General features: G+C 38.1%; 4 protein-coding genes and 1 pseudogene across 8 annotated transcripts; 1 reads left to right on the top strand and 4 right to left on the bottom strand.

Moving 5' to 3' along the window:
• Positions 1-30430: 30430 nt before the first annotated feature.
• On the bottom strand, positions 30431-35243 carry LOC113297216. Of its 2 annotated transcripts, XM_026545639.1 has the most exons (13): positions 35073-35243; positions 34524-34866; positions 34000-34043; positions 33459-33539; positions 33134-33241; positions 32869-32960; positions 32696-32770; positions 32175-32244; positions 31930-32031; positions 31770-31802; positions 31296-31404; positions 30892-30954; positions 30431-30696 (listed from the first exon to the last, which is right to left on the bottom strand). In XM_026545639.1, the coding sequence occupies exons 2-13, from the start codon at positions 34735-34737 to the stop codon at positions 30596-30598; spliced, it is 1092 nt and encodes a 363-aa protein (XP_026401424.1). In that variant the 5' UTR covers positions 34738-34866; positions 35073-35243; the 3' UTR covers positions 30431-30595. The 2 variants fall into 2 exon arrangements, with proteins under 2 accessions (XP_026401424.1, XP_026401426.1); XM_026545641.1 differs by lacking the exon at positions 31770-31802 and having other exon boundaries at positions 35073-35239.
• A 206-nt stretch (positions 35244-35449) lies between these two features.
• On the bottom strand, positions 35450-40041 carry LOC113297217. 2 transcript variants are annotated; one of them, XM_026545642.1, is made up of 11 exons: positions 39925-40041; positions 38500-38544; positions 38000-38080; positions 37686-37793; positions 37458-37549; positions 37269-37343; positions 37056-37125; positions 36786-36887; positions 36514-36622; positions 36107-36169; positions 35450-35745 (listed from the first exon to the last, which is right to left on the bottom strand). In XM_026545642.1, the coding sequence occupies exons 2-11, from the start codon at positions 38506-38508 to the stop codon at positions 35645-35647; spliced, it is 810 nt and encodes a 269-aa protein (XP_026401427.1). In that variant the 5' UTR covers positions 38509-38544; positions 39925-40041; the 3' UTR covers positions 35450-35644. The 2 variants fall into 2 exon arrangements, with proteins under 2 accessions (XP_026401427.1, XP_026401428.1); XM_026545643.1 differs by having other exon boundaries at positions 35627-35745; positions 36018-36169.
• LOC113297218 lies at positions 39730-41122 on the top strand (annotated as a pseudogene).
• Positions 41123-41249: 127 nt separating this feature from the next.
• Positions 41250-47544, bottom strand: LOC113297215 (autophagy-related protein 9-like). Of its 2 annotated transcripts, none has more exons than XM_026545638.1 (11): positions 47166-47544; positions 46842-46955; positions 45304-45978; positions 44823-45152; positions 44473-44695; positions 44058-44237; positions 43741-43947; positions 43229-43306; positions 43062-43132; positions 42788-42898; positions 41250-42378 (listed from the first exon to the last, which is right to left on the bottom strand). In XM_026545638.1, the coding sequence occupies exons 3-11, from the start codon at positions 45885-45887 to the stop codon at positions 41559-41561; spliced, it is 2604 nt and encodes an 867-aa protein (XP_026401423.1). In that variant the 5' UTR covers positions 45888-45978; positions 46842-46955; positions 47166-47544; the 3' UTR covers positions 41250-41558. The 2 variants fall into 2 exon arrangements, with proteins under 2 accessions (XP_026401423.1, XP_026401422.1); XM_026545637.1 differs by having other exon boundaries at positions 45304-45963.
• A 596-nt stretch (positions 47545-48140) lies between these two features.
• Positions 48141-52484, bottom strand: LOC113297214. Of its 2 annotated transcripts, XM_026545636.1 has the most exons (3): positions 52405-52484; positions 49965-52090; positions 48141-49255 (listed from the first exon to the last, which is right to left on the bottom strand). In XM_026545636.1, exons 2-3 carry the CDS (start codon positions 50800-50802, stop codon positions 48378-48380), a joined length of 1716 nt encoding a protein of 571 aa, XP_026401421.1. In that variant the 5' UTR covers positions 50803-52090; positions 52405-52484; the 3' UTR covers positions 48141-48377. The 2 variants fall into 2 exon arrangements, with proteins under 2 accessions (XP_026401421.1, XP_026401420.1); XM_026545635.1 differs by having other exon boundaries at positions 49965-52475.
• Positions 52485-72089: the final 19605 nt, after the last annotated feature.

The raw sequence follows: 72089 nt of genomic DNA, 5'->3' as shown, positions 1-72089 counted from the left end.
TAAACATTGTGTAGTAACACATATGTGTATAAGTCCTTATTCCTTGAACCAAAGTATGCGTACTTTGCTGCTCAGAAAAACCAGAACTAAAGTCCGCGTACCAGTACGCGCACCATCGGAAGTTCACATCCCGTGAAAATCCGCTGGAGTTTGTGAACTGAAAACAAACTCATTCCGGGTACTTAAGTCCGCGTACCAGTCCGCGTACTTAGGTTGGTTATTTTCTAAAAACGATTATTCGTGAACTTAAACTTATATAAACTAAGGAATGCATAATTGCAAACCGTGGCTATAAATTTCATGAATTGATTCGAGTGAATCAAATCGTTTTTGCTTCGATTGTGTCTTTTATACTTCTATAAGATCTAAGCAATTGAACAACTCTCTAACTAGTTCATTTGAGTCATTTGAACTAGTTGTGATAAAGAAGAATATGGTTGATATGGAAGTACTCATATGGCTAACCATTTAGTTAAATACTGTTGAACCAACTAAGTGTACATGTTTGGGTACAGTTATACAAACCTAAATAAACGTGCATTTCATTTGTGTGTAACAAGTTAAGTTCGATCTAACGGTTGAAAGATATTAGCTTGAATCTAATCAGGTTTTCATCTAACGGTGAATATTGAATGCTTTGTTGCCAAGGTAACTTAGATTGCAAACCTTGATTTGAAAGTCTATATAAAGGAGAACTCTAGCAACTGGGAAACCTAATCCCCACACCTTCTGTGTGATACTAGTTGTATTAGCTAGAGTCTTTTCTCCTTTAACCTTAGGTTTCTTCTCGAGACCCTGTAAGTTAACGACTTGAAGACTTCATTGGGATTGTGAATCCAGATCCAACTATTTTCTCTGTAGTTGCATGATCTGATCTTGCTGTTTCTATCGTATTTTAGTATAATCGTAAGATCTGCTTGAGATTGATTTCTCCGATAGGAAAGATAAAAGAAGTCACAAACACCTTCGTCTCATCGTTTTTGATTCCACATTATCTTCTTTCGCTAGTCGATTAAGATTATTGTGAGGTGATTGATAATACTAGGCTGTTCTTCGGGAATATAAGTTCGGGTTATCAATTGGTTCCTATTCACCTTGATTTATCAAAAGACGGAACAAAAACTCGTAGGTATTTCTGTGGGAGACAGATTTATCTATTACTGTAGACTTTTCTGTGTGATACAGATTTGTTTATTAAAGTCTTCGACTTTGGGTCATAACAACTCTTAGTTGTGGGTGAGATCAGCTAAGGGAATCAAGTGCGTAGTATCCTACTGGGATCAGAGACATAAGGAGCGCAACTGTACCTTGGATCAGTGTGAGATTGATTGGGGTTCAACTACAGTCCATACCGAAGTTAGTTTGTAGTAGGCTAGTGTTTGTAACGGCTTAATACAGTGTGCGTTCAATCTGGACTAAGTCCCGGGGTTTTTCTGCATTTACGGTTTCCTCGTTAACAAAACTTCTGGTGTCTGTGTTATTTCTTTTCCGCATTATATTGTGTTATATAATTGAAATATCACAGGTTGTGCGTTGAATCGATCAATTGGGAAATCCAACCTTTGGTTGTTGATTGAAATTGGTTGATCCTTGAACATTGGTCTTTGGCACCGTTCAAATAGTTTCTCTTGTATTAAATTAGACTCACAGATTTCTATTTGCTTGAGTAAGTATTGAATCGAAAAAGTGAGATATAACTCTTTGATATACTTTTATTAAGATTGAGTCTGACTGTCTAGTTGATTCTCTTAAAAGTATATTGGAGTTTGTCCATACAGATTGCTAAGCGAAATATTGTGTGTGGTTATTAGACCCCCGCTTTTTCATAAACGAGGAGGTAGAACATCAGAAGAGAAATCCTACAAATGCACAAAAAAAAATTTGGGACAACATATGCCCAGCCTTCCTTAATGGCATCTTCTTAGATGATAGAAATGGAACCAAGTTCTCAAGAACTATCAACATTGTAACTCAACTTTAATCTAATCTATTTTTCTACCTTTATAAAAAATGCAGGACACTTTCACATAATACCGGGGTGTCTATAATTGGAATTTTTCTTTTGCTCGCACCTCTCGAGCATATGTTATTTTAGCGGTATCACAACCAACCACTGAAATTAAACTACTGAACGACATATCAATCTGGTAAATTTGGATAAATTTTTAATTAAACAAATTGTTTGGAAGTATTATCACAACATTTTTTTTTCTGTTGTGTGTTTAAAATGTTTGAGAGCAGCGTGATAACAAAAAAATTGTCTACAAATCCAAAGTTACATATATGAAACTCTAGTATTAGAGACTTAATCAAAGTTTTAAGGGAGAATATATATTGAATTACGAAGTATAACGCTTATCTTTTGAATTTCGTAATCTCGACATCGACATTATCTTTTTAACTTGTTACTAGATTGTGTAATGAGCTTAGGGTTGATTCCATACCTAGAAAACTATGACGAATTACATGAGTTTAAGGAAGTACTTGCTAAACTTGTTTCGTAGTTGAAAGGAATCAATAGGATTGGTGGTCCGGTTCCTATTGGGGATCTACAGTAGGATCAATACCTATTGGGGATGTCTAGGAGGACCGATCCCCATAGAAAAACCATATTTTCAGTTTCACGTATTCTCTATAGTTTGTGTGATTTTATGAATGTGGGTTTGCTAATTAGGAAACTTCAAGATGTCGACATAGTGACAAATTGTAGTGTGCTAGTAAAATTCAGGGAGAATTTGATCGAACTTAGATATAATTCAAGAACCTCTACCGTAGCAGCCACTAAAACTTCATTAAACTCATCTTATCCCTAAAATGGGTTGTTCTTACTACTTAAATGCAACAAGAAAGAAAGAGAAACCCTAACTAGTAATAAATACGGACCAGACATCTGTCCCACTTAGATTAGGCCAATATTAGCCAATGATCGACCGCAAGAGATATTTATTTAGGCAGACAAACCTATAATTAAGGCACCCCAATACAAACACTCTAAGGCAGCCATACTGCTAAAGGCACATGACACAAATTTGAACACGTATAAAATCTTACTCTTTTATTGTTCAATGATATTCCTTGATACTCAAGGTGAGATCCCTAACCGAAATGTTTGAGAATCTTTTTGAGATTTTCGAATTTATATATTTTTATTTTTCAACAAGTAAATCATATATCTGAAAGATATATTAATATAGTATATAACTAGTATTTAGTTGTAATCCATGAGAGATTTCGATATAACAGTTGGACATTGGTGTTTATTGCATGTCTTGAGAATATTTTCGGTTATTGAATTTCCTTGGTGTCCAAACTACCTTGGTCTATAAATAGTGAAGTTTGTTCTTCTTACAAACTTATCCAGAGGCAGGTACTTCATTTTGTAGTTACTGCTGTAGCCGACTAATAGTATTACTTGTAATATTATTCTAGAGAAGAGAGCAACCTAACTGGGCGAAATCTCTTACGTAAGCTAGTTTAACAACTACTTTGGGATCAAGAAGCGTCTAGATAGTACCATTGGTGGGAAACTAGAATTTCTCTTATTTTATTGTTCGATTATTGAATTGATTGACTAACGGTTGTTCACTTTGATTGCACCTAGTTTGATCATCCTTGAGAGCATTCTCTTCTGACATAAGGTCACTCAAACTAGATCAAATGATTAACGATAGTTCAGATCTGTCTATAGCTCTAATGATAGACTTGCGATCATCCATTGTTAACAGACTCTGGTTTGTGTGTGATCGATCATAAGTGGAATCAAGTTTACTTATGCAGGTACATTGAAGACATCAAAGATTTGAAGACAAGAAGATTAATTTCTTATTGGTTTCCTATCTGAAAAAGCGGGGGGTCTAACAACCACATTCGATAGTTCGTTTAGGTAGTCTGTATGGGCAGGCATATATGAAGGCATCCCGTATCCATTTTTTCATTCTCTCTCATCTTTACTCCATCTCTTGTCTTCTTTTATTCCAAACTCTGCATGTATCAGTATAATCCAAAATAAAAATACGCTTAAGTCTTACTCAATAAATCCATTAACTATTTAACTGGTACCTTTTAGTCTTCACTGAATATCTCCACTAACTATTTAATTGGTACCTTAGTAGCTCTTGAAATAAACCTTTAACCGTTGCCTGAGTGTCAAAACCCTACTGTTTATATGGTTACTTTCAGTATTCCAACCTCTTCTCCTTTACTTTGTCCTTTCTTTTGCTTCACCCATTTTTTCGTCCAGATCTCTTTCTTCACTGAATTCCTATTCAATTACTACTTCTCAACTAATTTCTTTTCAGATACTTTAGCTTCCATAAAATAAAGGTGGTGGCTTCTTGTACTTCTTTGTACGAGTTAATTGCTAGTTTCACAGCAAAATCGAGAGACGCTTTATATCACAAGCGATATCATCTTATGACGCAAGAATTGAATCAAACTCTCAAACGCTCTCTAGAGAAGCAACATAAAGGTTAAGAAGAAATGACGAGCACTTGGAAATATCTCACAAGGAAGAAATGGAGGTGAACTTGGATGACCAAGAGTTGGACTGAGCATACCACCATCATCGCATCGATAATGTCTCAAGTGGAGAGGAAGAATAAAAGATTTGTCACCTTGGGTGATCTAATGGAAGCTCATCAAATCCAACAAAAGATCTTGTCGCCCCAAAGGTTCCAAAAGGTTTAGGTATGAAAATAACTAATTGCATTTTGGAGGAGCGTGACCGTACTGCGTAGTTGCAAAATCTTTCTTTGCATATAAATTCATTTACAAAGAGAAGATGGTTCGAAGTAACGAAGGGGCACCTAACAAGATTCAAAGAATATATGTGGCCCTAGTGGATAGTCCAAATACTTCATCTAGGTTTATTCATGGACCTGCAACAACCATTTTCGAAACTAGGACTAATTCTCTAACAACATCGACAAGGGGAGAATGAGAAGTGGGCACCTCTTACGGTGTTAAATTGAGGCCACCTCTCTTGAAATTATCTTCTGCAAAGGGAAATATGGGAACCTCCTCTTCGGCTTCCCACACTACACATCCGTTAAAGGAGGTAACAGATGAGATTCATGAGAATAAAGACTTAACAAGAAAAGGAAAACGCATATTGATAAGTGAAGAGGAACAAATTGAAAAGAAATTAAAGAGGGGTCGAAGAGAAATTTGGATTACATGAAAAATTGGTAATAGGGAACAACCAAAAACTTCCAAGATTAGTAGAAAATGAGTATAAAAAGGTTGATCTATTGAAGGACTTGTGGAGAAAAGAAAACAACATAAATCACATCTGAGATTCATTTCAATATTTTATTCCAGTTGTAGATGGTGGATTTTCGACAAAGGCTAAAATCATAAAATCATAATTGTACATACTCCTGATCCAACAATCAGATGAGTATTGAGGCTCATGTCTCTCGTTGAAGCATGAAAGTTCATGCCGCAAGAACCTCTGACTGAGAATACTGTCTCTCAGAGCATATACAGATGTGCAGTCTCTCAACTGAGACAACGGCATATCTCATGAATACTGAGCAATTTCAGTAATCACTTTTATATAGAATCGAACTGTTGGACGGCTCCTAGACAGCTTGCCTGCTAGTATAGAGCGAATGTCTTCAGGATGTAACAATGTTTTCCCTGACTATATAAAAGACATGTGTATAAAATCATTATGATTGGACGGCTCCTAGACAACTTGCATGCTAGTATAGAGCGATAATGTCTTCAGGATGCAACAATGTGTTTTCCCTGACTATACTATACATAATAAATATTACGCTTCAACAAGCTCATATCACTCAATTCATAATTAATGCTCCTACATGATCGTACTAGTATAAAGCCATCAATTAATTATCCCTAAATCATTAGATTCATTAACTGAATCCCTGGAAAATATTCTACGTTTTTCATAATATTTCGTTACTTGAATTCATGGTTTTTCCCAGCAGAATTCCATGAGTTAGTAATAAATATTCAATGTACGGGCATCTGAGCCACTATCGAGTAAGCCCCGACCAAAATGATGTAAGTGTACTCAGCAATAATGCACTAACGAGCATCTGAATGCACGAACGAGCATTCCAAAATACGAAGGAACGATGAACCTATGCAAAATAGGAAGAAAATAATAAATAATAAAATATTAATCAAGACGCTGGGGGACTGGGCCCACCAGCCGGCTGGTCGTGTCGTGGCCAGTCCCACGCCCGGTTTTATATTTTATCATATTTTTATTATTTTCCTTGATCTCATGAAAATTCCCTCATTTGAACAAAATTCCTTCATTTCAAGGAAACTCCTCAGTTTTATGGTGTTTCCTTCACATCAAGGAAATAATAAATAATTAGGAAAAGTGTGCGGGACCAAGCCTACTAGCCGGCAGGTCAATCCCTAGTTGTGGCCGGTCCCCACCTTGCATTCCCTATTATTTTATTATTATTTCCTTCATCCCATGAAATTCCTTGATTTCATGATGTTTTCTTCAAATCATGGAACTAATACATAAAATTACATAAAATTAGGGAAAACTCACGGGACCGAGCCCTAGCCGGCCATGTCCTAGTCGGACGGTCCCACACGCCCTTATTTTAATATTATTATTTTTATTTGTTTCCCTCATCTCATGGAAACTCCTTCATTTTAAGGAAAACTCCTTTATTTCAACAAACTCCTTGATTTCATGGTATTTCCCTAAAATCATGAAAATAATATAAAATTAGGAAAAATGTCATGGGACCGGGCTCTTTGGTCGGCCGGCCATGCCTGGGCCATAGCCGGTCCCACACTTCATGATTCCTTAATTTATTATTATTATTTCCTTCATCTTATGAAGTTTCCTCAGTTTCAGCAAAATCCTTGATTTCTTCATAGTTTCTCAAAATGTTGCTCAAACGCACATCAGAAAATATCAAAATTCCCAAGACTGAGACACAAATACTTTGACGATGCGAGCATATTACCTTGACCGACCAAGGTTGGCTCTTTGGCTTGCAAGAGGCCGGTCCCACATACTTTCATCATTTGACCTAATTTATTCACATTAGGTTCAAATGCTTCCAAACAATTTTGGAATTTCATAAAACGATCATCAGTCGATCCCGTGATCAACCAGAGCCGGTTTTCATGACCCTTTGGTCGGTCCTTCATCTCTTCATAATTTATTAGGTTTTATCACCTAAGGTTCAAACAAACATTGTTTGAATAAATGATTAAACCAGCATTTAATTATCTTTTCACCAACTGGTCTTAAGATACTTTGGTATTTTGTTCACTCGAGAATCTGGGCGCTACATGGTCGATCCATCATCCCATGTAGCCGGTCCCTCCTTCACTCCATGGTTGATTTTCAATAAATCATCAATTGATCAAAATTAGGGTTTCGAATCCAAAGCTCTGCAAAAACATAATTCTGAGCAGATTCAAACACTAATAATTTTACGATGATCCCATGATCAACATTTTATTAATTATACTCGGTTCAGTTGCCAGTATCTTAAAATAATATTTTATTTGGTCATGCTACCAATAATTCATCAAACGAGCAACACTTGCTCAAATGAGCAATATTTGCTCAGACTAAGGAATATTGGTTCAACTATCAATATTCAACGATCCATGAGCAATATTTGCTCACCTTAACTATCAACATTTGTTCGACAATTATACTTATGTCTCAACAGACACGTTCAATTCATGAGTCCCAGAACATTTGTTCGACTCAGCAATACAAGGACTCATCGTCCCATGAAGTCAGCAACTGACTAACTAAAAACACGTCTGCCTTGTAGACTCCACAATCACGAGACATCAATCGTGTTAATGGGGGGATATTAACTAGGGTTTTGGTCTGGCGGTCTACGGCACGTGTGTTCATACACACGATGAGAATGTGAGCAAGTCGTGCAATCAGTTGAAGGAGTTAACAAAGTAGTGGGTAGAAAATCAACCAAGTCTCTGCACGATGAGCAACTGGTTTTAACACGATTTCCACTTCCCCACTCTTTGACTCCAGAAACTGTCACACTTCATGGGATCAAGGTGTTTACAATTATAACAACATAAATAAGTCTATGGATCATGATTGAAGACAAGACAATCTTTCGTCAAACATACAACAAGAGATTAACATCTCAACGTCTGAGCAATTACTCTCAACAGAGCAAATTCAATCAATCAGGACTTATCTTATTTCTTCACGCAGAATACACGACACACCTACAATCTTCGATCACCATTGATCTCACACATTTCTCAGATTCCCTCCTACAGATCGACCCATCCTCTCTTGTGACTGAATTGACTCTGGAACGACCATTGTCTTGGTTAAGGCCGGAGTCCTACAGATTGATCTCTCGAACTTAAAGCACTCCCTTATTGCAGTGCATCTGTGTGAGGTTAATCATTTCGCTCGGTTCAAGGAGTCTCCTTCGTATGGTCGTCTCCTCAATTCCGTAAAAACCAGTAAATCGTTTTTCCCCATCTACACCAGTAAATGTAATCTCTGAGATAGGATTGATGGCTACAAACAAAAGACCGCGAGGAGAAGAGAAAATAGCGAATAAAGGTCAGAAAGCACAGATGCAACATCAAGATATCAAAAGTGAAAATAAACAAGATGAATTTTTTTTAACTCACTTGGAAAAAGAAGAAACAATTGAAGGAAAAGTTAATTGAAGCGGTTGATGAAAAACAAAATGGTCTTGCACAGCCCAATATTCTGGTTGCATCTACTAATAAAGGAAAAGGTAAAGCAGTGATATCAACAAATAATCAGTCGCATCATTGGCCAGTGGGCTCGGGTTCCTCATCTAATGGAGGGGAACGAACGGCTAATATCTTTGTCCCACCAAATAACATCTCACAGCCTTTCAATATTACCCCATGGGCATAATGGAAGTGTAAGCACGGTGTGACTCTTTATCTAGTTAAGTTAGAGAACACATGTTTGTTAGTGTTGCAATTGTTTGTTAGAGGCTTCAAAATTCAAAAAAAAAAACAAAAAAAAACTTGTCAGTTAGAATACATTGCCTAGTCGTTAGTTTCTGTTATTCTCATTACACGAGTTTATAATGTAGTGGTCCAGGTGTGTTTAGTTGTCGCCGAATGGCCTTTTACAATAGAAGATATTTTCTGCCAGTCACTATTTGTAAGGAGTTTGTTTCTGTTTTTTTACTAACCCCGGGCCCCGGCTAAACCTTTCATCCTAGTTCCGAGGGTACACACTTATTTCTTTGTAACAATAATTTACAAAAGACTTCAACTTAGTTAAATGCTTTGAAAAGACTGCAATTAGAAAATACAAGAAAACAAAGTTTGTGAATAAATGAAATAGAATAACATATTAAAATAAATAATTGAAAAAATAATGAAAAATTAAATTTTAAAAGAGAAAAATAATAATAAAAAGAAAAAGAGCGTTTCTTTAAATAATAATAAAAATGAAAAGTATAAACAAAAATATAATAAAATAATATTAATTAATAAATTTAAAAAGATGATAATAAAGGATATGTAATTTGCCCAGTTTGTAGAATAATCATATAAAATATCTTTTGTTTGAACCGTTGGTTTGCTATAAATTTTGGATATATTATAAGTACATGTGTCAAGAATGTTCATCTAGAATTTGAAGACAACATGATCAAGTTATAATTATAAAACCATTCTTATTAGCGTTCTCATGCGTGTTGAATGATTGAATTGATAAGTAGTTACGTGAACGAATGTAATTTTTTGTTATAACTTCGTTGTCAGAAAATTCAGAAATATTACACTTACCAAAAACGCTATAAAATCCCCGTATGGCATTTGTTTTTGATGATCTACCCCTGGCTTTTTGATGGCCAAAAGATTTCCCATATGAATTTAAGAAGCTTTTTGAGTTTTGAGCTCGTTCAGGGTCCCAAATTGACGGTAAAATTTCAGGAAGATTTCAGGAATTTTTCAGATGTCATGTGGTCCAACGTTTTGCACACATCTTTTAGCCCGTTCATCCATCTGATTTGAAATTTTGATATGTTGTGGAGGACATCCATACGAAGGTTTTGATATACAACTCAACATTTGTTTCTTCACCCATTACTGTTAGTTCGTGATCTTGTATAGGGCAGTGCAAAATTAGCTCGTAAGAGATATGATATATTTACCGGTAGGAAAGAATTCAACATTGAAAGTGATGCCAACATGGTATCATACAAGGATACCTAAAGAGATCAGATGATAAGACAAAGATACCAGAAGAGATCAGATAGTGATAAATGCATAGCGCCCAACTGGATTTGTTTCTGTTTTTCACATTTATATAGGATTTGGTTTTAAATTTACTGTTTGGATGAGAAAAGTTTTGTTTCGGCTAATTTCAAGAATTACACTTGATTACTGTTCCCTATTTGTGTAACTGATTAAAGTTTTTGGAACAATGGTCATATTGTTTATATGTTTGAGCCGCAAGAACTTGCATCACTTTACAAATTTAACTTGAATATTATGATCTAGACTCCATAATAAAGAGGCTTGAGGGGAAAAAATAAATTCAACCGCCAATTTTAGGATTCATGTTTGATTTTATTATTAAAGCAATCACCAGTTCAACCGCCACCTTGATCCTTTTTCTTTTTATCTTCTGCGACACTACTCTTCTTTCCGCGGGAGGTTTATCTTGTCCTCTCATGATACGTTTCATAAAATAGCATATGAAAAGCAGACAATCAGACCTCTTTTGTTGAGAACAAACAGGTTCAGTAAAAGGTGTGTCCACAATTTCGTCGATCATTGACGAGATGCTTGCTCGATGATTCATATTTCTTTCCGTAATTGGAAAATTACAAGCATCCATCATCAGCAACGCAAAATTCTTTCATGCATTTCTGGTGTTATCATTTGAAAAGGAGTTGTAGTGCTTCCACCGGTGATCAAAGAAGTTGAAGTGGAGAAGCATCCAGTGCGAGATTGATCTTGTATATATTGGGATGAACAACTCTGTCACATCATATGGGATACGTAGGATGAACTCACGTATATACTTAACAATACCATCTTCATCACTTGATTGCAGTAGTACCTGTTATAATAATGAAAAAGTATTATTACTGACATAAGAAAAGACTTGTATTAAACGATTTACACGAGAATCCTATTACTACAGAAGGGATCAAACATATTCGAGGGGGAATTATAATTGTTGATATTAGCGCATGTCAATAGAACGCCCATAATTTCAGGTTCATCTTTAAAAAAAATTGTAATCATTGCAAAACACCTTCATATTCAGTATTCATTCATCTCAACAAATAATTAGAATTACTTACAAGTGCTACTGGATGCATGAAAGCAGACTAATTTGAATATTTTTCTGGTTCTTGGCTATCCTGGATTTGAGATTCTGCTTCTTTTTGATTGAAATCAAGCCTGTACATGTAGTAATTTAGTAATTAGCCGACTAGATAGCAATTATCAACAAGATCTTAAACATGCATTCCCAATACGGATAAGTACATCTATCACAATTCCCTGACACGATGATGAAAACTATGACATTCTTACTACATTAAAAAACATAAATTATTACCGCCAAATGAATTCCTTGACACGAAAATGACAACTATCACATTCTAGCTACATTAAAAACATCAATTATCACCACCAAATGAATTCCATGGGATGATAATGACAACTATCCCATTTTTACTACATCAAAAACATCAATTATCACCACCGAATCAATTCCACGGGATGATAATGACAATTATCACATTTTTATAGAATCAAAAACATCAATTATCACCACCGAATCAATTCCATGTGATGATAATGACAACTATCACATTCTAACTACATTATAAACATCAATTATCACCTCCAAATGAATTCCATGGGACAATAATGACAACTATCACAACCTAAGTACATCAAAAAACATCAATTATCACCACCAAATTCAGAGGTTTGTGAGTTTATCACAATTATCTGTTAATCGAAGATTATCAACCTAAATATAAAATCACAATTCGCATAAAAAAGTCTTATATTTACCTGATTTAGTGTCCTTACTTGGGACTCCTTTAGCACCATCTTTACTTGAGTCTTCTGTTATCTTTTTCCTCTTCGGATTCACGAAATCATCAGCTGCAATGGATTCGTTATAACCAACATCTTTATTACGATGTTTCCTCATCTCTAACTTAATCCTTTCAAAGAGAATAACCCATTAGACATCATTTAAGGAACTGAATGTGAACAGAAAGAAAAAGAAACCCAATTAGTTTGATTGTCACAGACTAATTAAAGCAGAAAAAAGAAAAAACCAAGTTTTGAATGCAAATCAAAAAACTATAAAATCAAAAAATTTCACACATTCAAAACATGCATGGGTTAATTAGCAATCATAATGGTGATAAATTTCACTTTCAAGTTCACGGAAGAGATCATACCATGATAGTTAAGATAGTTCAAGTTGACACACGAGTTACCGTGAAAACCAACAGCTCTGGTTTTTTTCGTTTAGCTTGAAGAAAGAAGAAAGAAGGAACAAACATCCTGATTCATAAACATACAACTGATACTGATGGCTTAACAAAAGTCAAGGATCTGATTATTTCAAACAACACCTGGGACTTAGAGAAACTTGCAAAATGTTTCGATAACCAGACAGTTGAATCAGTTAAGAAAATAAATATACCTTCTGATAATATGAAGGACATACCTCATTGGAGGCTAAATGAAAAAGGGATATTCTCAGTAAAATCTCTTTATAATCACATAAACTCTTGTGGGGATATAAATCAAAACTGGATGAAAATATGGAACTTGAACACCTCTCCTTCTGTTAAACACTTTATATGGAAGGAAGCTCATGCCATCCTACCAAATAGCATGTGTATGGCAGCAATTCTGCCTGACACTGATACGACTTGTAAGCTTTGTGGGGAGGGTCAAGAATCCCCAACTCACATGTTCATGAAATGTAACTATACCATACAGGTTTGGTAACATTTAAATTTCGACATGAACTTCATTATAAATGGTACAACTGACTTTCATGAATGGCTGAATGATTACTTGGGAACTAACAATAGAGATGGTTATGTTGTAGAATGAAATGTTCTATGTAGTGTTACCATATGCCATATTTGGAAGGTACGATGCGGTGTAGTCTTTAAAAATAAAAGTAAATACAGTACAACCACAGCTGATGAGATAATGAAATTCATAAACAACTATAAAATTGCAACAATACTTGGTTACAATGTGCTACAATACCTGTACTACAACTCAACAATCGATGAAAATCTTACACTGACAAACATGGAATCTGCTGACTATTCAGATATGGAAAGGATGACAGGCTACATAAATATAAGATTAAACATAGCACCGACAATGATGAATGCTGGATCAAATGCTGCCATTGCTTTAACTTTATCTGATTATTCAGGTGACATTAGAGAAGCTCGAGGCATCAACACTGATTGCACTACCACAAAACAATTAGAGCTTCAAGGAGCAGAAACGGCTTTTCGATGGGCAACAGATTGGAGTGGACACACAATTACTTTCCGAAGCGATTCTCGCCAGACTCTCGTGCTGTTGATAGGAATGTACGCCAAATCCAGGGAGACAAGATACAAAATTATCAACGATTTTGGAAATACCACTAAGTTTGATATAAACTTTAGAGTGAATGCCTTTGTTTTGGTAAAGAGAATAGACATAATATGGGCAGCTAAATTAGTAGTCTATTGTAATAAGTATGATATAAAAAATACTTGGAATGGAAATGACTTATGGGAAATCCTAACCTATCTAAATATCCAATCATGGAACTATGATGTAATGATTCACAAGAACTCCCGTTACGGAGCAACCAGAAACTTAATGTTCAATGAACGAGGGCTCCTCTTTTTGCAGAAAAAAATAAAAAAAAATGACGCGGGTCTGGAGACTATGGCGGGACGATAAAAACTAGATGAGCTTGATTTTTGGAATTTTCCTAAATTCTTGGTTTTTGAATTTTTTTCACCATACACCAAATTTTGATAATTATTACTCCAAAAATTTGGTTTTTGATTTTCCTATAATTTGAGGTAATATAAAAATAAGATAATTACTATAGTAAAAGGTTAGTATGGTAAAACTAGTAGTTCGAAAACTAATTTGGGGTTTCTAATATAGGATATCTTAATTGTGGGTTCTTAATATAAAAAGTTTTAAAATTGGGTTAGAGATATTTTTCCCCATTATTTATTATTCCCTATTTTTAATTTTATTAATTGAATATTTTTATTGCTTATTTTTTTTTTGTTTCATGCTTTAAATTTTGAATCTCTAAAATTTCACTAGCACCAAAACATATTTTCATCTACAAACGTGCAAAACCTAGTTTCTAGAAAATAGATATCACTTTTTCATTATAAATAAACCGAGGGAATAATGATTTTTCAAGAACTCAGCCTCCTTCACAGCATGATAGTTTCATGTACACTGTTGTGCCAAGCTATTCAACACATCAACACATCACAAAAGAGTTTGTTGAAGTACGCTTTTTTTGCTCTCTCTCCTCTCCGAAATTTTGGGAGCTCTCTCTACAATGGCGATTCTCTCCAAGAACTCAGCCTCCTTCACGTTTCAATCCTCTGTGATTGATTTAGTGTAGGAGTGTGCTATTATGAACTTATCCGCTGTCCAAGGATGGATCTGTGATCCTTCCCCTTGTGGCCGAGATTTATTGGGTAGTAGAGTTCTTCGTCGTCTTTATTTTTCAAAAGTATGAAAGTAACGCAATTAGCTCCTATAGTTTTACTATCTAAATCTTTTTTTTTCTTGGATCTTTTCTGGTCTAAAATGCATTGAAAGATTCAAAAACAATTCTACGAATATTGTTTTACCGAGACTAGCTATTCCATGGCTTTCATCGGTGTTAATGATGGCTTATGAAGGTGATTTTGTAGTAGGTAAAATATGGTCAAAGAGATTTAATAATGTGGTGATCCAGATTCAATGGTTAAACAATACTTCAGGTGATTTTCTTAGAGTGGATGAGTTTTCATCATCTTCTTTTTCAGGGAGTTTTATATGCATACCTAATAGAGCAAATGGAGATATCTGGAGAAAGTTCTGGGAGTCTTTAAACCCTAATATTATTGTTTCAAAGGATTCTCTGCACATTCAAGACACACAGTCTCTGAAGATCAATCAGGAAGCTGCTTGTTTAGATGTTGACACAGTTTTTATAATCGAGCTCTAGCAGTGATGGTTCACAATGCTCACTCAGGATGGAGTAAAATTGAGCATTTGTTGAAAACAAAATTTAATTGGAAGGAGAAGCTGGACTTACGTAGCTGTTGATGGTGGTTTTTAGCTTAGGATTAAAATCGTAAAACCGCACATCTGACATGACGTCACTACGACCACTAGCGCATTTATTGGACCCTTTAATATGTCTGCGAGAAAATTACCAGGGTACCTCTTTTTAATTCTAATTAGGGTTTCGATAGGCCAAAACCCTAGTTCTCACAACACCGTGCCAATAGCAAACCATGCCAGCCACGTCTCCGCGCCAAGGCATGCCAACCATGCCAGCCGCACCACATGTGCCAATGACATAATGCCGTGCCAGCCACATCTCCGCGCCAAGCCATGCCAACCATGCCAGCCGCACCACATGTGCCAATGGCATGCCGTGCCAACCACATCTCCGCGCCAAGGCATGCCAACCATATCAGCCGCACCACCGTGCCAATGACAAACCATGCCAGCCACGTCTCCGCGCCAAGGCATGCCAACCATGCCAGCCGCACCACATGTGCCAATGACATGCCGTTCCAGCCACATCTCCGCGCCAAGGCATGCCAACCATGCCAGCCGCACCACATGTGCCAATGGCATGCCGTGCCAGCCACATCTTCGCGCCAAGGCATGCCAACCATGCCATCCGTACCACATGTGCCAATGGCATACCGTGCCAGCCACATCTCCGCGCCAAGGCATGCCAACCATGCCAGCCGCACCACCGTGCCAATGGCAAACAACGCCAGCCACGTCTCCGCGTCAAAGCATGCCAACCATGCCAACCGTGCCACATGTGCCAATGGCATGCCGTTCCAGCCGCGTCACCGCGCCGAGGCATGCCGACCATGCCAGCCGCCCCAACATGCCAAAGTCGTGCACGACACTGGCTGCCAAAACGAAGGGTTGCAATAATCAACGGCTGCCCTTCCTTCTGAGATGCAGATCTCGACCGTCCAAGTTCGCCACCTAACGCATGGAAACTTGCGGCCCAAAGCCAAACATTACGGTTTATGCAAACCCTAATTTCGACCGCGCCTAACACATGCCAAAGCCATGCACGACGCTGGCTTCCAAAACGAAGGGTTGCGACAATCAACGGCTACCCTTCCATCTGAGATGCAGATCTCGGTCGTCCAAGTTTGCCACCAAGCGCGTGGCAACTTCTGGCCCATTTCCAAACTACACGGTTTGTACCAAACCCTAATTTTTGGCCGCGCCTAAAGTGTGCACGAGCATGCCACCATGCCGCTGGATACCAACATCCCTCTTGAATTCTTCTTGAGTTTTACTTTCGGGCTGTTTTCACCTCCCGAACGAGCTCAAAACCTAAATATTCCCGCGTTAGGAGATATGAAATTCTTTTCCGTACAGAATGGAGGGGCAGAGCATCAAAATCCGAGTCCGTACGAGAATTTTACAACGATTCTAGTAAAGGGCGCTAATTAGGGTTGCTGCATACCAAACCCTAATTTAGACCAAGCCGCAAGCGCTTCCCGTTTCCCTTCCAAGCCAAACGAATGGTTGCATCAATCGACGACTATCATTCATTCTGAGATGCAAATATCAGCCGTACAAGTTCGCCACCAAACGCGTGGCAACTTCTAGCCCAACGCCAAAATTACACGATTTTTACCAAACCCTAATTTTTGGCCACGCCTAAAACATGCACGAGCATGCCAACCATACCACCATGTTTCTGGTCTCCAAACAAAAGGTAGCCACGATCAACGACTATCCTTTCTCCTGAGATGCAAGATCTCAGCCGTGCAAGTTCGCCACCAAAATTGTGACAACTTTTGGTCACGACACCAACTTGGCTACGATGCCCATTCTTTGGTCACGACACCAAACCCCAATTTTGGACGCGCTTAAGACATGCCAAAGCCATGCACGGTGCTGGCTGCCGAAAAGAAGGGTTGCAATAATCAACGACTTCCCTTCCATCTAAGATGCAGATCTTAGCCATCCAATGTCACCAGCTAACGCGTGGCAACTTTTGGCCGCGCCCAAACTGTGCCAAAACCCTAGTTCTCGGCCGCGCCTAAACTATGCCAAAATCTTAGCTTAGCCACGCCTAACCAAGTCAAAGCCATGCCGGCCATGCTTTCATGCCGCTGGCTACCAAACGAAGGGTTGCAACAATCAATGACTACCCTTCCTCTCAAGATGCAAAATCTCGACCGTCGAGGGTCACTACCGAGCCGACAAGTCTCCCAAGCTCAACTTGCCAAACAACCGCAACATGCTACACGTTTTCCACGAAAACACTCGAGACATCAACACATGTCACAAACTGGGGGATGCTCATTAGGATTTTGGTTTGGCGGTTTACAGCGTGCGGCGTACACTACGCCCGTTACAAGAAAGTGTCATAAGAATGAGTCGGTTAGTAAATACAAGGAGTAATGGGGAAACGTTTCTTTCATTATGGAACATCAATTCCAGGCGTTACCCGTTACCACCTCCTTCCACTTTACTCAGCCGTTTCCATTTCTTACGAGACCAGAGTACGTTTTGTTACGACTTGTATAAATAGGTCTTACCTAATTTCCACCAAAGAACAAGTTTTGGTCAGGAGTATACAACACTCAGAAATCACCTGTTGGCTCTCCCATATGTTAGATTTCACTCTCTGATACAAGTTAAACAACTAATCTTCCAGAAACAACTATTCTGGTCTCAACACTCTCTTCGCTTCCCTCCCCAAAACCAACCCTTCTCCTTCACTTTGTGACCGAAGCAAGTCTGGAACGACCATTTCTTGGTTTAGGACGGATTTGTACAGATTGATATCTTGAATCTAAAGTACTCCCTTGCAGTACATTTTTTAGGGTTTAGACTCGTTTCTCACCCACTCACGCGAAATTACCGAAATCAGCAGAAATCGTTTTCACCCTCAAACAATTGGCGACCACAGTGGGAGATTGGTCTTTCGGTTACAATGTCAATTTTCAATCCTCGATCTCATACTTCGACCCAGACGTCAGGACGGTAGAGGCAAACAATCCGCTCAGGGATCGACGACTCAGCTACCAGATGGCCCGATACGATCCGCTCAGGGATCGACGACTCAGTTAACAGACGACCCGATTACCAGTCATGACACGACAAGGGGCGAATGCAACTTCCCGGAGGTTAAAAGCAAACGATCCTCCCAGGGATTGACGACTCGATTATCAAGTGACTCAGGGACGACTGAGGACTTTCCACAATCGCGGTGCTTCTCACAAAACTCGGTCTTGCACCTGACCCATTTTTTGTTAGCAGATCCAAAAAACCGAGTAAGTCTTGCCTAGACAAAATACATGGTTTACTATTTCAAGTTTTCACGGGAATGATAAAACCGATAGCCATGTTATGTTTCATTCCATGTCATCTACCGACACGCTACGTTCACGGTTCCATATCTTCCCTGATATGTTTGTGTCACTTACAATCATAACCAAAAACGACATCATCCTAAAACAGTTCATCCCGAATAGTAATCCAAAACCCTCATAGGTAACACTTGTCTTTCAACCCAAAAATCCAGAAAATCAAAACCATAAGCCAGGTGTTTCATTTGCCTTTCATAAAAAAAAAAAAAAAAACGAAACAGAAGAATTTCAGAAGACAGAAGTGCATTCAAAGGAAGCCATTCACCAGTGTTTTGCTCTTCTCGAAGAAGGCGTCCTTCGTCATTTGGAGGACCGCCTGTTTCAGCTCCAACTCTTTGGACAGTCTTTCGACCTCCGCTTCTTGTTGTTTGACCACGTCCGCAGAAGGACCTTCGGTCACCTTGGCCTGTAACTTTTGGATCTCAGAGAAGCCCTAACGCCCAGTTCTTCATGGAATCAGTCACCTACCCTTACGTACCTACTTTGCATAATAACAATTACCAGTCACTATTCATGAGGTAGCCGACGCTACTACGGTGATATTCGAAGAGAAGAACAATATTTCTACAGATTTATGGAAGGCATACCTATGGATAGGGTTTGCACCAACACAAGAAAAACAAGAAAACAAATTGAAAGAGAAACGCTGGAGTACATACCTGGAATATGCTTGCCCACCTTATTGCTACCGCGCCATGCCAAAACGACGCCGTGCCAAGCCAGCGCCCACGCCAGGCCAGCATCCACGCCAAACCAGCGTCGTGCCAAGCCAGCGTCCACGCCAATCCAGCGCCCATTCCGAGCCAATCCAGCGCTAACAGCTTGCATCTTTCCAGCGCCAGCAACTTGCATTCCTTCCAGCGCTAACAACTTGCATCTTCCCAGCACCAACAGCTTGCATCCTTCCAGCGTTACTCTTGAACGCTCAGTGGAAGGGAACCAGCAATCCAATCTCATCACACGTAGAGATCAAGAACGACTTCTTCAAAATCGAGGCAAGGAAAATCAACAACCCCCCCTGAGTTCACAAAGACTCTCTTCCTGTTAGGAGATGCATGATTTCTGGGGACTTCGCCCACAAAATCGTGCAATCTATGATGAAACATTTATGTGAGATTCTATATTTTCCCAAGGCGCAACGTCAAGACATATTTGCATCCCTCAACCGAGCTGCGTCAGGAAAGCAGCTGTTTACATCCAAGAAGTCGTTCCCAAACCCCCTACCTCTCTTGGAAAGCACGATAAATGGAACTGGGGACTCCTAACCACTGTTAGCTTGAAGGGTGTACAGTTTGACGGCACACTGATTGACGCAGCCTCTACGCTTCAACGTCCTCCAGCAGTAGCTCCGCTTCAGCAGCCGCCCCGCTTCAGCGTTATCTCCATAAGCTGCCCCAGGATCCGAAGCAGCGTTTGGCTTCTTAAGTTTCAACATCCTCTCCAAGAGTCGAAGCCGCTTCAACGCCGCTTCCTCCTGCCAAGGATCGTACCATGGCCGCCACTCCTTCCTGCAAAGGGTCGTACCACCACGCTCCCCATGTCAAGGATCATGACCGCAGCCAGCCAATCTTCGTAGTCATGGCCGCCTTTTTATCCATCCTACCAAAACTCATGATCATGGACAGTTTTCTCGCTTACGCATCCAGCCAATCCTTTTATTTCCATGAATGCCGATACAATTCCATCCAACCTACTTTGTTACCACGACAATGTAGACTCTTCTGATTACATCTGCTACCAAGAACTGTTGCCACTCATTTGTTGATACCAGCCAGAGCTTCACCACCGCAGCAATCGCTACAAAGATGAAAACATGTAAACCATACTTGGGGACTGAGGATATACACGGAATCCCTTCACCGTCAAATCTCAGAAGACACAGTTAACAAAAAGGCCATAGCCACAACAAGGTCATCTACTCTTCAAGGGTGTAGCGCAAGATTATTATCACCTCTCTGTCTAGAAGACGCCTTCAACATTAGAATCCCAAGCCTGCCCAGAAGAAAACAACTTCAAAAACTAAAGAAAAATGCGACTGGGGACTGCTCATCGCAGTCCATCCCGAAGACAATCAAAGACTCATGAGATAACTCCAGAGACGCGGTTGAAACATTTTCTTGAAGAAACATAGGGAGCCACGATAAACAACATAACTCTGTCATTCCTACTTCCATGCTATCCAGAATATTTCGTCCATGTGTATCCCAACGTCACATCCAGAAGAGTAAAATAAGCTTGTATCAAATCCCGTGGACATGGATTCAAGGCGATGCAATGAAAGTAGGCTACAAATAGGGACTTCCATCATGGGACGCCTTCACTCCCCTCAACCTGGTTATTTCTGATTTCAACATCGTCACTGCCGAAGTTTTACGAGCCGCATGAATTTCTCAACATGAAGCCGTACATGTGCATCGAAGACTCCAAAAGCACGCCACAAATATATATTCACATATTCGGCCGTGCCATCGGATCTAACAGAAATATAACTGGGGACTGCTCACCGCGTCCCATTCCATACGATAGTCCAAGATTCATAAGATGGTTCGAAGGATATCTTTTGGAACAAAGTCCTTGAAGACTTGATAGCAGCACGTCGGTAACAAAACGTCTCCCAACTCATCTATTTCATCCAGTGGCTCCAGAAGTTTTCGACCATGCAAGCATTCACAACACATCATTATCACAATCAGAAGGTCCAGGCACTGAACAATCTAAAGTCGAGGATGGACCGACAACGCAACCACAATCTCCAAGATTATCCCTGACATAATCGTTTCCGAGCATACATTTCGTCCATCCGTCCCAAGAAAGCGATGTAGTTCGGAAAATTTTGGAATCCACTGGAGAGACACTGCAGACGAAAACACGGATCCGGACGAGCAACAGAAAAACAGAAGAGGGTCAATACCTCTTTTCATACGGACGGAGTTTCTAGAGTTTGCACAGAATAAAGTTTCCTTCTTGCTCCATGAACGGGAATAGAGGACTCGGCGCGACTATGCTACCCCGGGCCCGCAACATCCCTCCTGAATTCTTCCTGAGTTTCACTGTCGGCCCGTTTTTACCTCCTAAATGAGGTCAAAACCTAAATATTCCCGCATAGTGAGATAGGAAATTCTTTTCCGGTTAGATGGAGGGGCGGACCGTCAAAATCCGAGTTCGTACAAGAATTCTACAAAGATTTTAGTAAGGGGTGCTAATTAGGGTTTCGGCATGCCAAACCCTAATTTAGACAAAGTTGCCAGGCGCCATCACTACCATTTGATAATCGAAGTTCCAGCGTCATCACCATCGTTTGGTAGCCGAAGTTCCGAAACTAGTTTACACCATTCTGCGGACTGAAGACAGTTTCTCCCATTCCAAGCCGACCAACGCCTGCGGCTCCCATTCCAAGCCGACCAACGCATGCGGCTCCCATTCCAAGCCGACCAACGACGACGGCTCCCATTCCAAGCCAAGCCGACAATCTACATCTCACCACTTCACGGTCTAGCCAGCAACAACACAAGCAGAATTTATGCAAGGCCGCCAACACGAGAATCACGAACTCTCCTTACCTCTCGAAAAAGGTTAGCCAGGTCTTCTTAACCATCTTTTCACGACTTTTCATTTCGATTTTATCCTCGCCTGTCACCATCTTATGCTTATCTCGCAACAATGCTCCTGTTCCGAGCTAAGCAGGTGACTTAATATTGATGGTGGTTTTTAGCTTAGGGTTAAAATCATAAAACCGCACATCTGACATGACGTCACTACGACCACTAGCACATTTATTGGACCCTTTAATATATCTGCGAGAAAATTACCAGGGTACCTTTTTTTAATGCTAATTAGGGTTTCGATAGGCCAAAACCCTATTTCTCACACCACCGTGCCAATGGAAAACCATGCCAGCCACGTCTCCGCGCCAAGGCATGCCAGCCGCACCACATGTGACAATGGCATGTCGTGCCAGCCACATATCCGCGCCAAGGCATGCCAACCATGCCAACCGCACCACATGTGCCAATGGCATGTCGTGCCAGCCACATCTCCGCGCTAAGGCACGCCAACCATGCCAGCCACACCACCGTGCCAATGGTAAACCATGCCAGCCACGTCTCCGCACCAAGGCATGCCAACCATGCCAGCCGCACCACATGTGCCAATGACATGCCGTGCCAGCCACATCTCCGCGCCAAGGCATGCCAACCATGCCAGCCGCACCACATGTGCCAATGGCATGCCATGTCAGCCATATCTTCGCTCCAAGGCATGCCAACCACGCCAGCCGCACCACATGTGCCAATGGCATACCGTGCTAGCCACATCTCCGCGCCAAGGCATGCCAACCATGCCAGCCGCACCACCGTGCCAATGGAAAACCACGCCAGCCACGTATCCGCGGCAAGGCATGCCAACCGTGCCACATGTGCCAATGGCATGCCGTGCCAGTCGCGTCTCTGCGCCGAGGCATACCGACCATGCCAGCTGTCCCAATATGCCAAAGTCGTGCACGACACTGGCTTCCAAAACGAAGGGTTACAATTATCAACGGCTGCCCTTCCTTCTGAGATGCAGATCTCGACCGTCCAAGTTCGCCACCTAACGCATGGCAACTTGCGGCCCAAAGCCAAACATTACGGTTTATGCAAACCCTAATTTCGGCCGCGCCTAACACATGCCAAAGCCATGCACGACGTTGGCTGCCAAAACGAAGGGTTGCGACAATCGACGGTTACCCTTCCATCTGAGATGCAGATCTCGGCCGTCCAAGTTTTCCACCAAGCGCGTGGCAACTTCTGGCCCAATGCCAAAACTACACAGTTTGTACCAAACCCTAATTTTTGGTCGCGCCTAAAGCGTGCACGACCATGCCGACCATGCTGTTGGCTACCAACATCCCTCCTGAATTCTTCCTGAGTTTTACTTTCGGGCTGTTTTCACCTCCCGAACGAGCTAAAAACCTAAATATTCCTGCGTAGGATGATAGGAAATTCTTTTCCGTACAGAATGGAGGAGCGGACCATCGAGAATTCTACATCGATTCTAGTAAAGGGCGCTAATTAGGGTTGCAGCATACCAAACCTTAATTTAGACCAAGCCGCAAGCGCTTCCCTTCCAAGCCGCAAGCGCTTCCCGTTTCCTTCCAAGACAAACGAAGGGGTTGCATCAATCGACGGGTACCCTTCATTCTGATATGCAGATATCAGCCGTACAAGTTCGCCACCAAACGCGTGGCAACTTCTAGCCCAACGCCAAAATTACACGGTTTGTACCAAACCCTGATTTTTGGCCGTGCCTAAAACATGCACGAGCATGCAAACCATACCACCATGTTGCTGGTCTCCAAACGAAAGGTAGCCACGATCAACGGCTATCCTTCCTCCTGGGATGCAAGATCTCAGCCGTGCAAGTTCGCCACCAAACTTGTGGCAACTTTTGGTCACGACACCAACTTGGCTACGATGCCCACTCTTTGGTCACGACACCAAACCCCAATTTTGGCCGTGCTTAACACATGCCAAAGCCATGCACGACGCTGGCTGCCAAAACGAAGGGTTGCAATAATCAACGACTTCCCTTCCATCTAAGATGCAGATCTTAACCGTCCAATGTCACCAGCTAACGCGTGGCAACCTTTGGCCGCGCCCAAACTATGCCAAAACCCTAGTTCTTGGCCGCGCCTAAACTATGCCAAAATCTTAGCTTGGCCACTCCTAACCATGTCAAAGACATGCCGGCCATGCTTTCATGCCGCTGGCTATCAAACGAAGGGTTGCAACAATCAACGACTACCCTTCCTCTCAAGATGCAAAATCTCGACCGTCGAGGGTCACCACCGAGCTGGCAAGTCTCCCAAGCTCAACTTTCCAAACAACCGCAACATGCTACACGTTTTCCACGAAAACACTCGAGACATCAACACATGTCACAAACTGGGGGATGCTCATTAGGGTTTTGGTTTGGCGGTTTACAGCACGCGGCGTACACTACCCCCGCTACAAGAAAGTGTCATAAGAATGAGTCGGTTAGTAAATACAAAGAGTAATGGGGAAACGTTTCTTTCATTATGGAACATCAATTTCAGGCGTTACCCGTTACCACCTTCTTCCACTTTACTCAGCCGTTTCCATTTCTTACAAGACCAGAGTACGTTTTGTTACGACTTGTATAAATAGGTCTTACCTATTTCCACCAAAGAACAAGTTTTGGTCAGGAGCATACAACACTCAGAAATCACCTGTTAGCTTTCCCATCTGTTAGCTTTCACTTTCTGATACAAGTCAAACAACTACTCTTCCAGAATCAACTATTCTGGTCTCAACACTCTCTTCGCTTCCCTCCCAAAAACCAACCCTTCTCCTTCACTTTCTGAACCGAAGCAAGTCTGGAACGGCCATTTCTTGGTTTATGCCGGATTTGTACAGATTGATCTCTCGAATCTAAAGTACTCCCTTGCAGTACATTGTTTAGGGTTTAGACTCGTTTCTCACCCACTCAAGCGAAATTACCGAAATCAGCAGAAACCGTTTTCACCCTCAAACAGTAGCGTGCATAAAAAATTGGGGTTTTATTTATGCAAGTAATGAGATTGATTATGACTGCTTCAAGGAAGAGAAAATTTTCATGCTAGGAAAGGTCAAAGTCTCGATTAGTCATTGGAGTCCTGAAGATGTTTATATTAGTTCTAATCAAGTTCAGCAAAATATGATTTGGCTAGGAATCAGAGGTCTTCCATTTCACTTATGGAACTCACAATATTTCAAGTCAATTTGTCATCCATGGGGTAAATTTCTGGAGCTACATAATACATCTGACAAGTTTTTAAAACTAAACAGATGTATGATCAAGGTGCATGCTTATTTGTCAGATATTCCAGCAGTAGTTTGTTTCCAAGGCATATGGTTGACTGTGGAATGGATTCATGATCAGCAGGATGTTAATCAAGAACTCATTCACAAACCAAAATTAAAATCTGTGATAGTTCAAGACTCTGAAGATCTTTTTCCACCGATAGAGCAGCAGAATAAGTCTATTCTTTCCTATTATGATGCAGTGAAATCTCGGAAGAATAATTCTGCAAGTGCATGTCCGACTTCTACGCCAAGGAATAAGTCACCAGATTTTTCAAACACCGCCAGCTCTTCTTATACGTCAAATCCGGTGGTAAAAAGGTTGAAAAGGGTGTGGAGGAGGGTGACTGAACTTCAGCTAGGGGGTAACAATACTCTAATTGGATGTTCGGATGATATATGCATACCATGGGTCACGGTGAGAAGAAAGAAAACGGGTTCGAGTCGGCATATGGACCAGATGGGGAGAGTGTCACCAGTTCGTACTGGTTTCGACTCTACATTAGATAAGAATAGAACTCCTGTCCATGACTCGACAGAAAACTCGGATACTGATATAGGCCAGATGGGGAGAGTGGTATCCTCGGTGCGGGTTTTGACCCGGATATCGGCTCTACATCATTGGATGGAACTCCATCCCATGATCCGAATGTTTCTGCACTGTTGGATATAACTCTCGTACTGTTAGACGTTTCTACAACACCGTTGGATGTTTCTCCCAATTCAAATTCAAATTTATCTCAAAATTTGAACTCTCATAATGACACTGTCATAGAGCCGTTGTCTCATGATGTTGCTGAGCCAGTTCAAATGGATAAGGAGGAAGATAATATTCAAACTACACTTGAGAATCAATTGATGTTAAATAAAGCTTTGGGTCTTAACACAGAACATCCAATGATGATGCATATCACTACTGAATTGCTATCTAGAAACTCTAAACCAAATGTTGAAATGGAAATTCCGTTAATAGAAGATTTAGATAGAATGACTGAGTATGATCAAGATGAAACTTTGCAAGAAGGAACGATCTTGTTAGGAGCTGATGATCAAATTGAGGCTGTTAGCGGCTCTAAGGAAGCAGAAAATCTGGAGGTAGAGGCAGTTTTCAATCCAATTGCATCCAGGTATGAGAATGTTCATTAATGGACCACAAAATTTTGAGTTGGAACATTTAGGGGTTTGGGCCAGGATATAAAGATAAATGCAATTAGACATGTTATTGCCAAAAATAATCCTACAATTGTGACTATTCAGGAGTCGAAAAGAGAAGTTGTTGATGATTTCTTAATTAGGTCACTGTGGGGAAACAATAATTGTAGTTATGTTTATCTAGCTTCTGAAGGTGCTTATGGTGGAATAATTGTGATTTGGAAATATGGTATAGTGGTCATGGAAGATCACTTGATTGGTGCTTTTACAGTTTCTATAAAATTTAGAAATGTTTCTGATGATTTTCTTTGGTTATTCACTGCTGTGTATGGAGCTTCTGATTCAGGATATTACAATCAATTTTGGCAAGAAATTAGAGACATAAGAATTTTATTTGATGAGCCATGGTGTTTGGGTGGAGATTTTAATGCTACTTTGCATGAAGATGAAACCAGGTGGAGGAACTTCTAACAGGAATGCTTTCAAATCTTTTGTCAATAGATTTTCTCTTATTGATCTTCCAATGGCTGGGGGAAGGTTCACTTGGAATAACTCTCAAAATCCTCCTACTTTAATAAGGTTGGATAAATTCTTGTTATCTCCTGACTTTCAAGCTCATTGTGTTGCTCCAATACAAGTAAGGATGAAGATCCCATTTCTGATCATGCTCCAATTATGTTATCTTGTAACTCAGGTGAGAAATTCAAGTCCCCATTCAGACTTGACAATTTCATTCTTACTCATCCAGATTTTTTACCTAATCTTGAAATGTGGTGGACCAATTTATCTTTTTATGGGAAGCCTAGCCTTGTCTTTGCAAAAAACCTACAAGCTCTCAAGTCTTTGATCAAGAATTGGCAAAAAGCTACTTTTGGGAATTTGCAGACTCAGATAGATGACTTGAAAATTTTAATTGATGTGCTGAACAATCTAGAAGAAATTATTGGGCTGAATGATGAGGAGGTGTTGGCTAGGGAGCAGGCAAAGATAAAACATGCAGATTTATCTATGACTTTGGCTAAAAAATTAGCTCAGAGAGCTAAAGAAAGATGGATAAAAGATGGTGAGTCTAACTCAAGTTATTTACATCAATTAGCTTCTTTCAAGTACAAGCTTAATAGTACAAATTGTCTCAAGATAGAAGGTGATTTGTGTTTTCATAAGAATAAGATAGCTGAGGAGTCAAAAAAGTTTTATTCTTCTTTATTCACTGAGAAGTTTAGTGTAAGGCCTTCTTTTGAGAATCTGGATATGCCTAAGTTATCAGTTATTGACAGTATTAACCTTGAAAAACCCTTTACTGAAGAGGAAGTTAAACAAATTGTTGATAACTTTGGTCAAAACAAGAGCCCAGGACCTGATGGTTTCACTATGGAATTTTACAAATTTGGTTGGAATGTTCTTATAGATGATCTCATGAAGGTGGTGAAAGAATTTGAAAGTACTAGCATGTTGGATTGGAGGGTCAACTGCACTAATATTACTCTAACTCCCAAGTGTAATGGTGCAGTTTCTTTGCAAAATTTTAGACCTATAAGTCTAATTGGGAGCATTTACAAGATTGTTTCTAAACTTCTTGCTGAGAGATTAAAGCTGGTTCTTCCTTCTATAATTTCTGAGTTTCAAGGAGCCTTTGTGCATGGTAGGCAGATACATGATGTCATTTTGATAGCTTCTGAGCTCATTGATTCAAGATTAAGGAATTTGGAAACTGGTTTGATATGCAAAGTGGACTTTGAAAAAGCTTTTGACAACATTAACAGGGGTTGTGTGGATACTGTGCTTGCTAGATTTGTTTTTGGATGTAAGTGGAGGAGTTGGATAAAATGGTGTATTTCAACTCCAAGGTTTGTTGTCTTGCTTAAAGGTGAAGCCACTAGATTATTCAAAAGTCAAAAAGGCATTAGGCAGGGTGATCCTATTTATCCCTTTCTCTTCATTTTGGTAGATGAAGTTCTCTCTCTGATGTTCAAAAAAGCAGCAGCTGAAGGTCTTATCACAGGTTTTAAAGTTGCTCAACAAGGCACTGAGATTACTCATTTGCAATTTGTAGATGATTTAATTGTCTTTCTTGATGATAATGAATTTCATATTAACAATTTGAAAAGTATATTATTGGCTTTTGAATATCTCTGATTTGAAGGTCAATTTCAGAAAGAGCACTGTTGTAGGCCTTGGAAAAATGCATAATGGGGAGGTATGTGCAGATTTATTTGGTTGTTCATTAACAAACTTCCCTTTGAATTACTTAGGGATTCTTCTTGGAAGTAAATCTAAGTGTAGGAATGTTTGGAATGAAATTATCCAAAAATTTCATAAAAAGCTAAGTGCTTGGAGGAGGAGATATTTGTCAAAATGGCAAAGAGTGATTTTGATTCAAAGTGTACTAACCAGTTTGCTTGTATATTATCTCTCTTTATTTCAGATGCCAGCTAGTGTAGTCAAGGAGTCGGAGAGAATCATGAGGAATTTCTAATGGGGTTCTTCTCAAGCAGTTAAGAAAAGGAGTTGGGTTTCTTGGGCTAATGTGAGTCTACCTAAAGCTAGAGGAGGAGTAGGAATAAAAAAGCTCAAACTGGTGAACAAAGCTTTACATTCTAAATGGATTTGGAGATATGGGAATGAGAAGAATGTCTTGTGGACAAGAATCATAAATCAGAAATTTAGAGGGATTACTGAAGCTTTGTTTCCAAATCACTCCAACAAGTCAGTCTGTTTTAGCTTATGGGCTGGAATTTTGCAAGCTAGAGATTTTGTAAAAGCAGGTTCATCTTTGTTGGTTGGTGATGGAAGCATCATATATTTTTGGGAGGATGTCTGGGTTGGAGAACAATCCCTAAAAAATCTTTTTCCAAATTTGTTTAAGCTTTCTAAGAAGAAGACTGCAGTTATTAAGGATGTAATCTCAGTTGGTGGAGCTTGGAATGTAGCTTTTTCAAGAAGCTTGACAGAGTCTGAAATGCTGGAGGTGATTAATCTGTTGGAAGTAATTGGTGATCCAAGGGAGGGAGTGAATAACATGGCAGTTGTTGAAGATAACAGGCACTGGATTTATAATCAGGGCAAAGGTTTCTTTGTTGCTAGTGCTTATGAAGCTCTAGAGAGTGAAGGCTTTCTTGCTTTCCCTGATAAGCATCTGTGGAATCCTAAAGTCCCTTTGAAAGTGGTTTTCCTGGTTTGGACCCTTTGTTATGATGGTGCTCCAACCTTGGAATTTTTGTTCAATGCAGGCTTGGTGCAGGATGCAGTTTGTTTGCTCTGTGGTGATCATATGGAAACAAACCCTCACTTGTTTCTTCACTGTAATTTTACTTCTACTGTGTGGATGTACTTTTTGAAAAGCTTTGATGTCTTTTGGGTGCATTGTAGTGATGTTAGAAGATCCCTGTGGGAATGGCGCAACAAAAAGAACAACAACAGAATTAAAAGGTTTTACATCAACATAGTGAAAACTGATGAGCAGATTATTATTGAAGTCAAGTGATTGTTGTTCAGCTGGACAATAAACACACATTTTTGGAAATTATGGTCTTTCTTTCTTGTTATGTAATTGGGAAGCTTTGATGCAAGCTTCTTTGTAATTCTCCTACTTGATCACTGCCTTGTGATTGAGTAGTTTTTTTGCCTTAATAAAATTTACCTTCTGTCAAAAAAATAATACTAATGATTTTTCAGGAACAGGTTAACCCAAAATTTTACTTAATAGCCACTGAATTCAATTGGACTTTTTTCCAAGTCTTTCGATTCCACTATCTTATAACAAATCTTTTCACCAATCCGAATGAGATTTCTTCCTCAAGAAATACTTCCCTGTTTCATTAAGTTGTACTGTACATACATTTGTTACTTTAAAAACTTAGTTCGAGATAATGTTTCAGCAGAGAGAAGTACAACAAACACGTTATAATAGACTAACGACCTTACATGCATTGATCATTAAACAGACTGGGTTTGGGCTTGTCCTTTCATGACCAAGAAAGCTTTCAAAGCCTTGTTCTTCTCTTGAGTGTCTTCAAATTCAACTCTCCTCCCATGACCTGCAAAAATATTTCATCCAGCAATTAGTTCATCCAACAGTCAAAACGCTTGTTTAGTTCATTTCGAAGGTGAAGTAAAAGTGGGATGGAAGCAAGTATTGTATCGACAAAAGAGAAGACAAAATGTGCTTGGGCTATGTGCAGATATATTCCATTTCGAAAAACAAGTATATAAAGAGTGGTAGATATGCGCACCAGGTAGGATCCACTCGAACTCGAAGTCTAACAGCTTGCGCACACTTTCAAGTTGAAGAGGAACTGCAGCAACAGATAATTAGCTACCAGATGGCGATTATGAGTCTTTAAAACTGTATAGTGTATACTACCCTGCCTGTGCAGCACTATTAAAAAAGTCGAGCAAGCTGAAAACACCAACATCACAAATTTGAAAGGGATACTTTTGGGACGACTTCAACTGTTTCAGATTCAAGACGGCTTTCACCCAGTCCAAAAGGTTCAATCGGACTTAAGAGCATAAACAGCTCCCAAACAGAAATAGTATATTATGTAGCCTTTGGCATTGAGTGTAACAAAGTGAAATAATAATACTCAGGTTGGGGAATTTTGTCAAGTAATCTGTATATCTAAGTTTCCCATACCTGATTGCTGATTGTATTGTTCCCCCATAGACAGTTCAGATAGATCTTTGCTAATATGATCCCCAGCGAATAGGACCTTAAGAGGCTTGTATAATAAGCACACAGACCCCTGTTGTAAAACACAAAGATACTGTGTTAGTAGTCACGTTGTGAAAAACATCCTTTCGTAACTTGAATACTTGTGGTAAACAATTGTAGCCTATCTGAGAATGCAAAAGATCCCAAATGACGAAACATTTACAGGACACTTCATTCACTTTATGTGATTATTATTCGAGCAATCTCATAATAGACCAGGTTAATCGCAAAACCCAAAATATGCGTATTCTTGAATTTGTTTCTCCGCAAACCTAGTCTCATCTATGAGTTCGAACATCCTTACTTACAGTTTTTCCTGTGAGTTTACCATAGCAACCTGCAAGTTATACGTCGGTGTGCACCATTGACTGAGCAACGTATAACTCAAATATTTACCTCAAACATTTGATAGCAGCGAATTCTTTGAAACTAGAGACATAAGTAACAACAGATGTTAAGCCTCCTATTAAAGTAGGAGAAACTAAATTGTATGTCTACAAACTCAAAACAAGACCAGGTTTTCATCTGTCTGCTAACTTCAGATCCGCAAACTCACTCTCGTGTGACCTGGAGTGTGGATAAGTTCAAAGTCGTTCCCGAGGTTCCAGGGACCATCACCATCTAGCTTTATTTCTACATCAGCTGTATTATCCTCGACCTGATCAATTACAAAACTAAATTAGAAGAAACAGAAAGGTCTAAAATTCAATGGGCGTAAACGTATACCATAGAAGGTGTGATTGTATGATGAACCATGAACCATAAAGGTAACAGACCAACAGCGAGAGAGATATTACTCACATCTTGTGAGTGAAGAACTCTATCACATCCAAACCTCTTTGACCACTTGTTGTGATCTGCTACATCATCCCTGGTAACAACAAAAGAAAGCACTATGGTGAGCAAAGTTACCTATTTTTAGCAATGGGCAACCACTGTGGTAGCAAAATTTGCTAGATTGTAATAGTTAGCTAAGCCATGGCTGATTGGAACTACAGATCCGTAGTGCTGGTAAGCCATGGCTTAGCTCTTGGAAACTGAGATTCCACCATATTTAAAATATACTATACAATATTACGTTTTTAACTTGGTTTGGCTTGTTTTGGGGTACAAAATTAAAATAAAAGAGTGGCGAAACTGAATTTCCGCCAAATACTATGTGGCATTTTCTCTCCTCTTGGCTTAGCTACATCTCTCATTTGCAGCCAAGAAAAAGTGCACCATATTGCTTGCTCTAAGGTGATGAGAAAAAACCCAAATTGTGTAGGGGCAGAAAAGAGATGTCAGTTTAATTAAAGTGTGATTGTTGAAAGAACTCATACCTGTGGGTGAGAAACATATAGCGTACTCCCCCAAGAATCTCAATCCTATGTGCAAGTCTCTCTGTGTATCTTGGACTGCAGAAAGATACTCCTTGTTGAAACTATCGTCTTATTCTATTCCTTCAGGAAAAATTAATCTATGTTGTGTTTGGATCAATAATAAGTTCATATACCTGTCCACGAGAATGTTACCATCTGGATGGGTGATGAAATAGGATGTTGCTCCATATGATGCCTCAGAATGATAACCACAGTCAAATATACCCTGAAACCATTTCAGTTATGGAAGGCATCAAGATACCATAAATCAAGCATAGTTTCTCCAGATGAGCAGTAACTTCCAAGATTGATTTTCTTTTAGTAAATTAAAAAGTTCAAAATACAACTGTGAGCAAATATAATTTGAAAATGTTGAGTGAGAAACGGTTTGCAAACTACCGGAATTCTCTGTTCATTAATCCGAAGTGGGAACGTTTTCTGAACTTCTAGAATATCACGAGCAGGTTTCTCTGTATGAATAGAGCTTGTTGGACAAGAAAGTAAAGCCTGTGAACACCAAGTGGTCAACTTCACGAAAAATAACTAAACTAAATAAATTCAGTTGGACATTGATGCATATATAATCGAGTGTGTGGAACTTCTGCATCCTTCGGTCCTCAAAGAATCATCTAAAAGTCTATAACAAAAAGAGAATGTTGTCCAATTCGTTTGTAATACCACTATATGTTATTTGGATAAGAAAATTATGCGAATTTAATAGTACCTGAAGAGCATTTAGCCTTTCTTTCTCTGTACTTGGTTGTTTATAAACAGCAGACTGGTCATCCACTCGAGTAAAGACTTGCTGCAGAAGAACAAAAGACATGATACTCACAACAAGAATCAATGACATACTAAGCAGCTACACAAACACTGCCACCATCAGCTTATTAGCACCCAATCAAGAATAACATACGTATGCCATGAACTTACAAACATGTCAAGGAGCAATTTCAATATTTTTGATGAATTTGGTAAACAAGGCCCGAAAGGTTAACCAATTAGCTTGTTAAGAAATGTAAAATTTGTTTGAAGGTTCTTCTTTGAACCTTATAGTAAAAAAAACTCGTCCGTAGAGCTTAGTAACCTGATGTTTACAAAAGAAGGGAAAGAAAAAAACAATTCGAACATTATACAAGTGGATATCCTAAGCTACGAGGCATTTTCCGATGAAGGTGACAACTAAAAACATAGTCGCTATGCTGTAGAAATCTCTAGGAATAAATACACCTAACATATTTTTATATACATTGAGTTAAATTTACCGGAGCCATCCAGCGGCAGGCATCACAATCTATACATTTGTGATCTGCAGGAAAATCAAACAAACAAATTAGTGTTAAGCATATCTATCAATAGAATGGACTTGTGTGTATACACAGTACAGGGTTGAAATCCGAATAGGAATCCACTGGGCACCATCTTGGGGAGTTCAGATGTCCACAGTGGACACACTGGTGCATTAGTTGGTATGCTTAATCTTTTGGTGCTTCTGTACAAGGATACCAAGTCATTATCTGGTGACTCAGTTAGCCCTCAATTAGCAGTTCTAAGTTTACTAGTTTACTTCCATCAAAAATGTCAGTACGGTAAAATATATTGGGAATTCACCATAACAGTATTACATGCATCACTCAGCTAAGCCATATAAGGTTGGTACAAGGATTATAATTCTATTCCTCAGGGGATTTGAGTCCAAAAGAAGAAAAATTCCCAAAATTATAAGCAAAATAAAATAAAGGATCTTAAAATCCTAGAGATTCAAACGAAGAAAGAAGCAAAATGTTACCAACGAAGAAGTCACCCTCTACATTCTGTGTTCTCCTCTGTCTCTCCAGTTTCATCGAGACCGTCTTTGACGTTGTTGCCGTTGTTAGGTTTGATTTTCCAACACCAATAGCTTTTCTATAAAAATCACTCTGCCTCTTAACCCCAACAAATCTATGCTGGTAGTTGATGATACTTAAATCTTTCATAGCAGATAAAACTCCTTCCCCAACCATTTCTCTACTTCTTCTTTTATCCAAAACTGTGAATTAAGGTTTCTTGGTAGTACTCTTTAGAATTGAAAGGACCCAAAAAAATCCACAAATTTAAGTAGAGTAGTAGACTCCAGTATATATCCCCATTCCCTAGTTTGAACACACAAGAAGTCCAATTTAGCTTTACTTTTTTTACTAGCTAAGATCTTACAAGATCTTTCAAGAAATAGAATACCTTATTTTAGAGCTAACAATTGATTGGTAAATGGAATTTTTAAGTGAAAAAAGTACTAATTTTGCATCCTGGAAGCAACTAGGAAAGAAGTACAGTGTCATTTAAGGAAAATAAGGTTTACCTGACAGAAAATATTGTTTATTGGTTGGTATCTGTTGTGATTTCCAAAGTATTCCAACCTGAATCACCTGAACTGTTTATTTTAGATTAGGATGGGAAGCTTGGAACAATACCAGAAGGACCAGGAACTGTTTAATTTAGAAAAAAGTTCTACTCATTCAGTGATCACCAAGTGATTACATGAGTTTATCTTTAAGAGTGCAAGTTTTTTTTCTTTCCTTGCCCTTGGCTGCCTCTTTTTGACCAATCTGGGGTTTGACAATTCTCTGTTGAGCACAAAATATCCCCCTTCGGAGTCTCGGACAGTTTCATGGCTCTAGGCTGAAGCAATTAAACATAGAAAATTGAATCTCGTTTCTGGAAAAGAGTTACTATCACTTTTCCGAATTGGCTTAGTTTTAGCCAAAATGAAAATGCGATGGTAACTCTTTTCTAGAAATGAAGGGAGTATGAACCAATGAAGGGTTGAGATTTATAAAAGCCATATTACTGACATATATACATTAGAACTTTGTTTGAGATAGTGTTGCAGTTACAATAGAAAGAAGTACTGCAATGACCATGCAATGGTTATCAAATGAAGTGACATAGAGCTTCTCTCTTGACAGTCAAGAAAGTCTTTATAGCCTCATTCTTCTGTTGGGTGTCCTCAAATTCAACTCTCCTCCCATGGCCTGCAAAATATCTTAGTTACTTCATCCAGTGATAGAAAGGTTATTTGTTTAACAATAATGGATACAGGTTTCTCGTAAAATTGATATAGCCAACTTAGAACGACAAAAGAAATCAGCCACATGGATGCTAAATAAAAAAGAGGACTTCATTAAGTTAGTTAATGCAAGTTGGTAAGTGCAACCAAGGCGCGGTAAATGACAGATGATATGCCTAAGTCTAGTCAACAGGCCAAGTCAAAAAAAGATGCAGCAATGTGTGGATGTGGATATACCAGAGGTAGAGAGTGAAACTGCTAACTAAACGGAAACTCATCTCCCGTTACAAATAACAAGTATTGAAAGTGGAGGTAGATATATGCACCAGGTAAGATCCACTCAAATTCGAAGTCCAACAACATCTGAACACTTTCAATTTGAAGAGGAACTGCAACAAAAGCAAAATTAGCTACCAGATAGTGATTATATTAATGTGAAGACATTAATTTGTCATCCTGCATGCATAGCAATAGATAGACAAGCAAACCAAAGTTGTCAGAACACCAAAACCACATATTTAAATCGGTACTTTTGGGACTACTTCAACTGTTTTAGATTCAAGATGAATTTAAGCCACTCCAAAACAACTTGATTCGATCCAATGCATAAACAACTCCCAAGCAGGAATACTTATGAGCTGGACTTATTTTACTAAATGACAATTTCGGTGCAGCTTCTAACAAAGTAAACACTTGCTTTAGGTTTGTAAATTTAGTTGGATAATCTGCATACCTGAATAATGATTGTATTGTACCCAAATAGACAGTTCAGACTGCTCTTTGCCAAAATGATCCCCTGTGAATATGACCTTGAGTGGCTTGTAGAATAAGCTCACAAATCCCTACCATTAAACATACAGATGTGGTGTTAGTCAGTCCTTAACAGCATCCTTATTCAACTCAATTTACTAAGTAATTATGAAGGACTTAAGATGTTAAAGATAGTTACATAAACAAAAACTCTGGCTTTCTATTTATCCATTAATTTTAGTTCTGGAAACTCACTTTAGAATGTCCTGGAGTGTGGATAAGTTCAAAGTCATTCCCAAGGTTCCATGGGCCACCACCTTCTAACTTTGTCTCTACATCAGCTGTATGATCTTCGACCTGTTCAAGTATAAACTTAATTTCGCAAGAAAAACAACAAATAGTATGATCAACAATTTAACAAGCGTAAACCTACACCAGTTTGGGTTAGTGGGTACAATTGTTAATTTTTGTTCATGGGAGTCATTATAGAGGTATCGCTAAAATGTAATAAAAAGATTAACTTACATCTTGTGAGTGAAGAACTCTATGACATCCTAACCTCTTTGACCACTTCTTATGATCTGCTACATCATCTCTGGAAACCAAAAAAGAAACTAAAATATTCATTTCCACCTGTACCTACATATATTGACTGAAAAGCACTGCAATTTTGAGGTGACATAAAACAAATTGAATTGCCACAAACGATTAACACTTGATTCTTTAAGGAAGTCAAACTTGTGAGTGAGAAACATGTAGCGGGCTCCCCCGAGCAACTCAATCTTACGTGCGAGTTTCTCTGTGTATCTTGGACTGCACAAAAGTATCCCTTTTTAATCTCCCATCTTATTCTTTCGCACATTATTTGAGAAAGCAAAAACAAAACAACTTCTGATTTGTCTTTGGATAGATAGCGCATTCATATACCTGTCTACAAGTATGTTTCCATCAGGATGAGTAATGAAGTATGACGTTGCTCCATATGATGCCTCCGAATGATAACCACAGTGATAAACACCCTGAGACCAATACAGTTTTTGAAGTAAGACACCACAACTGCTGAGCGTAATGTTTTCCAGATTCACAGTAACTTTTAAGATAAAAAAATTGTGAGCATAGAGAATTGGAGAATATCGAGTGATAATGGAAATATACTGGAATTCTCTGCTCGTCGATTGGTAGTGGAAAAGTTTCTTGTACTTCTAGAATATCATGAGCAGGTTTCTCTGTATTGATAGAGCCCGTCGGACAGGAAAGTAAAGCCTGCAAACTTCAAGGGGTCAATTTCACTTAAAGATACTAAACTAAAAGAAAATCCCCTAGATACTGATACATGGCTGAGTGTCTGGACCTTCTGGACACTTAAGTCTTCAAAAACTCATCCTAAGACAATAGATATTTCATCTTTTGTAACACTCCTCAATCGTATAGTCCAATGAGAAAAGGTATGAAATCATCTTTAATGGTACCTGAAGGGCATTTAGCCTTTCTTTCCCACAACTTGGTTGTTTATAAACAGCAGGCTTCCTGTCCACCAAAGCAAAAACTTGCTGCGAAAGATCAAACAACATGCCACTCACAACAAAGTAATACAAATAGAAAATAGGAGAGAAATTAATGTCATAAACACCGTCACCTTTGTTATATCAACACCCATTCATGTATAATAATAATTATAAGTCATCGACCGGCATTCATATTTCTGACAAAATTAGTAAACAAGGCCAGAATTGTTGATAATGAACCCTTGTTAAAGAGATGCTGCATTTGTTAGACAGATTTCTTTTAATTCTTACAATGAACAAACTCCAATTGTAAGGCATAGTGGAGTAGGCATGCATATATATGCTTATAATATAGAAACATGGATTTTTGAAGTTGGCAAGTAAAACATAGTTGCTTTTTCGCTAGATATTTCTAGGTAAAAGCTACATCAACAAGCTCCTATATACATAGAATTGAAGTTTACCGGAGCCATCCAGCGGCAGACATCACAATTTTATACATTTGTGATCTGCATGAACAGTGAATAAAGAAAAGAAAATGTTAAAGCACACCCAGCAATCAAATGACAGCTGTTTGAATATACAGTACAGATCTAGATGGGAAAATCCAATTAGTGTGTGTCAATGGGGATATCTAACCAGCTCAAGTGATCTGTTGGGATATTATAAACATCACATTTGATGATTACCCAATAGACATGCTTCTCTAAAGGCATGTGACAAGGAAGATTCTTTGAGAGCAAGTTTGTTGGGTGAATATCAAGTGAGATGTTGTATACTACATTTTATAACAACTTTTAAATACAACTTTTAAATTTAAGACCAAAAAAACAAGGGATGACCTTTTGTGAAGATTATTTTTTCATCTTGACCGGATCAGTCAGACATAATACATCCTGAGAGAAGTTGGTTGAAATTTAAATGCAAAGGTAATGGCTAATTTTTGCGAATTGCAAGGACTTTTATTTTGTAATGTCTTCTCACATAGGAAATCTACCTTGGAGCAAATTGAAGTGCTCGGGGGCAGTACTCAGGGACTCTATACACTCCCTCCACAGACTGAGCCTAGAGCATGACTACTGCCATAAGGGATGTATGAAAATTTCAGACTACTGCCACCAAATTCCTGACTAAACCAACTTTTACTATGGATCCAGGAGATTATAATAACTCATTGGTGGATAGTAGACAGTAAATTTTACCAACTTCAATGAGGGTTATAACTTTTAGAACAACAGATTTCTTATGAGTTTGTCCACAGAGATGAAAGGATCATCTTTTGAATCACTTCTATGTGGCTTCAGTAATTGGTGTTATACTTAGTAATTGGTGTTATACTTAGTAATGGTGTTAATGGAAATTATCATCCTATAACAATAGACAATCCCACTGACTTAATCATATTATCATCCTTGACAAACAGACAACCTACTTCCACCAGACAATACAGTTTTGGTTAGACCCCAAACATTCTCTTCGGAGGTGCAAGTAGAATAAGAAATAGGAGAATCTATAGTCTTAGACTACTGCCACCTAAGACCAGGTTTACCTATACCATGCTTTCCAGCAGATCAATATGCTACCTGATGGAAAGTTGGTGTAAGTAATACTCGGATTGGCATTAAATTCTAAGCAACATGAGGGTTCAAACTTATAAAGCAATCCATCCATTGAGCCATCTCTATTTGTCTCCTCCACTGAGGTGTTATCACTTTGGGATAAGACTTTGTGGTGTACACAGATGATAAACCTTCAGCCACTAGTTTTCTCTAGTCTAACAGATATGACAATCCCAAACTAACAAAACTTCATGAATTCTTTCTGGAGAGATTTCAAAGAAGAAAAATTCACAAAATTCTAAGCAAAAGAATAGAAAACTTTTTCCTTACCAACATAGAAGTCCCCCTCTACATTCTGTGTTCTCCTCTGTCTCTCCAGTTTCATCTGAACCATCTTTGCTGTTGTTCTTAGGTTTAATTTTCCCTTCCTGTAAAAATCACTCTGCCTCTTGACCCAAACAATTTTCTGCTGGTAGTTGCTGATTCTTAAATCTTTCATAGCAGATAAAACTCCATATCCAACCATTTCTCTAGGTCTTATTTTTTCCAGAAACTATGAATTAGGATTTCTCGGCACACTTTAAAATTGAAGGAATTCAAAAGTAACCACTTAAGTACACTCCATAATTATTTGGATTTTTCCATAAAGATAAGAAATTAGTGAAAAATAGTAATACTACACGGCAAATAGAAGTTGCAAACACAGATACCTAACTGAAATCGTTTTTCACATTTTCCCACGAAAACAATAAAGACCCTAAGAAAATGTTAATGGCGGGAAATATTGGCGCCACTTTTCCCAAATTTCGTTCTCCTTATAAATCAGTCGTTCCCTACATCTATTTCATTCCCAAATCTTCATATCACCAGAACCAAACCCAATTTCAATTTTCTCACAATCAAAATGGCACAGCAATCGGATTCTCAAAGCAACAACAATCAGACTTCAGAAGCCAGAGAACCTTCAGTGAAGACCCAGAAGGTTCATGAAAACGGTGTTCCAGAAATCTCTTGTTTCTTGAGAGTCAAAAAGCTTTCAGAAAAAGCTGTTCTTCCTTCTAGAGGTTCATCCCTTTCGGCTGGTTATGATCTTTCCAGTGCAGCTGAAATGATGGTTCCAGGCAGAGGAAAAGCCCTAATTCCAACTGATTTAAGCATTGCGGTACCTCAAGGAACATATGCTCGTGTTGCACCCTGTTCGGGATTGACCTGGAAGCATTCCATAGATGTAGGTGCTGGTGTTATTGATGCTGATTATCGAGGACCAGTTGGGGTTATCTTATTCAATCATTCTGATGTTGATTTCCAAGTTAAAATGGATGATAGAGTCGCTCAACTCATTATTGAGAAGATAATTACTCCAGAGGTTGAAGGTTTTGGATCCACTGGGGTTTAACAATCTTATCATTTTAAATTTTCTAGTATTAGTAGGTTCTGTAGTTGCTTCTGTTTAATACTTTCCTATGGTTTGATGCCGATATCCTGGATTTCTAATTGCAAAACTTGAGTTTATATACATCCATTGTGTGAATTTCATTTGTTTTGCATCTGCTAAGAAAAGACACGAACAATCATCATTTATGTAGAAGCTTGGAACAATGTCAAAACCTATGCATTTTACATGCATCTTAAACAAGAACATTGATGATGAATTGTTTTTTGGATACAGGAATAACTTGGAATGTACATTAACTGAGTTAAACAATGAATGAGTTCACAGTTTCAATAGACTCATGGCGACTCATTAAACCCTTGGCGATTAACAGAATTCACATTGCCAAAACTAACCTGAGTTAAATTTAAATTTATGTACAAATAAAGAATAAAACATTAAGACCAGACACTACAGACTGTTTTCATGCATAACAACCAACTTAGAGCTTGCAGGGTGATTAAAGATACCCCCGGAAGACTAAGATCAGGGTAAAAGAACAAAAGAAGAAATTTGAATCAATTTTTGTCATTCACACAGTTTCATGGTTCTGGTGCTGTGATTTCATTTTGGTTTCTTCCGTATAGTATATGTCATTGAATGGTAGATTAAAATCTTCATCTGCACCAGCGACATCTTCTTCAATACATGTCGTTCTAGATAACAATTGAGAATTCCTCCAATCCAACCGTTGTTCTTGCTCCTCCGAACTTCTATCAGAGTAGTTTTTATGAATGTTATCTAACATTTGATGGTTGAAAACTGGAGGCTCAAGAAAACTTGCCTGGGTTCCGCCACCAGAATTAGGATCATTTCGGGCCCACCAGTGGTTCTCAACAGGACGTTCAAGATGACCTGTGTTGTGATGTTGTAATACACTTTCCCGGAACGAAGGAGTTGAAGTAGATGCTTCCATAGGACTGCGCGCCCGTTCCTCGTCCAGATGGAAACCCCAGTTTTGTTCAAATCTTGGTCCTGCTTGTGTACCGGCCTGATTATACGGTCTCCAAATATCTCTATCACGCTCCATTTCAGTTGGTGGTGGTGGTGGTATGTCTTCTGAATCGTTCAGTGTGCGGGGGAAACGTGAAGTGTAATACCAATCTAGCAAATATGGGTGACTATTTTGATCTGAATCGACAATCCATAATGAACCCAACTGATAACCTGTTATGGGAATACCTCCCATGTTTCCTTGGTTTCTCAAATCAAGGTTCAATTGCCAATTCCTTGGGTACCGAAATTCTTGCCGTGTCCTTCCTGGCAAATTTTGATCCCGGAAACTTCTAAGAGTTGATAAAAATTGTTTTCCTGCCGCATCTGGCTCCCAAGTAGGGTAACTGCTGTGGAAGCTGCAATTCAATATAATAAAATCAACTCAGTTCAGGGAACTTAGATATTGACAAGAAGGATGAACTTATAAAAACATAGTAATGGGAAATGGATAAAATGCTGAAAAAGTAGGTCAAGCTTCATTAGCAAGTGAAGGATACAGTCAAACGTCTGGGTTTAATATGTACAAGATTTTCTGAAAATTATATTATCCAGAAACACATTCTGAACACGAAAAGTAAACATTCATAGTCTTCTTAGTTTAATCGGTATCCTTCCCCAAAATTTTGAAAAATCACACAGAAAGAAGCAGAAACCTAGTAAAGTTGCAAGCCAGACACATTAGAAGTTCCTTCACTTTATACAAGTAAACATATCCTTGATCCCTTTGCATGTCGCCAGATAAATAGGATGAAAAACAAACCATACCTCAAGAATGACTTTTCCAACTTCCCCTGGGAGCTCCTCTGGGTTTGCGGTGTATTGTATGGTGCACCATAGTTGCTATTTCCATGCCTTTCAAAATCGAAGACACTTAAGCTGCATAAAGAAGTTGGAAACAGGAGTCAAAACTTCAATTGTTTGCATGAAGCCTAATATTGAATAAATAAAACCAATTATAGGACAAGACCTAGATATTCTAATGTAATCAGTGACAGTCATCTATCTAGACTTGCTTCAAAAAAAGGCGAATGGTAATAACCTGCAAACATGACCCACGCCTTCAACATCCACTGTGAAATTTGAAATGAACTGCAAAATGTCTTCCACGCGCTGCATAATTTAAGAGAACCATTAAAGGGAGGGAGAGAGGGTGGGCAGCCGTGTATGAGTTCGGAGAAAAATGTATTACATGTAAAACAAAGATACCTGTGGTACGACAAAGATAAGTAAAAATGGCGTGAGAAAAATTGAGGCCATCTCCTCCAATAACATCATCCCAGTATACTGCACACATAATATAATAACATAAGTACTAATTCCCAAAAGATAGATATCTTACTTCAACTAATTACAATTCCGACAACTCTCAAGTTGTAAAAAACATAAAGAAACTAGAAAGACCGAGTCTCAGTTGAGCTAGAGTATACTTTCAAGTCTCATTAGAGATATTCATTAGATTTTACATAGTTCTACATTAATCCTGTCGTACTATTTTGCAAAATAGGGAGTCAATCGTGGACAAAAAGAGCAGAATAATTGCTGCTTTATCTTATATCAACTAATGCCGAAGTTCATAATTTATTAGCAAGAATTATCAGACATTAAGCACTAGTATGTAATGCTTAAATGAGCTTACTTGAGAAATAGCACAACAATAATATTTTTAGAAAATTGAATTCCATATTTAAAACAGAAAACAGTTTCAGAGGTGGGTTTACCTGAAATAAGGTTTCAAATTCTGTCCGAACCACATCCGAATTTTCTTTACCGCGCCACCTCTTTGGCATATGGTGCGTGTGCTGCACGACTAAAGACATCGCCCCTTCTGGGTTACGGACCTGAAGGTCCTCCATGATGGCTGCCCGGCTAATAGCGGTCACAGTTCCAAAAACAGCAGCATACCATAATAGGTTACGACCATATATCTGGAAAATTAATACACTGTCAGAGTAAACTCAACTAATTCGTTCGTGTAGACTTGGAAACTACCCTATATAAAAGCTACAAAACGGGGGAGTGGAAAAAACATTATTACATGCCCTTCAAGTAGAGATTCATCAAGTATTGCAATTATGATAAGAATAGCAGCGAAGCCCCCAGAAACAAAAGAGACAAATTTCGCAATGATGCTAATAATTGGAGATGGAAATTGCTTCAGATATTCGTCTGCATGAATTACGCTGCTGTTCATTCGATGCTTGAATAAATGGTCGACCTGAAATACAAAACAAAAAATGATATAAACATATTGGAAAGTCAATATATTAAAAGCAAGTCAAGTTTACAAATTCTGAATGCATCCCCTTTCGATACAAGACTGTAGCCCTATTGACAAAACGATTAGGAGAAGCATAGCATTTGAATACGATTAATTAGTATTTTCAATGTTAACAGTATCATGTGAACGGAGATGCATAGCATTTGAACACGACTAATTTAATGAGTAATACCTCGTTGAATTCCCTAAAGATCCACCTTGATAAGTTGGACCATCTTCGAGATGATGCTATACTTGGATGATTATAGAACTGTTCAGCATGCCTCAAAAAGTGAAATACCACCATAAAGATGATACTAAAGGGAGAAAGGAGAAGCATCGCTATCCCGATTAACATAAGCCTCCTTCTTAATGATGTAGGATTGGAAATGAAGTCACTCTGCAGGCGAAAATTTCTGGACAGCGCAAATTACATTCATATTAGTAGGCTGCTTGAGTAGTTTACTAACTAATATCTGAGTTATATGCTAATGAAAGTATTAACTGTACGTAAAACATAATAGTGACCTTTTTCATACATACCTGTCAAACATGCTCTGCAATATACACCAATTAAATGTCCATTCAAGAGTCTTAGGCAACATTAAACAATTTCTTCTTCCACGTATGCCAGACTCAGCAGAGCTGACTGCAGGACCAGATCCCGGTACCCACTGAGAGATTGGGAAAGCAAGAATGCCTTTATTGAGCATCCCAATCAAGTAGTTCTCCTTGCGCATTATTCGCATGATTATATCATGTGTAGAGAGATCTTTTACAACACAGAGTTGTTGTGACCTTTGTATCTGAACAACCTTTTCAAGAATGGTGGCCCATGGCATTGTTTGAACTTCACGATCAGTAACTTGCAGACTGCCAAAAAAATAGGTAAAGTTGCTTAAAAACTAATTATGCCAAAATAGTACACTGACCACCCTACAACTACAAGAGTAACTACAAAAAATGGTTCGCGATTATTCATATTGGGGAAAACATCAGAAAGTAATTTCATAGTTATAGTTACCTATTATAATAGAAGCGCCGAATCTCCAAGATATCTTTTAATTGATAACAAAATCTCACAAACGTAAAGATCCAGTATCCGGAAAATATTCCTAGATACCCCAAAATGACCCCTTTGGTAAATGTGAAAGGAGTTAATGGGTGTTGATGAAAGGCCTCTTTGGCCAAATCACAGGGTTTAATCCCAGATTCAACTGCCTCTATCCCACACTTCGCGTTGCGAAGACCATTCCAATCGACAAATAAAAGGAATACACCAGAAAAACATATGGTGAACCCCAAGCTAAGAAGTTCGACTATCCACTTGATTATGATGCACTGAAGTCCGTTCTCACAGTAGTATTTATAAAGTCTGTCAAAGAAGAGATCCAGATCAGCAATTGGTTCCACATTCAAGCCTTCCCCGTTAAGAAGGTCGGAAGGACTCTCACTCCCAGAACTTGGCAGCCTCCGGTAGTCAGACAACTCGATCTCAGGAGCCACGTCAATGAGAAGTTCTTGGTTTAACGATGATTCTCTTTTCCATTGCCAATTAAGAATGTTGTGTTTGAGGGCATGTACTCCTTTGTGTCCACTGGACATCATTCACAAACACTTAGCCCAAGATAACGAGAGAGAGTGCATTCCCCAAAATGATCATTTGGGTAGTTCAACTATAGACCTGTAAAGAGGAATACTGAAGGAGATTATGTATAAGTAAATGTGCTTGTTAAGGAAAGTTTCAAGTCTTCATGATGATACATGTGAATAGACATTAAAAAACTATAGCATAGTCCAAGAAACTCAGAGTATATGAAGTATATAACTTAACAGCAAAAGACAATGATAGACCATCACTATGATCGAAGAAGATAGAAAGAAATCAGTGTACTCATCAGGAACTTGGGTTTCTATTCTAAAGTTCCAGTAATCTCTAGTGGAATTTTGTTAGGTTTAATTTAGTTTATATAATAAACAGTGAAGCAACTGAGTATCAGTCTCCTAATTCACCCTCTACATTCTTATGTTACCCAAACAGAAAAAGTGATTATAAACATCGCTAATCAATAAAAACAACTTGGAATTTCTGAAAACTTCGAAAGATAGTAATGCCAGCATGATTGATCTAGCAACCTAACACATCTAGTCAAATACCAAAGAGCGTACATGTTTACAAACAGCTGAGGGTAGAGGTTCACTTCATTAATCCTAATTCATGCTTCTAACCCTTTCCAAAGCACCGCTTTTTCAGTTTTTCTAGATCATAAAATAAAACTACTGTTCATAGGCTATAACTAAAACCAGTATGCTTCCTCATAAACTATTATCAGTGGATTATGTGGAGACTACATTCGGATTTCCTTCTAAATCTTGTTTGAATAACACATCTAGTCTATTAAACCCTAAGATGCCAAAGACAACCTTTTGGCAGTTTAACCATTCAAGTAGCTCCAAACCCACTAAAAATCATATCTTTATGAAACAAAATGTCTTTTGATATCAAATTCTATTAAACCGAAACATAATTTATACTTTTTTCTGCTTTAAGAAACATCTTACCTAAATAATCACTGAATCTCAAGTATTAATTGGCTTAGCAGATGAGTTACACTGATATCGACTGAAATTAAGAGCAGCTTTGTCTCGAAGAAGCTCCAAATTCACCCAGAGCTTCTGTATAACAAACATAGATCAATCAAAACCTCAAAAACAGCGAACACAAAATTGGCGTTCGTAGTATTAGTGGTAACCCCAAAACAATAAAACCCCTAGTTGCCCATACCTAACGAAACACTAAATTGAAAAAACCAATATTCCATACATAAACAACTAAAAAAACCCAGTAAATAACCACAAAAAAATAAATAGTAGCGCAAAATTTACCTGAGACCGACAGAGGGTTGGCGTTGGAATTGGATATCAGACTATGAATAGCAATCCAAAGAAGTGACTTTGATGAGAACCCAATTTATTTACTTTTTTTGGGGGGGTTAAAACTTGCAAGACAAAGTGATTGACTTCAATGACAAAAGCCACAGAGGGAGGATGGGGTAGAAAAAGAAGCGACAACAAGGATTGAAGAAGAAGAAGCCGAAGAATAATAGAACTGAATGAAAATGATTAACCCCAGAAAAAAGTTGAGAAAGAAGAAGAAGAAAGGGGGTTCGGTTTGATTGCGTGGAACGAAGGAAGAATTGTTGTGAATATTTTTAATTAAACTATTGAGAAGCCGTTCTGGGTTCTCTTCTCGTCGTCTCAGCTCTCACGCTTATTTCAAGTATTCAGTGAATATCCTTCTTTGCTTCCTTTCCTTCTGCTTTGGACTTTAGAGTCGAATTGTGAGGTAGGTAATGGCCCAATGGGTATGTATGGATGTCATTATAAGTAGCCCAATACATGTTCCAATTGGCCTGCTGAGGAGCCCAGAGCCAAGCCTCATTCTTGCTGCTTGCCTGCTAAAGGCTAGTTTGGTATTGTTGTGAGTTTTAGAAAAGTGCTTTTCTATTGTGATGTGTTGTGATGTGTTTTGGAAATAAATCGGCATGACGTTTGGTAAATTATAGTCTAAAAAGCATTGTGCAATTAACAAACTGTAAATTTTGTTCGGTAAACTGGTATTTTAAATTGCTAAAGATGTAGTTAATGACGAAAATAACCATATTTCAAAAATTAATTTTAATTACAATTTTATTGTTATAAATTATAATTCTAAATTTAAAACATCTGAAATAAATATATATTTAATAAAATATAAGTAATTTATTTTATTACTTTATTTATATTTTTATTATTTAATAAAACATATTATGAATATGGTTTGCTTAAAAAATATTATTATTATAAAAAAACGAAGCCAGATAAGGTTTTTATTTTATTTTATTAGAGTCGGGTAACAATTTGTGCACCAATGCCCTTCTGGATAACCAAATCTACCTTATGGAAAAGCAGACCACCTACTTTGCTATTAACATCATGGTTGGTCAAACAATTCTTCAATCTCTTCAACAGAATAACAAATTCATCTCCAAGCTCACCCAAAGTAGAAAATGCCAAGGCACAAAAAAGGTATCCTTGAGACGCACACTTGTCCAAATATTAGTTACACTTGCGAGTAACTGCTGCGGAGATAGCGTGGCCTGGTATGAAGCTGCGAATCACACCACTCGAGAAAGGTGAAACTCCGGTGACATCAAAGCAGGTGTCTTGACCGTTTTCCCAATTATAGATGAGGATGTCAGCAGGCTTGAGAGCATTGTTGTTGTCAGACAAAAAGCCCAAAGCTACCTCCTTCCCAGCTGCGACACCTGATCTGTAGCAAATATCCATGACAAGATCTCTCACCAAATTATGCCGAAACTTTATACCAACCTCGCTTGCACAATGGAGGGCATGATCCCCATAAACATCCATAGCACGTCCACAACATGAGCATTTGCTATCTTCAGGAAATAATGGAATACCAAGTCTGTACTGAGCAACGACACGGAACTGTCGTGGACCAAGAGATTGGCCAAGGCCTGGAATGGGAATCGCTTTCAAAAAGTCCATAACATGATTCAACTTATTACTTTGCCACAGAAATGCGTCTCTTGTTGTCAAAGTAAACTTGGTTGGTAGTTTCCTCTTAACAACATCGAAATATTGTGCTGCCAAAGCTTTTATGGGATGTGGGGAAACAGAGTTGGTGCTGAAAGTGGAGAGGTCGCAAACCTGCATGTATTTGTTGAGAGAATATTGGTAGTTATGGCTTGTTTCTGAAGTGTCGATGGAGCTAAGGATAGTATTCTGCAAATGTTGTTTTTGAATTTGTGATGCCATGTAACAGTAATGGCTGGCATCAGCCATTGTATAGACCTCAAATCCTCCCTCTTTAAATGGAAGTGTAGCAAGTCTTTGCTGAAGAATACCAAAACGAGCGCCATCATCGGTAACTATATGATGTAAGTATCCCAGTAGTTGTTGATCATAATGTTCTGTAACAGCAGGTAAGACTTGAGAGTTAGTAGTGCGAAGAGTGAAATATAGTTTTGAGACACCAGTGCAGTTGCGTAGTAACAAAAGTTCGCTCTATGGGTCCTTCAACTTTTTTACAGAGTTCATCAGATGGACAGTTTTATCGGCTCTGAACTTGACCATATCACTGCAAGATTGGCTGTCAAGGCTAACAGGTCCTCCAAGAAGTTTAACCCCATTAGAGGGCTTACTAATGTTCACATGGAAGACATCTGCCATGAGGCTTCTAGGATCTACAGCAGGCCAGGATCTACAGCAGGCCAGAAAATCTCCGTCTTCCTGATGTTCAAATGTAGCCCACGTGAAGCACCTTCTTGTTGAATGATCTTGAGAGCTTTAGACACCTCTATAGTATCTCCTATGATAGTGTCATCGTCGAGATACCACGCGTGCATATCCAAGGAGCAGTGTGTAGCAATTTTGCGAACTAGTGGATGTAGAACTAAGGCAAAAAGAAGTGGTCCAAGGGGTTCGCCTTGTTGCACTCCTTGAGCTGATGCAAGAATAGAGTCGTTGTAATATAGTCTTGCAGGTTGAGCATAACAGAACTCAACCCACCTGGCTATACTAGGATATTTAGCCCTCACCTCTTTAATTAAGGTTGTCCAATCCACCAAGTTAAAGGCATTTGTAAAGTCCACAAGCATAATAGTGATAGTATTTGTGTACCTTTCAGTTCTAAAATCCGATTGGAAGCGTGAAGAATGATTTCACCACCACAAGGGATCCCAACGCCAAATTGATGATCACCAAGATAATTGGCCATTTCACTTCCAACTGTGGTAGCTGCAATTGTAGAACAAAGTCGCCTCATTGTCCCTACTGCGATGGGCCTGAGTCCACCATCAGGCTTAAGCAATGGGGTTAAAGGTGCACTGGCAATGTATGGCCCTAAAACAGCATGACAAACTCCAGATAACCACAAATTAACAACACCAGCAATTGAGGTGAGCAGTTCTTTAGAAACTGCATCTGCAGGACCACTCAATTCATCCAATAAGTGTTGAGCACGAAGACCATCTCTCCCGCAAGAGGTACCTTTAGGAAAACTCCGAATAGCCTTCAAAACTTTTTGACTACCCACAACAACAGATGCAGCCGTAATAGTGTCTATAGGGATAGTAGGGGAGGGTGCATGAGGGTGTTTCTGCTGCAGTTGGTATAGGGTGTCTGGGTTATCATGTACAACACCGTTAGAGGATAAGATCCTAATAGCCGCAGTATAGTGACCATGACTGAGCTTCTTTTTGCAAGCCTCAACATTGGTTTTCCGTTTCTGTTTACCCTGTTTCCTGCTCTTTTGAACCTCCCTGTGTTCTTGCAGAACTTGTTGTAACAAAGCAATACAACCCTCTGGCTCCTTCCATCTGGCTAGGGCCAGATTCACGGAAGCAGTTTGAAGTTTTTTCCTGTTGCCAGACCTCTCCTCCTTGGAACTTTTAGGAAAGTAAAGGTTTAGGGTGCAGATAGGCAATAGGAGCAACTGAATCCGTGAACATAAATCCATGGGGTGGGATAAAACTTTATCTAGAGAGGATTTTAGGGTTCTAGAGAAATTAAGCCTGCATTGTGGAGGGATGCTGGAGATTGTTGTTATCTGTTTCTGGTAAACCAGGTTGAGAATCTCCACTGATAAACCCAAAGAAGAATCTTCAAGGGTTGAACATGCAGGAATGTTATTGTCACTTACAGGCCTGGCTTGCACAAGAGATGCAGGAATTTGTGGTGTGGGTTTATCAGCACCGTAGATGAGAAAATCTGCACCTCTGTCATTAAAAGGGCCACAAACAGCCCCACCAGCATGATCTTTGCAGGGCTTCTTCTAAGAATAAACCTTCATGCATGAAAAACACAACCACATATGCAATTGACACAAATTCCTTTCCCAGACCATGTATACACTTACCACTGTGTGTATTCTATCCTGACAGACAGAACTGTATTTGGTGCTTGGGTTGTGTCGATCATGTATATGCCTGAGGATAGAGGTTTTGACGTAACCCCTTCCCCCTACACCATCATGGCAGTCATCGAAGTGCTTGAAAGGACAATGGCAGTATACGTCATCATCGGGATCATTATCTCTGTCGGTTGATGGAGCTTGAGAATTGGTAGAAGATTCAACCTGCACTGCACTAGATGAACCCACAAGAGATTGTGAAGATAGAGGACTTGATCTTGTGCTCGGTTGTGAAGATACATATCTTGATCTTGAACACGGCATCTTCACAGGATGATGATGAAATAACTGACCTAACCTTTACTGCAACTGTCGCAACCCAAGAATAAATCGCAACTTAAGAATAAAAATTAGAGTTTAGTGTATGGGAATTTAAGGTTTCAACATTACTGAAAACTCAAATTACCATACAACAAAACACTAATTACACCTTCACAGAGGATGGTAAAACAATCCACAAAGCAAACTCTTCAGAAACTGCAGAGTCTCCTAAACAATCACTCAGAAACTCCTTTTCAGATTCCTAAAAACAAAATTGCATCTTCAATCACATACAAAAAGAACAACCCCCTTCAGAATCCTAGTTCAAAAAATACGGCACCACTGATTTTGCTTCTTGAAACTCACACAAAAGAAAAACCCACAACTTCAGAACAAACACAGAATCCCTACTAACAATTCTTCCAAATTGCTCAAAGAAAACCCCCAATTCAATTTTCCGCAAACACACACTGAAGAAAAACCCACAGCTGCAGAACAATCACAGACCCCCTACTTCCAATTCTTCCAAATTGCTCAAAGGAAACCACCAATTCGATTTACCCAAATCCTAAAACTGCGTTGTCAATTACACCGAAAAAAAAGGGTTTATGTGCTAAGAAAGCTCAAAAATTTACAGAGAAAATAGGGAAAAAAGACCTAATCACAAAATCATAGAAACAAATTACTACAACACTGATTCTGAAACAACAATCACTCACGATTACAAAAACCCCCTCTACCAATTGAGAAAAACGGGATTTCAGAACTCTGAATGAATAAACAGAACCCTAACTCTAATCGACGAAATCCCCTCTACAATCAGTGAAAACGAGCGTATAAAGACCTAATTGAAACACCAAAAATGCTGAAAAATTGAAGAAAACTAACCTTGATTTTGTTGCTTCAATCCACACAGAGAAAATTGTTGGTAAAGAACGAGAGAGAGAGAGGAAAAAATTGCTTTTAATTATTATTGTATTTATTATTATTAAAATGAAAATGAAAAGTAGATAAATAAAATAAAAGTTAGAAATATAATGTTAAGTGAACAATATTCTAGGATAAAACTTGTCTTTACAATAAAATAACAAGGTTAAAATAAAGAATCAATTAAATCAAATTAGGTGGATCCACAGCTTCTGCTTTTCCAACCTTTAAAACCCCCCGTTTAGGATTGCTTTTTTTCTATCAAAAGCACTTTTTAACAAACTAATAACAAACTTTTACCAAAAATTGTGCTACTAAAATGAAAGTGCTTCTCTCCAAAAGCACTTTGAAAAATTTTTATCAAACACATTTTTGGTAAAAATTTGTTACAAAGTGCTTTTGGTTGAAAAAAATAATCCCAAACGCGGCTTAAAGCAACTACTATGGTCAGCCTAGACTAAGTCGAAAACCCTACAATGGCTTAGCTTAAGGTTGGACAAAAAGCAACTACTACATTATTAAGTTTGGTTCAAATAATTATCTATTTTTCGTGATCCACCATTCCACTATGCTCGGAATGTCAATCCCCAATAATTATCATCAGAGCCAGGAGAGGCGAGTGTGATTAAACCCCATATTAAGTACTAGTGTATTGTTCGGGTATAAGAATATGTTTGAAGATAGTACTTAAACCATTATTTAGATTTTTGTTATAGGGAAATATGATTTATTTAGGGGGAAAGCATGTTAAGGGGAAAGCTGCTATTATTAGATGTGTATAGGGGGAAATAATAACTGAATTTGACTTTCATATATTATTTTGTATTACCAAATTACCCTCTAACCAAACCCATACCATGATCAATGTAACAGTCGACAAAAGATTTTTTCACCAAAAAATTCACCAAAAAGAGTTCTTTCATGGCTTAAATTTTATTTTATGTTACCGACGAATCGTCTAATGTTCTAGATCTTTTCTGGTGGATTCTAATATTTTAATCAGTTTCGAGGCACACCACTTACTTTCCACAATCACATTCCTATGTACTGGCTATTGCAGTTCCATCCTTGATCGCCCCTACTCATGTAAAGCGTGATACAACAATCAATTTTTCTCTTAAAATCAAAGACGCTTCTTTGACCTTGTGCGAATTATATCACCAACTCATCTTAATCAGTGGGGACTGATGCGAGGCCTTAAATTATACAAATCCACCAAACAGTCACTAGTTTGTTTGAATTCAAACTAAGAATTTTACTTTTGCCGATAAGCAAACTGTACAACTTCTTCCCCGGATAATAACACCTAAAGTCTGCACACCAGTAGAATTTCGGCTACAATCCTTATCTTCTCCATTTGTTTGTTTTTCCAATGTCATGTGTACGTTCGTCTTGGCAGTGAAAAGTTTTCACACCGAAAAACTACTACAAGTTTAGCTTATATAGTCTTTATTTGATTTTTTTCTTCCGTGGTTGATGTATGATAGATCCAGCCAGTTTCTTCTTCACTTATGCTAGTTTTTATGAAAAGGAAAAACGGAGATTAGGTTAAGACCGAACAATAATAAAATTAGGTTAAGTGGAGGACCAATCGGTAAAATTTAGTATTTTGTCAAAGGGAAAGACAATATTTTACTCCTCCCCTTTAATGACCCATAGTCAAAAGAAATATACCGTAGTCAAATGTTTTTAGCTTTCCCCCTAAACAAACTAGCTTTCCCTATAACAAAAATCATTATTTATACAAATATAAATTTATGACGTGATTTATAAATCAAAGATTTAACTTGGTAGAAGAAGTTATGTTTTTTGTTTGGTTTTCTTGACATAATATAAGATACAGATAAGACTGAATAAGGATACTCCTTGAAGGGTATTAGTAACCATGCACCATAAAATAAGGGTTACCAAGTTTGAATAAGAGATGGGATCGTGAGGTCTCGGGTAAAGCAAGTACAACAAGTTTCAAAGTTATGCACATGATGTTTTAGGTTTATGTTGCTAATTCAAATCTTGATGGGTTGCTTGTAATGCCCCGGTCTGTAAAGCATATACCACAATACTATGTAAATTCACACGGTGTATATATTGGGGAAGTATGTCGGATGTGATGGTGGTAAAAAATATGTCAGACAAGTAATGGATTTGGAGTCGCTCAAAGAAGTTAGCATGTTAATTACAATGTAGATGACGGACAGTTTGTTTCAGACACATAGAAATCATGATATATACGTTAGAGTATGGTGTCAAAGTAATTATCTCTTACATGTTTATAGTTCAATTTGTTGTTATTCTTAGAGATATTGCTCGGTTGAACCCATTGGAGTTGGTTTGTCAAGTCTGTTGTCAAATTTACATATTAAATTATAGCCTACTAAAGCTAAGCTTAGATTAATTAGTTAATAATATTCTTAGAAATTATCTAAGTTACTCTTGAAGAATGAATATCATACGAAGATAATATCTTGAATAACTTCACCAAAGGTTAGTAACGATGACTGATATTTATTTCAAACTTTTTTCTCTTCTACCTATTTATCTTTTGTAGTAAAGTCAAAATACATAGAAATAAATCAATACAAAGAAGAATCTTGTGAAATTTCGTAATACAAGTTATGCTTGATTTGGTTTGAACTCAAGGAACAAAAGATAAAAGTGCACTAATACAGAAGTTTGAGTTATTTAACTCAAATCATGTAGTTCACTATTGATAAACTTCTTAGCTTACTAAACTCGCAAACTGATAATCGGAGTTTGTGAACCTTAAGTTTAGGAAGTTCCAAATGATGAATGTTCGATCCTGAATGTTTATGTCACCTGTAATGAGATCGAGATTCACCCCAATACAACCTAAGTATGTCGATATGAGCATCCTCATCGTTTGTGCCCAAAATAAAAAGGTAAGGAAGCACAAGAAACTAGGCATTATTTTTTCGAATATATATATTAATATCTTATGTACAAAATTTCTATGATAGGACGACAACTACTTTGTTGAAGGTAGTCATGTACACTTTTCGAATCATGAGAAAATGAACCAATTTGTGATGTTGTTAAAATTTTGGTTGATGCAAAGGTAACTGTGTTTTTTGTCAAACACCAGTCAAACATTTTATTCAGAATCTAGAAGAACTACTGGATCGTAAAAGGAAAAAGAAAAAGAGGTGGTTATGTTTATAATGTAGTCCATCTAGTTTCCATAAGCATGACTTTCGGAAAAAAAATACGCTCGTGTTTTTTCTCAAAATAAATATATTTGGTGTATACCACTATTTTCACTGCCTTCTCCATTGTTACTGGTTATATGAATACCCATTATTTTCTCAACTTCATGTGGAGGAAAGCATTTCTGAAGTTTGTTAATATCCTAACAGAGAGGATTATGAAGGATAAGCTCACTTACCATAACAAGACAATCCGTAAAATGAAGATTACAAGTAGGTCTCTTGTTGTGGAGATCAGGAATCCATGGTCCATTCTTTATATTTATCTTCTCACATGTGCCAATAGACCAAAAACAACCTTCCTTCATCTCACTCCTGCAACTTAACATAGCAAACCAAGTAGATGAACATTTTTGGGGTTTTTTCACCTCCCAAAAGCTGCCTTTTGGGAGATATTTTGCTCTCATAAGCTGACACCATAGACAATCATTATTTTCTAGGAATTTTCAACCAAGTTTAGCTGAAAAAGCGGGGATACAACAACCACACCCAATATTTCGATAGCAATCTGTATGGACTAACTCCAATATACGTTCAAGAGAATCAACTAGACTCAATCTTAATAAAGTATATCAAAGAGTTATATATCTCTTTCTCGATTCAATTCTTACTCAAGCAAATAGAAATCTGCGAGTCTAATTGAATACAACATAAATCACTTGAACGGTACCAAAGACCAATGTTCAAGTATCAATCAATTTCAATCAACAACCAAAGGTCGGATTTCCCAATTGATTGATTCAAACGCACAACCTGTGATATTTCAATTATAAAGATAAAAAATATAATGCGGAAAAGAAATAACACATACACCAGAAGTTTTGATAACGAGGAAACCGCAAATGCAGAAAAACCCCGGGACCTAGTCCAGATTGAACACACACTGTATTAAGCCGCTACATACACTGGCCTACTACAAACTAACTTCGGTCTGGACTGTAGTTCAACCCCAATCAATCTCACACTGATCCAAGGTACAGTTATGCTCCTACGTCTCTGATCCCAACAGGATACTAGGCACTTGATTCCCTTAGCTGATCTCACCCATAACTAAGAGTTGCTACGACCCAAAGTCGAAGACTTTAATAAACAAATCTGTATCACACAGAAAAGTCTACTGTAATAGATAAATCTGTCTCCCACAGATATACCTACGAGTTTTGTTCCGTCTTTTGATAAATCAAAGTGAACATGAACCAATTGATAACCCGGACTTATATTCCCGAAGAACAACCTAGTATTATCAATCACCTCACAATAATCTTAATCGACACGGCGAAAGGAGATATTGTGGAATCACAAACGATGAGACGAAGATGTTTGTGATTACTTTTATATCTTGCCTATCGGAGATATCAATCTCAAGCCGATCGTTATGATTGTACTCAATACGATAGAAATAACAAGATCATATCACACAACTACAAGAAAGTAGTATCGGTCTGGCTTCACAATCCCAATGAAGTCTTCAAGTTGTTAACCTACAGGGTCTCGGTAGAAACCTAAGGTTAAAGGAGAATCGGATCTAGCTTATACAACTAGTATCACACATGAGGTGTGGGGATTAGGTTTCCCAGTTGCTAGAATTCTCCTTTATATAGTCTTTCAAATCAGGGTTTGCAATCAATGTTAGCTTAGTAACAAAGCATTCAATATTCACAGTTAGATGAAAACCTGATTAGATTCAAGCTAATATATTTCAACCGTTAAATCGAAAACTTAGCTTTTTACACACAAATGAAATGCACGTTTTAGGTTTGTGTAACCGTACCCAAACATGTACATTCGTTGGATCAATAGTAGTTAACCAAATGGTTAGCCATATGAGCATTTTTAGATCAACCATATTCTTCTTTACCATAACTAGTTCAAATGAACTAGTTAGAGAGTTGTTTAATTGCTTAGATCTTATAGAAGTATACAAGACACAATCGAAGCAAAAACGATTTGATTCACTCGAATCGATTCATGAGCTTTACAGCCACGGTTTGCAAACTTGCATTCCTTAGTTAATATAAGTATAAGTTCACGAATAATCGTTTTTAGAAAATAACCAACCTAAGTATGCGGACTTAAGTACCCGGAATAAGTTTGTAAATAGTTCACAAACTCCAGCAGATTTTCTCGGGAAGAGAACCTCCGACAGTGCGCGGACTGGGTTCGCGGACTCTGTTCCGGTTTTCCTGAGCAGCAAAGTACGCATACTTTGGTTCAAGGAATAAGGACTTATACATGTATGTGTTTCCACACAATGCTTATATCCAACAATGGTCATATAATCTAAACTCTCATTTCAATCATTGAAACATTCTTAGAGGATGTTATGTAGTTGTTATTCACAAACTATTTTTCGTCAAAGCCATTTTCAAGTGATTGAAACATAACATGACTTTCGTCACTAGGTAAAGATGAACTTGGCCAAAGCGAAAGCTTACTAACACATATTTCGAGAAATAGATAAGCGAGATAAAATCGGCTCGAAATAGCAAATGTGTATAATCAAAGTCTATATAGCGAAACGACTTTTGTCTCAAGATAGGAGATAGAGTAGATAGACTTTTGAGTGATAGATAAGTTCAAGTCTCCACATACCTTTTAGTCGATGAAGTTCCACCAGTTCCTTGAGTAGTTCTTCGTCTAGTATAATGATCGCCATGGAGTTCTTGAGCTCAACTACACTTTCTATCCTAGTCCGAGACTTAGCTATAGTAGACTATAAATCAAGACTTATAGTTTTGATCACTAACATTGACAAACATGCTTGAGATAGAAACACATGCGAGTTCGACCGAGCAGTTCTCTAACATTAACTATCATGGCTTTATTTAAGTGTTGCAAAGTTCTAATTCCTAGACCACCTACACCCTTCGGTTTTTCAAAATTCCTCCAATTGATAAAATGAGTTTTCTTTACCTCCATAGTATGACCCCACCAGAAATTTTGCATAGTTCTGCTAAGCCTTTCCAGCACCTTCTTAGGTATAATGGAAGTCACCATATAATACAGAGGTATGAGACCCGGAATATGTTAGATCATAATCGTTCTTCCTGCATAGCCAACTTAGTATCTAATATATCATATAAAAACTCATAAGAATCGATCTTGTAAGATGATCTAACCAATTTGCGGCCAAGATACTTATCATTAAGCCGCATTTGTTTAACCCCTAGCATGTTTGAAACTTATTCATCTCTTATGTTGGGTCTGACTCCTTTACTGAAGTGAGTTGCATACTTCTGCATATATGTATATTGACCTGACCAGGAAGCATAAGTGCCTAGAATACTTTTTAGGGTGTCAACAGTCGTTTCATCAAGATTCCCAAAAAGAATAAGGTCGCCAGCAAACATAAAATGAGAAACGGAAGGAACATTTCGATATATCCTTTATCCATTGTATAGAGCATTATTATCCATGACAGACTGAAAAAGCGGGGGTCTAACAACACCACCCAATTTCGATTACAATCTGTATGGACTAACTCCGAAATACTTTGCTAGATAATCAACTAGATAGTAAGACTCAATCTAGATAAAAGTATCTCAAGGAGTTAATATCTGTCTCTTGATTTGATTTTTACTCAAGCTAAAAACAATAGCGAGTCTTTATCAAATACAAGGAATACTTGGACGGTACCAAAGATCAATGTCCAAGGATCAATCAATATCAATCAACAACCAAAGGTTGGATTTCCAATTAATGATCACGAACGCACAACCTGTACTATTTCAATTATATAAAATATAATGCGGAAAAGAAATAACACAAACACCATAAATTTTGTTAACGAGGAAACCGCAAATGCAGAAAAACCCCGGGACTTAGTCCAGATTGAATACACATTGTATTAAGCCGCTACAAACACTAGCCTACTGCAAACTAACTTCGGACTGGACTATAGTTGAACCCCAATCAGTCTCCCACCGATCCAAGGTACAGTTGTACTCCTACGCCTCTGATCCCAGCAGGATACTGCGCACTTGATTCCCTTAGCTGATCTCACGCACAACCAAGAGTTGATGTAACCCAAAATCACAGACTTGATAATAAACAGATCCATCTCACACAGAAAAGTCTATAAGAGGATAAATTTGTCTCCCACGGATAAACCCTAGGTTTTGTTCCGTCTTTAGATATAAAATCAAGGTAACATGAACCAATTAATAATCCGGTCTTATATTCCCGAAGAACAGCCTAGATTAATCAATCACCTCTCTACAATCCTTCCTGAATACACAAGCGGATTGTCGAGGAATCACAAACAGTGAGACGAAGATGTTTGTGACTTCTTTAACTTGCCTATCGGAGAACTCTCACGATCTCAATCCAATCAATCGATTGTACTCGTACGATAGAAGATGCAAGATCAGATCACGCAACTATGGTAAAGTAATATCGGTCTAGCTTCACAATCCCAATGAAGTCTTTAAGTCGTTAACCTGATTTTAGAGAAGAAAATCAAAGGTTAATAGAGATCGAATCTAGTGGGCGCACTAGTAGCACACAGACGTGTGGGGATTAGTTTTGCACAATGCTAGATGACTCCTTTATATAGCCTTCAAATCAGGGTTTTGCCTTAGTTACAAAGCAATCCATATTCACAGTTAGATGAAAACCTGATTTAGATTCAAGCTAATATTTCTCAACCGTTAGATCGAAAACTTAGCTTGTCACACACACTTGGGTAGACGTTTACTGGGTTCGTGAAAACCATGCCAAAACGTGTATGTGTATGTTGGTTCAACATAGTAACCCAAAAGGTTAACCATATGAGCATTTCATATTAACCTTGTTCTTCTGCACCATAACTAGTTCAATTGACTCAAATGAACTAGTTAAAGAGTTGTTCAATTGCTATGAGATCTTATGTAACTACACAAGATACAATTGAAACAAAGATGATTCGATTCGATTGAATCGTCTCATAAACATTATAGCCACGGTTTGCATAAAGCATTCCTTAGTAATTTAATGTTTCATGTTTAGAGCACATCTTTAGATCATAACCTCTTAAGTTCACAAACAAGTTCGCGGACTTAAGTTAATCGGTTGAGTTTTCCAAACTCAGCAGAAATTCTCGGGATGAGAACTTCCGCCAGTTCCCGGACTGGGTTCGCGGACTGAGTTCGCAGACTTAGCACACGAACGAGTTTTGGAAAATCCCAGCAGAAATTCTCGGTCGAGAACTTCCGACAGTTCGCGGACTTGGCAAGCCAATTCCACAATCCTTCCGATTTCTCTTGATCAACAAAGTTCGAAAACTTCGGTTCAAGGAATACATGGGTATGTAATCTAAACTCTCATTTCAATCATTGAGACATTCTCAGAGGACGCTATGTAGCCGTTATTCACAGACCGATTCACGTCAGAGCAATTCTCAAAGTGATTGAAACTTTTTATGGCTTTCGTCACTAGGTGAAGATAAACTTGATCAAAGCGAAACGCTTTACCAACACACAATTTCGAGATAAAAGATAAGCAATGAATGCTCAGCTCTAAATGTCAAATCTGTATGATCTAGTCTATATAGCATACGACTTTTGTCTCATAAGAAGTAGGAGATAAAAGAGATAGACTTTTGAGTGATAGATAAGTTCAAGTCTCCACATACCTTTTTGTTGATGAAGTTCTACGGTTCCTTGTATAGATCTTCGTCGTTGTATGATGAATCGCCGTGAAGTCCTTGAGCTCAACTACACTTTTCTATCCTAGTCCGAGACTTAGCTATGTAGGCTAGAAATCAAGTCTTATAGTTTTGATCACTAACATTGACAAACATGCTTGAGATAGCAACGCATGCGAGGTTGACCGAGCTATGCTCTAACAATCTCCCCCTTTTTCAATTTTACTGACAAAACTATTAATACATATGGAATACAAAAAAGATAAACTTTAGTGGCTCCTATTATATAGTCTAATCTTCAACGTTCCTTGAAATATTCGTCCTTCCAAGTACCCAAATGATCCCAAAGTTTGTAAGTTTAGCACCATCGTTGTTGAAGATCCGTAGCTATAACAATGAGAGAAATCGAGATTCTCGATCATTATTATACAGTGTCATAGTATTATTATATAACATCAAAGTCCAATTGTATCACGACTTTAACAATAATACTACAGTGATATGTATCACTCCCCCTTAGTCAATACTCCATCTCGATCATGGAAACCACTCCCCCTTACATAATGATCCGAAAACCATATGTATTTGTAGTGTGAATTACAATATTTCTCCCCCTTTTTGTCAATAAAATTGGCAAAGGTACAAGAATGGGATCATAATGAAATTTCCAAAAGAGACATTTCATGACCAAAAGAAAAATACATACCAACTTAATTTAGATGCAATCTAATAGCCGAAGCTAACAACATTCATCAAGGAGTTTTAAGATACAAGATAACCCCTATAAAATTCCACAATCACACTCCCCGCAAGATATTACCATTAAGCACAAGTTCAAAAGAACTCTCCCCCATTTGATGTCATTCCCGAGAGAATAACAAAAGCGACCTTAATTTCGAAAGAAAGGAAGGATTTTATATTGGACACCAAAAACCATAGGAATGATTTTCTATATCCAAAGCTCAACCAAATTAACCACAAGTAAACCCATGATTAATTCAATTGGAATACGCAACTAAATCAAACCACAAAAGTGATCAATTTAATTGAAAGTGCTCAACATAAGTAAACTCACGGAGCTACGACTAAGTCGATCACACGGAGATGACTAACTTAACCGTTCAAATACTCAACATAAGGAAAACCTTACGGAATATATGACTACATTAACCAAAGAACATGATAGTGTAGCCTTTCATATACTCAACACAAGAACTTGTGGAATATATGAAAACTCAACTAGATTAATTACAAGAGAACCTATAATTAATCTAATTGGAATACAAATAACCAAACTAATCACCGAAGTAATCAATTTAATTATTTTGGGCTCAACATAAAAGAACTTATGGAACCCCGACTAAGTTCATCATAGAATATGACAACCTTAACCGTACATGTACTCGACATAAGAAAGAAAACTTATGGAGTACAAACTAAATAACCAAACAGGTTGATTAATTTAGTTCTTAATGCTCGACATATAGAATCTTATGGAACAACCAACAAACCCAAGGTAAATCGACTTAGTTGTAAGGTGCTCAACATAAGACACACAATGGAGCCTTCACGGTAAAACATAATAAAATGGATCAATGAAGATCAATACCGTGGATAACATACAAGGATCTATTATATTTTCCATCATTACAACATAATAGACTTTATCCTTGTCATACAAAAGATTTAATCCTATTTTCCATCAAATACATGACTGCACAGGCATCACTTTTGTATTTGTCAAAAGTCCATTCGTTATTTCATCAATACGAATACCAATTCATGAACGACTTTACTTTTGACACCAATATGGGACTTTCAAGTTCACGGACGCAAACAATACATATCCCATAAAAATATTGCAATATCACAAACCATTAAAATACTACAATAAACATCATCCTCCAAATATTTTTAGAATTTAATACGAATAAACCTAAAAAATAACATAAGAATATGAAAACAAAAAATAGCTATGTGTAGTCACAATCATCGCTATTCAAAGCACTAGTTATTCTTCCAACTAATCCAAAAAGAAGACTTACTAGGCATATAAGACTCAGTTTTCCTTGATGATTTCATACCTCTGAAATGGTCCATCAAAGTAGGAGTCACTGATATCCTTGACCATGTTGACCGCAGAAACACCATGTTCAAAAGTTAGAACGTTGACTTTTCGATCAATAATGCGAGCATAATGACGATCCTTTGCATAGTCAAGGATAACTTTCTTCTGATTTCTGATCAAGATATTCTGAGTACCAAGGATTTTCGCATGTCCATCAATCAGCTGGTTTATCTGCAATTGAAGGTTAGCCAGTTCGTTCTTAACTTCATCCTGAACACGAATCAAATCCTTGACAGATTCACCAATCCAAGTGTTATACTCTTTTCTTTCAAGCATATTCTTCCGTATAAACTCTTGACTAGAATCACATCCTTTGAGATCATCCTCAACCATAGGGTTAACTTCTTCTTTGGGAACAGTTTCCATAGAGCTCCTTTCTGAAGAAAAATGAGGCACCTATAAGATTTATATATGTTCGTGAATTCCCTGGCTAGAAACCCTAGATTTCCTTGAGGAGATACAGGCATTTGTGGCCGACCAAGAATGGCCCTACAAAGAGATACTGTGCAGCTTCCAAAACGTCCACCATCCCAAAAGATCAAAGTGACAAAAGGAAAATGATACTAGAGAAGATCATTACAACGAGGGATATACAATCCTAGAGAAAATATAGCATAATACTTGAGCATCTCTCAAATCCTTATCCTTGTATCTCTCAAGTTAGACACAAGGATAGAACATTTTGCTGCTAGGTAGTAGAGGGAGACATAGTCTCACCATCGGTTCTAAGAGAGTACCTATAAATTCTTCTAGGATATCTTATCTCAGCAATTTTAATCCTTTCACTGCAGCTTCCAGGAAGAAGGGTGTGTCTCGCAGTCCTTCTGGGAATCACAGGCGGGAAACCCTTCTGATGACAAAGTTTAGGGCCTCTAGAAATAGGTTCTAGGGGATTTTCTGAAATTCGTCTCCACACACTAGACTTAGGTTTATCAGATATTTTCTTATAAGAACAGGACATACTTTCATTGGTATCACGAGAATTTACAAATGTCCTGTAATGATTTCTATGAGAGAGATCATTCTTATAAGATACCTGGTTTCCTGTGAAAGGGACCTTCACTGTAGTAGTCGTTCGACTATTTACTCAATTGACAGTAGAAAGAAGCAACTTGTGGAGTTCAGAAACACGTTTCTTTCTAGCAAAACAGTGGATAGCATAGTGATTTCCTTTTCCACAGAAGGTACATATTTGTGGAGGAGAAGCAACAACCGGCACTTGTTTAAACTTCATAGCCACGGGAGAAGATTGTAAGTTATGAAAATTTTCTTGACACAGTCTTCTCTTGGAGAAAATTTCATTCTGTACGGTAACTCATGAGAATTAGTTTGTGCAGAAGAATTTTTCTTTAAAACAGAGTTTTCCTTTTCCAAGGATTTGCACTGTCCATGGGCTAAGACAAGCGATGCTTCAAGTTTCTCCCTCTCAACACGAAGTCTGTCTAGATCGGATGAATGCGTCTTGATCAAACAATTTTCTCTAATTGAGCCTTCTTTGACCAGCTTTTCAAGAACACAAATCTTTTCACGCTCTATATTGTTTTCTTGAAGAAGTTTCTCAATTTCCTTAGAGAATGACCCTATAATGTTGTAGAGTACTTGTCCACGATTAATAGACTTTTTGAATTCATCCATGAGCTGTACATGATCCTTGAGGTCAACAAACTCTGTAGAATTTTTTGAAATTCTAGTGAGCTTTATTTCAGCTTTTGCCATTATGTCCAACGTCTCATTGGAGGAAGAATGACCAACACAGGATGGAACAGTCTTCCTACCTCGGGATTCGGAAGAATCATCTAAGCAGTGACCCTTTGAGGTATTCACGAGACACTTGACAAAGTTGACAGCTTTAGGAGGCATTTTGGTATGCGCATGAGATTCTGTCCACAGACTCAGATTGCCACAAACACAGACTTATGAGGTCTTTAAAGTGTTTGCCTGCTTTGATACCAATTGAAAAAGCGGGGGTCTAACAACACCACCCAATATTTCAATTAGCAATTGTATGTACTAACTCCGAAATACTTTGCTAGAGAATCAACTAGACAGTCAGACTCAATCTAGATAAAAGTATCTCAAGGAGTTAATATCTCTCTCTTGATTTGATTTTTACTCAAGCTAAAAACAATAGCGAGTCTTTATAAAATACAAGGAATACTTGGACGGTACCAAAGACCAATGTCCAAGGATCAATCAATATCAATCAACAACCAAAGGTTGGATTTCCAATTGATGATCACGAACGCACAACCTGTATTATTTCAATTATATAAAATATAATGCGGAAAAGAAATAACACAGACACCAGAAATTTTGTTAACGAGGTAACCGCAAATGCAGAAAAACCCCGGGACCTAATCCAGATTGAATACACATGATTATTGTTTTTTATTGTGATTGTAGTAAATAGGATTCGTTTCAGACTTGTGAAGGAAATGGAATTTTTAGATTTAATAAAATTATATACAAAATTATTAACAATGGGTGCGAGAGGTAACCAAGACACTAGATTCCACTATTATGCAAAATTGCATGATAAATATTTCAAAACTCTATTCAATTCTTAAGTCCTCTTTTATCTTTAATTCACTATCAATCATACAGATTTTCAAACATTATTTGTAAACCTTAAGCATAGATTATCAAGAGATTAAACCAAGCATAACCTATCAAACTGAATAACAAATAATTAAGACAATCATTCAAACAATTTAAAACTCTGCAAAAGCAGCGATTAGGTGAATTATATAATTAAATGAAATAGTTACCCATTTATGTTGCGTGAATAGCTTCCTCCATTGCCTTGGTTATGAGGGAATTAGCTCATCATAGTATAAATGCTCTCAAAATAATTTATTATGGCTCAAAAATGGTTTACAAATGATGAGAAGAAGAGAAAATGGTGTAAACATCTAATGTGCGGCCCACAGGAAGCGTCACACAAGAACGATACATATGAAATGTTGTAGTCTTTGAGAAACTACGACCCACACTCCACTGTCCCTGTCACTGTTGAAGAACGACAGTCTTTTACAGTCTATTGTTCTTCGTGTTCATCTTCATGCAGCAGCAGAAACAGAGTTTTGTTAAACTCTGATTTCGTCTTCTCTAGCTCTCCCTAGCTCCCAAAACTCTCGACCCCCTCTCTAGTAGACCCAAAGAGCCTATTTATACCCAACAACAACTCCAAATCTCTCCAATAACTCCAATATAATTTTTCATTATGCGGGCAGTGAATAACAATATTTTCCGAATATTTTCTTACCAAACTTGGAATTTCTTGCGTAAACTTCCTCCCTCCACGCTCCAAATCGATTCTTCACGACCCAAAGTGATGCTCGAGCCATTCCACATCATCAGAAAACGTCCATAACTCTCCATGACGCGTGATTATCATCCTCCAGTGCATGCTTTCCCTGTTTTGAACTCGAGAATCAAAACACGTATTCCAGCCAAATTTGATCGAAACCACCACCCAAACTTTGTTCCTTATGCCAAATCACATCTTTCTGCCAATTTTCAGCGATTGAATCACACTCTAACCCATTCATTTTGACAATCAAAATTCTGCCAGTTGAAAACTTCATTTCCCGCCAAAACCACAAATTCAAATTGTTGAAGAAGGTGCCCCTTATCCAGAGTGCTGGGGTGCGAATATCAATTGGGGTGGAAATAGTAATTTTTTTGGGTTCCTCCGGGACATTTCTGGGACGCTTCCGGTGCATTTCTGGGGTGCCTACGGTACATTTCTCCGGGGTGTAAAACACTGCATTTTGAGCCCATTTCGCCGCAAGGGCTTATTTCTCTAAAATTTCCTACAAGAACACAAAATAACACAATAAGTACTTAATCGAGTCTAACAATACAGAACATTGAGAACAAAATAGACACATAAATGCGTCTATCAACACACTGTATTAAGCCGCTACAGACACTAGCCTACTGCAAACTAACTTCGGACTGGACTATAGTTGAACCCCAATCAGTCTCCCACCGATCCAAGGTACAGTTGTCCTCCTACGCCTCTGATCCAAGCAAGATACTGCGCACTTGATTCCCTTAGTTGATCTCACCCACAACCAAGAGTTGCTGTAACCCAAAATCACAGACTTGATAATAAACAAATCTGTCTCACACATAAAAGTCTATAAGAGGATAAATCTGTCTCCCACGGATAAACCCTAGGTTTTGTTCCTTCTTTAGATATAAAATCAAGGTAACAGGAACCAATTGATAATCCGGTCTGATATTCCCGAAGAACAACCTAGATTAATCAATCACCTCTCTACAATCCTTCCTGACTACACAAGCGGATTGTCGAGGAATCACAAACAGTGAGACGAAGATGTTTGTGACTTCTTTATCTTGCCTATCAGAGAACTCTCACGATCTCAAGCCAATCAATAGATTGTACCGTACGATAGAAGATGCAAGATCAGATCACACAACTACGATAAAGTAATATCGGTCCGGCTTCACAATTCCAATAAAGTCTTTAAGTCGTTAACCTGATTTTAGAGAAGAAAATCAAAGGTTAATGGAGATCGAATCTAGCGGGCGCACTAGTAGCACGTAGACGTGTGGGGATTAGTTTTGCACAATGCTAGATGTCTCATTTATATAGCTTTCAAATCAGGGTTTTTCCTTAGTTACAAAGCAATCCATATTCACCGTTAGATGAAAACCTGATTTAGATTCAAGCTAATATTTCTCAACCGTTAGATCGAAAACTTAGCTTGTCACACACACTTGGGTAGACGTTTACTGGGTTCGTGAAAACCATGCCCAAACGTGTACGTGTATGTTGGTTCAACATAGTAACCTAAAAGGTTAACCATATGAGCATTTCATATTAATCTTGTTCTTCTTCACCATAACTAGTTCAATTGACTCAAATGAACTAGTTAAAGAGTTGTTCAATTGCTATGAGATCTTATGTAACTACACAAGACACAATTGAAACAAAGATGATTCGATTTGATTGAATCGTCTCATGAACATTATAGCCACGTTTGCATAAAGAATTCCTTAGTAATTTAATGTTTCATGTTCAGAGCACATCTTTAGATCATAACCTCTTAAGTTCACAAACAAGTTCGCGGACTTAAGTTAATCGGTTGAGTTTTCCAAACTCAGCAGAAATTCTCGGGATGAGAACTTCCGCCATTTCGCGGACTGGGTTCGCGGACTTAGCATACAAACGAGTTTTGGAAAATACCAGCAGAAATTTTCGGTCGAGAACTTCCCTCAGTTCGCGGACTGAGTCTGCAAACTAGGTTCGAGGTCTTGGCAAGCCAATTCCACCATCCTTCCGATTTCTCTTGATCAACAAAGTTCGAAAACTTCGGTCCAAGGAATACATGGTTATGTAATCTAAACTCTCATTTCAATCATTGAGACATTCTCAGAGGACGCTATGTAGCCGTTATTCACAGACCGATTCACGTCAGAGAAATTCTCAAAGTGATTGAAACTTTTCATGACTTTCGTCATTAGGTGAAGATAAACTTGATCAAAGCGAAACGCTTTACCAACACACAATTTCGAGATAAAAGATAAGCAATAAATGCTCAGCTCGAAATGTCAAATGTGTATGATCTAGTCTATATAGCATACGACTTTTGTCTCATAAGAAGTAGGAGATAGAAAAGATAGACTTTTGAGTGATAGATAAGTTCAAGTCTCCACATACCTTTTTGTTGATGAAGTTCCACGGTTCCTTGTATAGATCTTCACCGTTGTATGATGAATCGCCATGAAGTCCTTGAGTTCAACTACACTTTTCTATCCTAGTCCGAGGCTTGGCTATGTAGGCTAGAAATCAAGACTCATAGTTTTGATCACTAATATTGACAAACATGCTTGAGATAACAACGCATGCGAGGTTGAACGAGATATGCTATAACACAGACCTTGAGTACGGAGGATGAATAAATATGGAGATAGGGAGCGTCCCTAGAGTAACCCTCTTTTACTAGTAAATAACCCTTCATCTTGACCATTAATAATAAGAGAAAATGAAGCAGTTGAGACGTATTTCATAATAAGATCATGAGACTTGCTAACAATTCCAAATGCTCTCAAACATTGTCTTAAGAATCTCCATCTCACCTTGTGATAAGCCTCACTAATGTCAATTTTAAGGGCAAAAACACCAATTACAGAATAAGAAGAAGAAGAAGAAGAATAAGAAGAAGAATAAGACATAGTATGAAATATCTTTTGATGCCATTATGTTATCAATAACCATTCTACCTAGAATAAAAGTTGATTGTGCATTGTCTACTAATTTGTTTAGATGAATTTCCAATCTTTGTGCAATAATCTTAGTTATCACCTTATACATGACATTAGTGAGAGTTATGGGTCTAAAATCATAAGGCATGGAGGTTTTCTTTTTACCTTTGGGATGAAGTTGATGTTAGTGTGATTTATACCTATAGGTAGTGACGCATAAGCAAAACATTTTTTGAGGGTTTGAGTAACTTCCTCACCAATATGGTCCCAACACCATTTAAAGAAGACTGTCGGCGTCCCATCGGGTCCAGGTACTTTAAGGTTCTTCACGTGCTTTATCACATACTAAATATCCTTATTGATAGGAATCTGAGCAACCAAATCATTGTTGGAAACATCTAATTTGACCGAAGCTTGAGACTGGATAGCTATGTTATCTTCGTTAGGGTCCCTTTTGAAGAGACTGGAGAAATGATCAACTGAATACGCGACTACACCATCAGCATTTGTGACCCAACTTCCATTAGTTAATTTGAGAGCAGAAATATGATTTTTTTTCTCCTCCTTCGAGTAGCAGTGGAAAATATGGGTGTTTTATCAACATTGGGTATCCAGTGCACTCTACTTATTTGCTCATAATATTTATATTGAAGTTGATGAAGAGACTCAATCTTGTCATATAACTTCCTCTCATCTTCTCTAATATCCCTCAAACGAGCTTCTTTTTGTATATTGAGGAGATTGTTCTTAGTACTTTCCATAGCTTGAAAGATATTCCCAAAGGATTTCTTGCTCCATTTATTTAGAGCTTTACCCACAACATCCATCTTACCAATAACATTCACTTATTGAGTAGATCAAGCATCTATTACCACATTTTTAAATTCCGGGTGATCCATCCCGAAGTACTCAACCTTATTAGAGTGCTTTTTCCTATGTGTATTTGTTCTATGAGTGTTAATAAGAATGGAAGCATGGTCACTACTAATTATAGGGAGATTAAGAACCCCATTATCTTTGAACATGAGAAGCCAATTTGTGGTACATAATGCTATGTCCAATATCTCGTAAATAGGCTCATTTTGAGTAGCAGAGTTAGACTATGTAAAAGCAGGACCACTATATACCATGTCAAATAAGCTTCTATCTTGGATGAAGTCCTTAAACCTATTATTGGCAGTGTTAAACTTATGGACACCACCATGCTTTTATTAATTAGAACAAATAACATCTAAGTTACCCACTACCCACCATCGATTTCGACTTTGAGCAATAAACATGGAGAAATTGTGCCAAAACTAATTTATAGCGTAATTACTAGGAGGACCATAGACAAAAAAAATGTCCCAATCATTCTCCAGCATGCTATGAAGATTAGAATGAATGGGATTTTTATTTGAGCTTATAATCTCTAGGTTAAAAAAATCATTTCACAGCATAACTAGACCTCCACTTCTACCAATTGCAGGAACAAAGTTGTAATTATCAAAGTCTAAAGAAGAAAATAACTTGGTTGAATTCACCTAATTAGTAAAGTTTCAGAAAGAAACGCAATTTGAGGGTTGCAAGCCCTGAGAAACGCCTTGAGATTACAGACTATTGAGATGGTTCCCAATCCTCGACAGTTCCAAGAGAAATTAATATTGACCTTGTGGCTGATTTTGGGCAGCCACCACACCCTTTTGAGAGTTATGTGTTGATTGAATCTTCTTGATTAGAATATCAATTTCTATTGGACAAGCAGATCTTTTAACACTAATTGAAATCGCTTCATACTTCTGTTTATTACTTCATTTCGAATTGAAACTTCATCTCTTCAATCTCTTTTTCTTCTTATTTGTTGAATCATTTGAATATCCAGAGGAAGAAGATAACTCATTATCATCACTCTATTTCGAATTTTATTCTCTCTGAATAATACTCGATTTAGGGTTGGTAATAAGAATTGAGGAAAAAATAGGGGTTGAATTAGTCTGAGTATGTGGGTTGGAGGGTTTTATCATTGGACTTCTCAAGTCTTTTGTGGTTTGGGCTCTTGGATAATTATCAGAAGCTGGTAGAAAATTTGAAATCACAGAAGAGTAGTTACCTTCAGTAATGTTCCTTGGATTTTCACTTCCTGTAACTTTGTTTAGTGTCACCTTGTTGTTAATATTATTATGTCCAGGCATATTTCTTGGCTCGTGTGACCGCAGCTGAGAGTGGATATCTGCCATGACAGTTGTACTTTTGTTGTTTACAGTTATTTCTGTGCCATCAATATTTTCGTTTGTCACGTAATTGGCATGACGATCATCACTCCCTTGTTCAAAATATGTCACTTTTTTATATTTATCCATCAACACACCATCACCTTTGGATTTATTCTTATTTCTTACCATTAGAGTAGGCGAATAGACTATGTGCGCTTTTTCAGAATTTCCTCAATTAGTTG

This window comes from Papaver somniferum, chromosome 7 (genome assembly GCF_003573695.1).
Source record: "Papaver somniferum cultivar HN1 chromosome 7, ASM357369v1, whole genome shotgun sequence".
Taxonomy (NCBI): domain Eukaryota; kingdom Viridiplantae; phylum Streptophyta; class Magnoliopsida; order Ranunculales; family Papaveraceae; genus Papaver; species Papaver somniferum.
Note: the sequence above shows the minus strand (reverse complement) of the source record. Positions and strands in the feature narration are given on the sequence as shown.

Excerpts from the sequence above, each read along its gene's own strand:
- LOC113297216 (XM_026545639.1), bottom strand. The coding sequence starts at position 34,737 with ATGGTTGGGGAAGGAGTTTTATCTGCTATGAAAGATTTAAGTATCATC. Across the intron at positions 32,032-32,174 it reads GAGTTCTTCACTCACAAGAT|GTCGAGGATAATACAGCTGA; the intron begins GTGAGTAATATC and ends GTAATTGATCAG. Across the intron at positions 31,803-31,929 it reads ACACTCCAGGTCACACGAGA|TTTCAAAGAATTCGCTGCTA; the intron begins GTGAGTTTGCGG and ends TTATGTCTCTAG.
- LOC113297217 (XM_026545642.1), bottom strand. Across the intron at positions 36,623-36,785 it reads ACACTCCAGGACATTCTAAA|GGATTTGTGAGCTTATTCTA; the intron begins GTGAGTTTCCAG and ends GTTTAATGGTAG. Across the intron at positions 35,746-36,106 it reads ATTTGAGTGGATCTTACCTG|GCCATGGGAGGAGAGTTGAA; the intron begins GTGCATATATCT and ends GATATTTTGCAG.
- LOC113297215 (XM_026545638.1), bottom strand. The coding sequence starts at position 45,887 with ATGATGTCCAGTGGACACAAAGGAGTACATGCCCTCAAACACAACATT. Across the intron at positions 43,948-44,057 it reads AATCTCTACTTGAAGGGCAT|ATATATGGTCGTAACCTATT; the intron begins GTAATAATGTTT and ends TTAATTTTCCAG. Across the intron at positions 43,307-43,740 it reads AATTTGAAACCTTATTTCAG|TATACTGGGATGATGTTATT; the intron begins GTAAACCCACCT and ends TTATGTGTGCAG.
- LOC113297214 (XM_026545636.1), bottom strand. The coding sequence starts at position 50,802 with ATGGATTTATGTTCACGGATTCAGTTGCTCCTATTGCCTATCTGCACC. Across the intron at positions 49,256-49,964 it reads TCGGATTTTAGAACTGAAAG|AACATTATGATCAACAACTA; the intron begins GTACACAAATAC and ends CTGCTGTTACAG.